Source organism: Somniosus microcephalus, chromosome 1, assembly GCF_052327205.1.
Source record: "Somniosus microcephalus isolate GS21.2 chromosome 1, FLI_Smic_1.0, whole genome shotgun sequence".
Classification (NCBI taxonomy): Eukaryota; Metazoa; Chordata; class Chondrichthyes; order Squaliformes; family Somniosidae; genus Somniosus; species Somniosus microcephalus.
The window spans coordinates 41,432,133-41,504,221 of record NC_140987.1 but is presented as its reverse complement, the minus strand read 5'-3'; positions in this window follow the sequence as shown (position 1 = coordinate 41,504,221).

Sequence of the window (72,089 nt, the reverse complement as noted above, 5' to 3'; positions counted from 1 at the left end):
AGGGTTGGGGGTTTACAGAGGATCCCAATTTAAATATCGAAACAGCTGTGCACCCTCCTCAGGCAGCTGCCTGGGCTGCCTATTCGGAGGACCCCATGCAAAATGGAGGCAGCCACAGCAACGGCGGGAACTGGGCCAGTAAGTTCTTCCACGCTATTTCCAGGGCCCCCTTTTTCAACAGATAGGAGGCCTCAAAATTCAGCACCGTATCCCTTTAAAGGAAATGGTGAGTTCCACAAACTGAGTAAAACAACAATTGCAATCTACCGCCTCCTTTTCTTTGCCTTCACAAGCTGTTCCGTTGCCATGCGCCCTGAAGTTAATGCCGGGTGTCTGGTGTGGCAGAGCGCTGTCCCCGGTATTGCTGTCTGTGCTTGGATGTGTCTACATGACAATTAATAAGATCAGTGTAAGGGCAGCTCTTCTGGAGATGGTTATCAGAAGAAGCAGATGTTGAGATGATCCCCAGCTTAGTGACAGTGCTGCTACCTTGTTTATTTGTACTCCGGAATGGGTCCCATCACCTTTAAGCTGCCCACCCAGGAGCTACTCAATCCAGTATCACCATTCCAACAGAAGCTCTACTAGGTGATAAGATTTTGAAGATTCAAGGGAGTTACAATATAAACTAACTCATACAGCAGCAAGTATGCTTTGCAAGCAGATAGCTAGAAGTGACCAGAGTTTGAAAATGAGAACTAACCCCAAGAAGAACCACAGGTACTAATAGGTCATCAGGTTAATCGATGTGAAACCTTAAGTGAAACAGGTTAATAATATCATCATTCTTTGCATTTAACATCTGTACAAAGGGTCACAGCCGATTCTTGTGCTTTGCTCTCTATCACTGGCAGAATTTACTTTGTTTTTTTATCGAGTACCAAGTATCGAATTTTGTCTCTTTTCCTAATTCAGTCCAGAAGACAATTTAGTTCAGTGATAACTATTATAATCCCTTGCAGCACTGATTCCATTACTGCACATTGGCTGGAAAGAAAGAAAATCAGAAAAAGAAAGGAATCTGCATTTCTATAACACATTATTACATCTCAGAAACATCTCAAAATGCTTCAAATAGAATGAATGATATTGCTTAGTTATGCGGATAAATACAACAGCCATTTTGTGTACATCAAACTATGTTCATGCTGTATGTTGCAAAGAGAACACAAACAAGCTTAAATATGTTTTTAGAAGTGTTCTAAATCTGTTATATCCTTTGAAAGGCACAATGAAGTTAACCAATTCTCTCAAAGGGATGCGGTGGTCAGTTGATGTACATTGACGGTATCCTGTATGTGACTTAAACAATCCTATATTATGAGTGCAGTGTTTATATTTACATAACCCCCTTTATTGCCACAGCTGCTTGTTGAGTTGGGTTTTTCTCTCCAGCCACTGATATTATTGAGGTGATAGACACCACTTTCCTGTGTTTGGCATTCTTGTGTATGAAGTGCATATGGAGCATGTAAGGCTTTAAACACAATCTCGGTTTTGAAAAGGTAACCAAATACTTAAGAATACATTCCTAAAAGGGAACTGGATGTGTTAAAAAAAAAGTTAGCACCATCTGCAATCATTGTTTACCTATACATCTGTCAAATCTGTTTATATTTCCTTGTTAGAAGCTTAGGCCCGCTTTTGTTTTCTTGTAATAAAGTAGCATGGCATCTTTTGAAACGAAGTATGTATGAAACGTAAAGCTATATCAAAAAACAAGGTTTTCGGCATAAAATACTTGATAATATCTGATTGCAAGGGCCAAACAAGTATGGAAGAGGAGAAGCAGAGAGGTGAAATTTAATTTAGCTTTTTTTTGTAAAGTGTAATCCTCTAATTAAAGGATACTGGCACCATACTGGCTGGTGAGAGTGCTACAGATTTGTCAAGAGAGAAGCAATCAACATATGACATCTTTCGTCGCACATAACGGTCCGTTCACCACTGGCCCCTGGAGTAAGCTTCCCACAAACAGAGTTGGCGATCTCTGTGGCAAGAGGTTCGGCTTTTCTGGCGTGCAATTGAAATCAGTGGGAGTTAATGGGGATCCCATAGCGCGAGCTGCTGTGACGTCAACAAGCTGTCCAAGTAGCCAGTCACAATGCAGAATTCTCACAGACTGCGAACCAGGAAGTGAGCAAGCTCCTTTGATTCTAACTTTAAAAAAATGTTATAGAGAGCAAAAGATTGGAGCTCTCACGTGGACAAGAGGTAAACCTGAAATTAAGATGAGGGTGCGCATGCGCTACATCTTGAAGTCGTCGTCAGTTTCAAAGGGGTACAGCTGTTATTACCCTCCGCAAATTCTGGGCCATTTTGTTCCCTAACCTGCTAGTGTCTTACACGACACTTTATCAGGTGACAGCTTCCCTTTAATAGAAGGTCATAACATTTGCTATCCTAACACTTCCATCAGTCTCAGCTTTTCAATTTTCAGTTTCATCAATGGTTACGTAAAACCGTCAAGCAAATACATGCCGTGATCGCCCTCCAAAAGCAGCAGCATGGTGCTGCTAAAGAACACACAAATGAATGAGGTGGTACTATTATAATAATAAACAGAAACTTCAACAATGGGGCCAAAAGCAATCTGATTTAGACAATCATATGGGAAACAGGAAGTGAAGCGACAAGAGATTTGACTTTTGATAAATGTAAGGTCATGCAAGGTAAGAGATACATAAAACATGCCGAGGCAAGGCAAAGGTGAAACATGGACTGGGAAATGGATTTGAATGTACTTACTGGCCTACATTTTTCCAGTATACACCAGTGCAAAGGAACCTCACCTGTCAGGACGTACTTGGAAAGTTTTTGGCCATTGAACATTCACTGCATCTGGTCAAAGTGAAATTGTTATCATCAAGTACTGGAATGCATTCTTTTTTATGTGTTCCGGGATGTGGGCGTCGCTGGCAAGGTCAGCATTTATTGCCCACCCCTAATTGCCCTTGAGAAGGTGGCGGTGAGCCGCCTTCTTGAACCGCTGCAGTCCGTGTGGTGAAGGTACTCCCACAGTGCTGTTAGGGAGGTAGTTCCAGGATTTTGGCCCAGTGACGATGAAGGAACGGTGACATATTTTCAAGTCAGGATGGTGTGTAACTTGGAGGGGAACTTGGAGGTGGTGGTGTTCCAATGCACCTGCTGCCCTTGCCCTTCTAGGTGGAGGAGGTCATGGGTTTGGGAGGTGCTGTTGAAGAAGCCTTGGCGACTTTCTGCAGTGCATCTTGTAGATGGTACACACTGCAGCCATGGTACGCCGGTGGTGGAGGGAGTGAAATTTTAAGGCGGTGGATGGGGTGCCAATCAAGCGGGCTGCTTTGTGCTGGATGGTGTTGAGCTTCTTGAGTGTTACTGGAGCTGTACTCATCCAGACAAGTGGAGAGTATTCCATCACACTCCTGACTTGTGCCTTGTAGATGGTAGACATTTCCAGGACATTTGCCTAATGGCCTAAGACGATCATTTTGTCCTGTATTGTTAAGAACAATTTTGGGCACCTGACCTTCAAATGCACATGATGCATTGGACAAAGTTCAGGGCATTCGGGCAAAGATTAAAAAATGAAGACTCACATGAGCCAAGTCTTTAAGATGCTGAAACTGATAATGTAGATGTAAGCAGATTATTTCAGTTTAAACTGATCGAAGAATTAGAAGGAGTGAGGACAAAATTAACCAGACTTGAACAAGACTAGAGATCCAAAGAATTTTTCTCCCCAAAGAATAGTAGACACAGATTAGACTGCCATCAAGAACAGTTATTACTTTGCTGGTAATTCTTTTAAAAGAGCTGGGATTGTAGGTTCTGTATAGATCCAGATGATTATATATTCTATGTGAAATGTTATTGTTCCATCCCCAATGGGTCCTTGGAAATATTAGCTGTGGAATCCCCTCTTTGGCAACTACTTTCTCCACAGTGCTGCGTTTTTGCTCATGGTCACTCTACCCTGAGTTGTTGCTCTTGTCACAAGTATTCTCTTTCCTTTGATATCCAAACTGGCACAATGGAAGCTTCACAATGAAACAACAACAACTTGTATTTCTACCGTGCCTTTAGTAAAATGTCCCAAGGCGCTTCACAGGAGCTTAATCAGACAAAAATACACACTGAGCCAAAGAAGGAGACAATAGGAGAGGTGACTAAAAGCTTGGTCAAAGGAGGGTCTTAAAGGAGGAGAGAGAGATAGAGAGGCGGAGAGGTTTAGGGAGGGAATTCCAGAGCTTAGGGCCTTGGCAGCTGAAGGCACGGCGGCCGATGGTGGGGCAAAGGATGCCGGGGATGCACAAAAGGCCTGATTTGGAGGAACACATAGTTCTCTGAGGGTTGTTCGGCTGGTAGAGGTTACAGAGATAGGGCCGGGCAAAACAGCCCCAGTTTGAATTACTTCTTGCAGCTACAGACCAGAGACAAAATAAACTTACAGATATAAACAACCTCAAAAATCAAAGTCTAACCAAACAAACTTTGGATTAACTGGGTTTGGAGCCAGACAGTTTGTATATTCTCTGCTTATGGCTCAGAAACGAATTACTTCTTTCCTCAAATGCATTTAGCAAGGCAAATTTAATATACAATGCTTCCAGCTATGCCAAATGGTTCCGTAGCCAAGGCAAATATCTCAGCCCTTTTAAGCATTTGGCTTCCCTTTTAAGCATTTCAATGCCTGAGCCAAGTTGCGGGTTCATTATAAAGAAAAAAGTATAGAATTTCTTATGAATTGAAATTGGACAGATGCTAGGATCCATCACAGTTGCTCTTGAAGAGGCTTTTGCGGGTAGGAGGAATGTAAGAAAGCCAAAGGATTTGGGAAGAGAATTCCAATGTGTGGGGTACAATAGCTAAAAGGGTCTGCCACGATGGTGGATAGGAGGATCATAGGAACAAGAGTAGGCCATTTAGCACCTCGAACCTGTTCCGCCATTCAATTAGATCATGGCTGAACTTAACTCCATTTACCCGCCTTGCTTCCGTAACCTTTAATACCCTTTCCTAACAAGAATCTATCAATCTTCATTTTGAAATTCCCAATTGACCTAGCCTCAGCAGCTTTTTGGGGAGAGAGTTCCAGATTTCCACTCTCCTTTGTGTGAAGAAGTGTTTCCTGGCATCAGCCCCTGAACGGCCTAGCTTTAATTTCAAGGTTATGCCCCCTTGTTCTGGACTCAGCAACCAGAGGAAATAATTTTATCTTACCCTATCAACACCTTCAATCAGCTAAACACCACGATTAGATCATCCCTTAATCTTCTATACTCAAGGGAATACAAGCCTAATCAAATCAAATCAAATCAAATCAACTTTTATTGTCATTGTTAGTGCACAAGTGCAGTACAACGAAATGTAGGCTTGCGGCTCCCGAGAGTGTACATTTGGATTAAGACATTTAAACATTCAACATACATTTGGCTTGTAGTATATTAACATAAATATAACCATAATAAAGTGCATTGGCAGATGTGCAGGCTTTAGAGTTTATTTGTGGAGTTCAGTAGGATGACAGCCCTGGGAAAGAAGCTGTTCCTAAATCTGGTTGTACGGGTGCGAATGCATCTGTAGCGTCTCCCAGATGCAACCTGTCCTCATAATCTAACCCTTTTAGCCCAGGGATGATTCTAAGGAGTGGGGGATGCACAGTAGTTCTGCTGGAGGGTGTGGGTTTGGGGGTGCGAGCTAGCCTACATACTTAATTGTGTAAATTATTGAATTCTATTAATATTTTTACTCTACGATCGGAACAAATTTACCTAGACCATCAGAACTCCCCCAAGTTCCGAATTCTGATCACCAAAGAGAGCAAATCCAAATTTGAAGGGCCTAGTTATGAGAAATTAGATAAACAGGTTTAGTTATTATATGCAGGTTATGTAAGGCATTTTTGTAGTTGAATTTCAGATGATGTGCCATGGCCTTTAAATTGTTACGTGAACGATAATATAAATAAAGATGAAACCTATAGCTGTCATAGTACTGCAAGTTAACATATGTTCATAATTAGATTCCACTCCATCATTAGTTACAGTTAAAAGAAATGAGTTTTTTTATCACAAATATTTAAATTGCATCCTGTTGACTCAAACGTAGGTCCGAACTTGGAAAACATTTACATGACTAATTGTTTAAAAGGCTTTTGTAGGATAATATGAAAACGAATAGAAGGCCGTGTACAAGACTCATAGATAATGTAAGACAGGGAACATGAAAAAAGTGGAAACAGTTGATAGACATGCAAGGAGACCCAAGATGACAAAAGGGCCCACAATGCTGTTCTAGGAAGAGAGATTGAGTAGACTAGGCCTATAATCTCTGAGTTTAGAAGAATAGAAACATAGAAGATAGGAGCAGGAGTAGGCCATTCGGCCCTTCGAGCCTGCTCCACCATTCAATGAGATCATGGCTGATCATCCAAATTCAGTACCCTGTCCCTGCCTTCTCCCCATATCCCTTGATCCCTTTAGCCTTAAGAAATATATCCAACTCTTTCTTGAATATACTTAATGAACTGACCTCCACCGCCCTCTGTGGCAGAGAATTCCACAGGTTCACCACTCTCTGGGTGAAGAAATTCCTCCTCATTTCAGTCCTAAATGGCTTACCCCTTATCCTTAGACTATGACCCCTGGTTCTGGACTCCCCGGCCATCAGAAACATCCTTCCTGCATCTAGTCTGTCCAGGCCTGACAGAATTTTATAGGTTTCGATGAGACCCCCTCTCAATCTTCTAAACTCCAGTGAGTATAAGCCCAATCGACACAATCTCTCCTCATGTGTCATTCCTGCCATCCCAGGTATCAGTCTGGTGAATCTTCGCTGCACTCCTTCCATGGCAAGAACGTCCTTCCTCAGGTAAGGCGACCAAAACTGCACACAATACTCAAGGTGCGGTCTCACCAAGGCCCTGTACAACTGCAGCAAGACATCCTTGTTCTTGTACTCGAACCCTCTTGCTACGAAGGCCAACATACCATTTGCCCTCTCAACCGCCTGCTGCACCTGCATGCCTACCCTCAGCGACTGATGCACAAGAAGAGGTGATCTCATTGAAACATAAAATTCTAAAGGGGCTTGACAAGGTAGATGCAGGAAGGATGTTTCCCCTGGCTGGGGAGTCTAGAACCAGGGGACACAGTCTCAGAATAAGTGGTCGGTCATGTAAGACTGAGATGAGGAGAAATTTCTTCATTCAAAGGGTTATGAATCTTTGGAATTCTCTAACCCAGAGGGTTGTGAACGTTCAGTCATTGACTATATTCAAGACAGAGCTTGATAGATTTTTTGGATACTAAGGGAACTAAGGGATATGGGGGGGAAAATTCAGTTGGTTTGCGCCTCCCGTTAGCGCCTTAAGAGGTCGCTAATGGGGCGCAAAGCAACTAGCGCTCGTGCGCGGCAATGTTTGCGCCACGCACGAAATTAACTAGACATTTTGCGGCGGTGCTAAACACTACTGCCACGATCTCCTGCGCTGGCAGATTGTGATGTCAGTCGAGTGTGCAACGCCCCGGTAGCGCCCCGGACCGGATATTGAGTGGCGCCCCCTGCTTTACCGCCTGCCGCTAGCAACGACAGGTTGAGGGGAGCGTTTTGCAGTCAGGAAGGGACTGGGGGAGCGCTATTTAAAGGCGACCACTTCCTGCCTTTTTTGTTGGTGACATTTTTGCACCACGCATTCTGAGAAAGAGAGACTTCTGGAGAGATTCAACGCTGTGTGAAGGAGTTTTGGGTACTGAGCAGCACTTTACAGATTCATTTTGATTTGCCCTTGTATCGATTTAGAAGAGACTGTGGGGGCTGCACTCTGAGCTCTTTCCCTGGGCCTCTCCATTGTTCTTTCCAGCAGATTTGATATACAGGTCTCTCCAGGCCGAGATTCAAGGCTGCAATGAGCAGGATGTGGATGGAGAGCAAGATCAACCCTCCCCTTTAAGAACTGGCCGGCGCCATTGTGTCTGTGTTCTATTGCTGACTGACATCACATGAGCTTCACCGGCGCTCTGAGGTAGCACCTTGCTCCTCGGCCTTTGCGCCTTAAGACAGTTGTGTAGCGCCTAAAAAGCACCAGTTGTGTACCTCCAAGGGCAATAGAAGCCAAGTTTGCAGTCGGAGGTGATAATTAGCGCCCGGCACTAAACTTTGCGCACGGCCGATAATCGCGCCCCAAACGGGGCAATACTGAATTTTTCCCCCATGGGGATTGGGTGGGAAGGTGGAGTTGAGATAGAAAATCAGCCATGATCTTATAGAATGGCGGAGCAGGCTTGAAGGGGCTCCTGCTCCTATTTCTTATGTTCTAATTACAAATCCAGATCACATTTTGTTTAAGTGAAATTATCCACGTTCCAACTCTCTTCCATCATGCTGTTTCCTTACTTGATAAACAGTGCATGTGCCATTAAACTGTGTCTGTTTGAATTCTTTCCAGCCAACTCTACTCTGAATTATACTGTTTGGCAGTTCTGGCCCAAGGTTCTTGGCTTATATTTGCCAACGAATTGTTATGCTCATCAGATAAGAGATATCAGTGCTGTGGAATGTAGCATTTTATACTTCATAGAATCATAGAATGGTTACAGCATAGAAGGAGGCCATTCGGCCCGTCGAGCCCGTGCCGGCTCTCTGCAAGAGCACTTCAGCTAGTCCCACTCCCCCGCCCTTTCCCCGTAGCCCTGCAAATTTTTTTCCTTCAGGTACTTATCCAACTCCCTTTTGAAAGCCATGATTGAGTCTGCCTCCACCACCCTTTCAGGCAGTGCATTCCAGATCCTAACCACTCGCTGCGTAAAAAAGTTTTTCCTCCTGTCGCCTTTGGTTCTTCTGCCAATCACCTTAAATCTGTGTCCTCTGGTTCTCAACCCTTCCGCCAATAGGACCCAATTGCATCATTACTCCCAGTTATGGCATATTCAAGTCAAATCCAGGTTTAATCTCCCTCTGGTCCACTCCAACAATGTGCCTTAAACCAACCCTCACCACAGCACTTCCTATTGCATCCACTGTGAATTTTTACATCTTCCACTTTTATCATCCTAATCACCTTTCTGACTCAGACTGTCAGTTTCGTGTCAATTTGTGATAAATTGTCATTAAGAAAGAAATTGGACTTTTCATATCCTCAGGACATTTCAAAGCACTTCAGAGCTGAGATTATGTGCTCATGTCCTGGGGTGGGGAGTAAATCTACAATCTTCTGATTCAGTGCTGCCAACTGAGCCAAGCTGACACTTTGTCCTGCGGAACCAGCTCTGCTGAGAATTGGTTTATACAATTTGAACACATCTTAGATAGGTAGCAATAAGAAGATATCCCTTCACAAACACAGTCTTCAGCCAATTTGATTCACTCCACGTGATATCAAGAAACTGGATACAGCAAAGGCTATGGGCCCAGACAACATCTCAGCTGTTGTGCTGAAGCCTTGTTCTCCAGAACTAGCCGCGCCTCTAGCCAAGCTGTTCCAGTATAAATGTAAGAAGTCACACAACACCAGGTTATAGTCCAACAGCTTTATTTGAAGTCACAAGCTTTTGGAGCGCTGCTCCTTCGTCAGGTGAAGTGGAGAGATGCATAAAGACACAGCTTATATAATCAGAGAATAATGTCAGATGTTTACAGGTAATCTTTCTAACTGCCATTTATCACACCTCGGCAGAGAGATAATCACAGCAATCAAAGATGTGAATGGTGTCCAAACAGGTCAGTCAGGAAAACATTACATCAAAGAACAATGAGGTGGGGTCACAAGGGGTCAAATGTTGCAGATGCTGGGGTCTGTGTGAAAAACAAAAAAAGACAAAAAACATTTTTTTTGCTGGAAATCACAGCAGGTTCAGCCGCATCTGTGTAGAGAGAACAAGCCAATGACGACTCGAGTCTGGATGACCCTACGTCAGGTGGGGTTACATGTGACATGAACCCAAGATCCCAGTTAGAAAGATTACCTGTAAACATCTGACATTATTCTCTGACTATATAAGCTGTGTCTTTATGCATCTCTCCACTTCACCTGATGAAGGAGCAGCGCTCCGAAAGCTTGTGACTTCAAATAAAGCTGTTGGACTATAACCTGGTGTTGTGTGACTTCTTACATTTGTCCACCCCAGTCCAACTCCGGCATCTCCACACCACGTTCCAGTATAGCTACAATACTGGCATCTATCTGACAATGTGGAAAACTGCCCAGGTATGTCCTGTCCACAAAAAGCAGGACAAATCCAACCCGGCCAATTACCGCCCCATCAGTCTACTCTCAATCATCAGCAAAGTGATGGAAGGTGTCATCAACAGTGCTATTAAGCGGCACTTACTCACCTATAACCTGCTCACGGATGCCCAGTTTGGGTTACGCCAGGACCACTCAGCTCCCGACCTCATTACAGCCTTGGTCCAAACATGGACAAAGGAGCTGAATTCCAGAGGTGAGGTGAGAGTAACTGCCCTTGACATCAAGGCAGCATTTGACCAAGTGTGGCATCAAGGAGCCCCAGTAAAACTGAAGTCAATGGGAATCGGGCAAAATGCTCCACTGGCTGGACTTATACCTAGCACAAAGGAAGATGGTTGTGGTGGTTGGAGGTAAATCATCACAGCCCCAGGACATCGCTGCCAGAGTTCCTCAGGGCAGTGTCCTAGGCCCAACCATCTTCAGCTGCTTCATCAATGACCTTCCCTCCAACATAAGGTCAGAAATGGGGATGTTTGCTGATAACTGCACAGTGTTCAGTGCCATTCACAATGCCTCAGATAATAAAGCAGTCCATGCCCGCATGCAACAAGAGCTGGATGAAATTCAGGCTTGGGCTGATAAGTGGCAGTTAACATTCATGCCACACAAGTGCCAGGCAACGACTATCTCCACCAACTATGTCGCCGATCCTGCATCGTCACTGGGTCAAAATCCTGGAACTCCCTCCCTAACAGCACTGTGGGAGTACCTTCAACACACGGACTGCAGCGGTTCAAGAAGGCGGCTCACCACCACCTTCTCAAGGGCAGCTGGGGATGGGCAATAAATGCTGGCCTTTGTTGTGTATGTAACCTGTTCCACCTTAAGAGAGCTTAAGCCTGTTCCACCTTAAGAGATGTACTACTTTCTCAGGCTGCTGTAGACGTAATACCGGGGGTGAACACACCGGTATATAAGCACTGTGCAGTAATCTTGTATTCAGTGTAGTCCCTACCTCCAACCAGTAAAGACCTGTTTTATTGTTACTGATTAAGTCTGAGTATTAATTACTTGAACAACTCACAGACTTAACACTGGCGATGAGTCAGGTTCTTACCCTGCTGCAGTTATTCCACGGCGGTTGAAGAGAGGTTTCAAACCTCACCACTCACCACCCCAAAGGAAGCGACAGGCATTAGGACCCTGAAGCCTCCATCAGCTTGTGAACCGGAGTAGAAGACAGGACTGGGGAAGAGAGAGGTACAGGGCGATAGCGATCGGCAGATAAGGGCCGGGCCGCTTTGAAGTGAGGGGCGCAGCCGGGCCATCGATCGCAACCACCGATAAGGGCCGCACTCGGGCTGAAAGGCGCAGCGTCGGCAGACACTGAAGGCGCGAGAGCCGCGGTGAAAAGCGCGGGCCATCGATCGCGGCGGAGATAAGGGCCGCACTCGGGGCTGAAGGGAGACGGCGTCGGGGGACGGGTGAAGACCGCCAAGCGCGGGAAAACCGCCATTTTGTGGGCGGAGGACGACGGCAAGAGCGGGAAGCCGCCATCTTGGATAGCAGTAAAAAAAAAAAAAATCTGAGAAATTGCAAATCTGATAAAGTACTACAATGCCTAAACACAGGAATATTAGCAACTTTGATAGTGACATCGAAGATTGGGCCATATATGTTGAAAGAGTAAAAAATTATTGTAAGGCCAATAAAATTCGTGACCAAGATAAAGCTCTAACATTATTAAATTTAATGGGTGCGAAGACATACGGGCAATTGAAACACCTGTTATCACCAGATGAACCGGCGGATAAGACGTTCGATGAGATTGTTACTGTCCTGAAAGATCATCTAAACCCCATGCCGCTGATGCTAGCGGAACGATTTAAATTTTACGACAGAAGGCAGCTACAGCATGAAAGCAATGCTGAATATTTGCTGGAATTGCGTAAATTAGCGAAATATTGCCAGTTTGGAACGGGACTGACAGATGCACTACGAGACAAATTTGTGTGTGGTTTATTTAAACAGGATACACAAAAGCGACTGCTCGAGGAGAATGAGCTGACGCTTGAGAAGGCGGTCACTATGGCAGCAGCACACGAAGCCGCAGCGAGAGGCACGGCAGTAATGCAGCTACGGTCACCGGAGCTCAGTGCACACAAATTGGGTGTGAGTTCTGTTAAATGTTATCATTGTGGAAAGACAACGCATGATCAGAACCAGTGTTGGTTTAAAAACCAAGAATGCAGAACATGTGGTAAGCTTGGACATATAGCTAGAGTATGCAGGTCAGGGAAGAAGACCAGCAACAAGAAGTCACCGCAAGGGAAATACGCAAAGGTACACAAGGTGGCCGAACAGGAGTCCGATTCAGACGCTAGCAGTAATGAACTGGCTGGCTTAAGCAGTATTGAACTGGCTAGCTTAAGGGTACTCAACGTTGGTAAGGGTGCAGACCTCCAGACAATTTGGGTTACTCTTCAGATAGAAGGAGTCCAAGTAAAAATGGAATTGGACACTGGATCGGCATTGTCGGTCATGAATAAGAAAGATTACAGAAGGTTATTCCAACATATTCCCCTACAGGATACGGAGATTATATTGACAACCTACACGGGGCAGAGAGTGTACCCCATCGGGACAATAAAGGTTGCAGTGGCCAACAAGGGCGAAGGAAGTCAAATAATGGACTTATATGTGCTACCGGAGGGAGGTCCACCACTACTAGGCCGGGAGTGGTTTAGAAACATAAATATGGACTGGCATTCGCTAAAAGCCATAAAGAGTGAGAACTCGGTGCAGATAATCAGCCCAGACTCTAGAACTGATGATGGTAAGACCAACCCATGTGCAAAAGACAAAGTTTCAGCACAGAATTCCACTGAGCAACAACAACATAGTTTAACAGAGAATTCTGAGTCTGTCAAGTCTACTGATATGCACATTTTTGAGGGACACTGGGCTCGAACTCAACTCCATTTCAAACTACAACAGCAATTAGAACAAATGATTCGCCGTTTTGAGCAAGAGATGAATGAAATAAAAAAGTTCTTTGTTACAGAGTGGGAGAATCTGGAAAGGCAACAGAAGCAACTGATGGAGAAAATGGAGCAGGAGCACACCAACCATCTGCGCGAGGAGGCCGAACGAATCAAAGCTGATTCAGGTTCTGAAGGTGCGTGCCATAATCTGGTGTCAGAAGAGTTAACGGTCAGCCAACTCCTTCATATGCTGAGGGACAAGACTCTGAAATGGGAAAAACTTGAACACGAGCTGCGATCTTCAAAGGAAAAGGGTTCGGAGCTCTCAAAAGTCATTGAGATGGCTGATGTGACGACACAGACTGAAACGACTGCAACAGAGCAGCCATTGGATGCCAAAAGTACGCTGACTCACGTCAATGTAGAACAACAGACCGCTGAAACAGCTGCTCCGGTAGAGGGATTGCATAGTCCGATCAATCAATCTCCAAAGGAAGTTGAAGTATTAAAATCACAAATGAGGTCACTAGTAAACGACTTGCTGAAAGCCCAGAAAAAGCCGGATGCAGAGGTACACATGAAGAAGTCTCTTCAGGAAAGATGTCTGGATTTGGAACAAGAGCTGGCTAACGTCCAGCTGGGTATGGAAGAAATAGACGACCCTCTCACTGGTCTAGCTCAGGACGACACCGAATATTACCATGACCTGGTGGACGACACCGAATATTACGATGTCCTGTCCTGCCCAGCTTGTAACTTCGACTCCCAAAGTGCAGAAATCATGGAGGAGCACCAAAAGTCTACGGAACATCGGGAGAAGCTGGCTCTACGACGGAAACAGGAGGAAGAGAAGCAGGAACTGCGCATGCAGCTGGCAGCTGTGGCAGCTGACAATGGAGCCCAGAGAGTCTCCAAGAAGCAGAAAAGGAAAAGTAAAAACAGAAGATGACCCATCTGAACCATTATCACCTCTACCAGATCACACACGTGGTCCCTCCGAACGGAGCCAAATCAGTTCGGAAGTTCAAGCTGTTAAATCCATGAAAGGACTATTGAATGAGTAACGTGAACCGACTACACCACAGAGATTGAATCTGTGAACTGTTTTCCGCAGAGACTGAATCTGTGATATGTTACGTTAAACATGAAGTTATATATGTATATATGTTATTACGTTATGTTAAATGGGGGGATGACTATAAAGCTAAGAAGGGAGGAGTGTTGTGTATGTAACCTGTTCCACCTTAAGAGAGCTTAAGCCTGTTCCACCTTAAGAGATGTACTACTTTCTCAGGCTGCTGTAGACGTAATACCGGGGGTGAACACACCGGTATATAAGCACTGTGCAGTAATCTTGTATTCAGTGTAGTCCCTACCTCCAACCAGTAAAGACCTGTTTTATTGTTACTGATTAAGTCTGAGTATTAATTACTTGAACAACTCACAGACTTAACAGCCTTGCCAGCGGCACCCACATCCCAGGAATGAATAAAAAAATAAATAAAGTGTAAGGCGTTCTCTCACTCCAGACTTTCTTATGCTCTTAGGCTGTGTTCTTAGCCTGAACTGACTAATTAGTGCAGTTTCTCAGATGACTGTTATGACGTTCTTTCATATTTACCAAAGTGTTACTAACTTTTGATACATTGGCCAGGAATTTCCTTGACGATGCTCCTGCTCTTCTGTCGTAAGTTCATTAGAAGTGCTGCAGAAATTTCCACCACGTTGACATGATGTTACAGCGGGAGTGGCTTCAAGGAAATTCCCGGCCTTGGTTTTGCACCTCACATGATCGCTTCCTGCTGCCATGCTCTCTGTTCATGCAGTTTAAAATGTCCGTTAATAATTCTAGTCACAACTCTGTATCTTTGTCCTGTTGTACATTCTCACCATCTGCCTTCCAGTGACTTGTGTTGGATTTTTAAAACAAACTTAACACAGGAAATTTGAATTATTTCTGTGACTCCAGTTGTCAGGGTGACAATAAATGTGAATCATGTCTTCCATATACTACTCATCCTATCGTGCGATACAGATGTCTGTCTAACCATATTGTAATTTTATGATTAGTATATTAATCATGCATAAACCATGATACTGATGAGAGTTTATAAAAACTAATACTATTCCTGACATAAAACAGAAAATGCTGGAAACTCTCAGCAGGTCAGGCAGCATCTGTGGAGAGAGAAACAGAGTTAACGGCCGTGATTTTCTTCCTGGAGGCGGGTTTGTATCGGGAACGGTAGTGGGTGGGTTCCCGTCCCGCTACTGGCACCTGCCGGCCTGCTGACACAATTTTCCGTTGAATGGCCTAATTAAGCCCGCTGTGTGGGTTACCTGCCCTGATCACAAGGTGCGGGTCTGTTCAGCTGATATGCTGACGCGTTTGCAGCTGGTATATTTAAGGGGGCCATTTCCCCATTAGATCTCAGGTCCTTTCTGGTGCATCTGACTGCTGCTTCTCATCACGATGTCTGCAGAGAAACAAAAGTCAGCTCCCTGCTTCAACGAGGACTCCCTCCATGTTCTTGTGGAGGGAGTTAGAGGACGTCGGGAGGTCCTATACCCAGCTGATGGAAGAAGGAAACCTCCTCAGCAGACAAAGGCAGCCTGGCTGCAAATAGCTGAGGAGGCCAATGCCAGGTCTGTTTACAGACGCACCTGGGTCCAATGCAGGAAAAGGTTCAATGATCTCCTGCGCTCTGGAAACGTGAGTATAAATGCATACTTACCTTAATTCTGCTGTGTCTGTCATCACATCCCCATCATTCTGCATTGGTAACCCTACTCCTGCACATCCTACCTCAACCCAACATCCCTTGCACCATCCCCCATCCCTCTCTCCCTATGCACAGAATCACTTCCCCATCTTACTATGCACCCCTCACACCCACCCTCAAGGTTATGCACTGACAACAACTAACAACTCAAAAGGAGGGAACTTTTTTATGGGTACCCATTCCTTCACAGTCTCCCCCTAAGCATCTATCCTATCCATTCTTTACATGCATTCCATCACTCTCACTGAAACTCCACTTCTGTCCCTCATTGCAGGAAAAGAGAGCTCACAATAAGAGGGAGAGGGAGAGAACAGAAGGAGGACCACCATCCTTATCACAGCTGATCAATGCTGAGGAGGCCGCTCTGGACATTCTGGGATCAGGGGAACAGCTCGAAGTGGGGGACAGAGAGACGGGCTCAGTTGAACAACCTGGTGACAGAATGCTTCTCCATCCATCTTATTTGGCTCTCATGAGTGACACATATGGCATCTGAATGTCACAGAAATCACAGAATCACAGAAACCCCACAGTGCAGATAGAGGCCATTTCGGCCCATCGAGCCTGCACCGACACATATCCCACCCGATCCCCGTAACCCCTACACCAACACATATCCCACCCTATCCCTGTAACCCCATGTATTTAATCCCCCTAACACTAAGGGTCAATTTATCATAGCCAATCAACCTAACCCGCACATCTTTGGACTGTGGGAGGAAACCGGAGCACCCGGAGGAAACCTACGCAAACACGGGGAGAATGTGCAAACTCCACACAGACAGTCACCTGAGGCCGGATTCGAACCCGGGTCCCTGGCGCTGTGAGGCAACAGTACTAACCACTATGCCACTGTGCTGCCATTAGAAATTGAATGCTCATCATGTGCTGTGATGAAATAACTCTGTGTTCTGGCATTTGTGTTGTTGTTGTTGTTGTTGTACTTGTTAATGTCTGGAATGTTCCACCGGTGTAACCACTAATGCTCCTCCCTAGCCCCGCCCCTCTTCTGGAATGTTCTACCAAGGGCTGGGTCGGTGATGAATGATGGTTGCCCTGTGTTAACTTGATGCCATGTTCTTACTTAATAAAAGCCTTTAGTTTTAAGCTTTAACCTCATGGATTCAGGCCGTTATCTGGCACATCAATTTTATTAAGTAACAACTTTTGGAAGATGGATCGATTTTTGAAACCAAAGCGTCTGGATATCGATCCCCATTTGGCAGATGCGTCGAAGAAATTTACGCATTGGCTTCGATGTTTTGAACACTTCATCGCATCGGTCGATTCGACGGTTAACAAGTTGGGTCTTCTAACCAATTTGGTAAGTCATCAAACTTACTCGATAATTGAAGAAATTACTACATATGAAGAGGCCCTCGCAGCCCTTAAGGCCCAGTACCTTAAGTTGGTTAACGAAGTATACGCCAGGTACCTTTTGTCTACTCGCAGGCAATTACCCAAGGAATCTCTGGACGATTTCCTGCAGGACCTTAAGGCTTTGGCTAAGGATTGCAACTACAAGGCTGTCTCTGCCATAGTGTATCAGGAAGAAGCCATCCACGATTCTTTCATATCTGGCCTCCAATCTAATTATATCAGACAGAGAGTCCTCGAGAACGACTCATTAGTTTTAAAAACGGTCGTCACTACTGCTCGATCGTTAGATGTAGCCCAGAAGAATTTAGAAGTGTATGCATCAGCCCATGCATCTCTCTCAGCCTCGTGTGTTCCGAGTATGGAGGCATCCATAACACCAATGGAGCCTCCACTTAATCCTATTGTTGCGGCTGTACCCCATGGGTCTAAGTGTTATTTTTGTGGCCAATCTAAACACCCCAGGCAAAGTTGCCCAGCCAGAGAGGCTACCTGTTTTAAATGTAAGAAACGGGGACATTTTAGTAAAGTGTGTAAGGGTAATCCTGTACCCGATGTCTTCTCTGCTGCCGCCTATCGTTTTACTCTAGCCTCGGCTACGGTTGACCAGACCATACCGTGTTCCTTGTTGAAATCTATGATGGACATCAAGATTAATTGTCATCCTACTGGGTGTTTGATAGACTGTGGCAGTACTGAAAGTTTTATACACCCCAACCTTGTTAACTCCTGTTCATTGAAGGTGTATCCTACTCGAAGTGAAATTGTGATGGCGTCCAAGTCCCTTACTTCGGAGGTAACTGGATATTGTAAAGTCACATTGACCGTTAAGGATACGGAGTATAAGGACTTTAAACTCCTCATATTACCTCAGTTGTGTGTGAACTTAATTTTAGGCTTGGACTTCCAGTGTCAGCATGAGAGCGTTAACCTTAAGTATGGTGGATCTCAGCCTTCACTCACAGTCTGCGGCCTTTCTACTTTAAAAGTAAGTCCACCTTCTTTGTTCGCGAACCTTGCTCCTAATTGTAGACCTATAGTGACTAAGAGTCGATGGTATAGTTCAGAAGATAAAACATTTATAAAAGAGGAAGTGGAAAGGCTTCAACGGGAGAGAATCATCGAACACAGTAATAGCCCATGGCGTGCCCAGGTGGTGGTGGTTAAAACTAATGAAAAGAAAAGACTTGTGGTCGATTATAGCCAGACTATAAACTTGTATACCCAATTAGACGCCTATCCTTTGCCTCTTATTTCTGAGATGGTGAACCAGATAGCTCAGTACCGCGTGTTCTCCACCATTGATTTAAAGTCTGCCTACCATCAACTCCCCATTAAAATAGAAGACCGACCTTAGACGGCCTTCGAAGCTAATGGGCGCCTGTACCAATTCCTTAGGGTGCCCTTTGGAGTGACGAATGGGGTATCCATCTTCCAACAGGAGATGGATCATATGGTGGATGAATACGTGTTGGAAACAACATTCCCGTACCTGGACAATGTTACTATCTGTGGGCGCGACCAACGGGAGCATGATCAAAATCTCGCGAAGTTCCTAGAGACTGCAAAGTGGTTAAACCTGACCTACAACGAAAACAAGTGTACCTTCAATACTACATGTTTGTGTATTCTTGGTTGCGTTGTGGAGAATGGGGTAATCGGGCCAGATCCTGAAAGATTACGCCCACTTAAGGAATTACCTTTACCTCACACTGTAAAAGCTTTAAGAAGGTGTCTGGGATTCTTCTCGTACTATGCCCAGTGGGTGGCTAACTACTTAGATAAAGCCCGACCTCTTATTAAGTCGACGTCTTTTCCGCTATTGGCGGAAGCTCAGGAGGCTTTCCTTAATATCAAATGGGACATTGAGAAGGCAGTGGTATGTGCCGTGGATGAGAAGATCCCTTTTCAAGTGGAAAGTGATGCATCTGATTTTGCGTTGGCAGCAACTCTTAACCAAGCTGATAGACCAGTAGCTTTCTTCTCTCGTACATTGCAAGGACCAGAAGTTCAACATTCTTCAGTGGAAAAGGAGGCACAGGCGATTATCGAAGCAGTCAGGTATTGGAGACATTATCTCGCTGGCCAACGTTTTACGCTCATTACTGACCAGCAATCCATGGCCTTTATGTTCAACACTAAGCAGAGAGGCAAGATCAAAAATGATAAGATTTTAAGATGGCGAACAGAACTGTCAACATATGACTATGATATTCAGGAGAGGCCTGGAGTATTTAATGAGCCATCGCATGCTTTGTCATGAGGAGTATGTGCTAGTCTAGGTATAGATAAGCTTCAAAGTCTCCATGACGCACTCTGCCACCCTGGGGTTACCAGAATGAACCACTTCATTAAGTCCCACAATCTACCCTACTCTATTGAGGAGGTCCTGACAATGACCAGAACCTGTCGTGTTTGTGCTGAATGCAAACCCCGCTTCTATAAGCTGTCCGAGCCAGCTCATCTTATTAAAGCAACTCGACCATTTGAGCATTTGAGTCTCAATTTTAAAGGTCCCCTTCCATCGAGCGACCGTAATGTCTATTTTCTTAATATTATAGACGAGTACTCTCGGTTCCCTTTTGTTATCCCCTGTCCAGATGTGACTAGTGCTGTTGTAATTAAATGCCTCTGCCAACTGTTTTCCTTGTTTGGCATGCCTAACTATATACATAGTGACAGGGGTTCTTCCTTTATGAGCGAAGAATTGTGACAGTTTTTGCTATCGAAAGGGATTGCAACGAGTAGAACTACCAGCTATAACCCTCGTGGTAATGGGCAGGTCGAGAAAGAAAATGCGACAGTGTGGAAGGCTATCGTACTGTCTCTGAAGTCGTGAGGCCTGCCGACCTCTCGCTGGCAGGATGTCCTGCCAGACATGCTGCATTCCATAAGGTCTCTTTTGTGTACAGCGACGTATGCCACCCCTCATGAAAGGATGTTTAGTTTTCCAAGAAAAGCTACTAATGGAGTAATGTTACCCACATGGTTGACGACCACGGGCCCTGTGTTGTTGCGCAGACATGTGAGAGGCCACAAGACTGATCCATTGGTGGAGGAAGTACAACTCCTCCATGCTAATCCCCAGTATGCGTATATTCAATATCGGATGGGCGAGAGGATACGGTCTCTATTAAAGATCTTGCACCTGCTGGAGCTCGAAAAGAGTTCGACTCTGAGAGTAGAGTTTTCAATCGTGGTATTGGACCTTCAGAGACACAAACCCTCAGTGTGGAAAATACTGATGATTCTGGGAATTCGAATGAACCGGAGTTAGTACTCCAGGAGGAGCCTCAGCAAGAGTTACGTCATTCCCAGAGCATTATCAGACCTCCTGACAGACTGAATCTATAGCAGCGGGTGAATGTGATGAAATAACTCTGTGTTCTGGCATTTGTATTGTTGTTGTTGTTGTTGTACTTGTTAATGCTTGGAATGTTCCACCGGTGTAACCACTAATGCTCCTCCCTAACCCCACCCCTCTTCTGGAATGTTCTACCAAGGGCTGGGTCGGTGATGAATGATGGTTGCCCTGTGTTAACTTGATGCCATGTTCTTACTTAATAAAAGCCTTCAGTTTTAAGCTTTAACCTCATGGATTCAGGCAGTTATTTGGCACATCATGTGCACAATGTGATATGTCTGCAATCTACATACCACATGTCTAACTCATGTCTTTACTCTCCCACAGGACCATCAAAAGCCTCCCTCCCTACTGCCCAGGATGCTGCATCCTCTGAGGGAGCAGCATCAGCAGAAATGATCGCACCCAGCACCAGCGCAGTGATGGTGGGTCGTTCGCGAGATAGAGTAGTGTTGTCACCTGGTGTACCACAACACACGAGTGAGCAAGAGCAGATGGTGGAGACAGGGACAGCAGTGGAGAGTCCTCATCGGAGGCCGCAGGGTGCTCCTAGCTCTGCTCAGCTGCATGTAGACGTTGAGCCTTGGGGGCCATCCAGAAAGAGGGCAGTGCTGCAGTTTCAGGACCAAGTGCAGGAGGCTCTGACTGGGTTTGCAACCACAGTGACTACGAGTGTGCAGAGAATGGAGGAGTCCATCTCAAACATGAGCAATGCCGTGGTGCACGCAATGGCGAATGTAGGTCCCGCCATGGAAAGGATGGCAACCTCCATGGAGGACATAAATTGCCAGACTTAAATGAACATGGTGACTCTTCTAAATAGATGGTCAGCTATGGAGGATAGATGGGCATCTATCATGGAGAGGAAACAGAGGTATATGGATGTCCCCGTTATGAGGACTGTCAGTACAGAGACGGGTCCTCATGGCCCCACTGATGTGCAGCAAGCTGATCTCCAGCTACTTGCTAGTAGAGAAGTGTGGGTGGCCCATGAGAGGGATGATGGTGGGAGGCAGCATGCAAGTGGGGACTCCTCTCCAAGCGCTCCAACATCCATCCCCTTACCAACCCCTCAGTCAGAGCCCCAGATGACTGCCGGAGCAGTGATGGCCGAGTCTGCCCCTGTGCAGCCGCATGAGAAGCAGCCGCTGGCGGGGGTTTCAAAGGCTCCAAAACCCAGAGGCCAACCGCTAAAGGCATCTAAGCAGGCACAGCAGGGAAGTGAACAGGCTATCTCTACATCTGCTGAAGCCACAGGGGTAGCACAATGTAGAAGCACGCATAAGAGAAAGCTGACATGTAAATAGCCACAAGGGTACTCATTTGGGTGCTCTCATAGAATGCAATGTTAAGTTTCTGTTCTTTTATTATGTTGCAATAAATTAACCTTATATGAACATTTGACATCGTTGCCATTTGTGTGATCCCAATTTGAGGTGGCACAGTGAAGGGTGTGGGCGCCTTTTATGTCCAGCAATGCAGGTGACAATAGGTATAGAGTTAACACCAGACACTTACAGCCTCAAGACAGTCTCCCAAATCGTGAAATCAGCAACCTTTGACATCTGAACTTGAGCAGATTTGAGAGTGCAGCTGTTAGACTGCAGTTGCAGCTGTGAAGTTTAAAGCTCGTTGGTCTCCCCGACATACTTACCTGGCGTGATCTCTGAACAGCGTGAAAACCGAATCAAAAGTTGGAAAATTGCAAAAGGCTCTCAAAATAGCAGTTAACAAGAACTTAGCAAGGAGTTAAGTTCCCTCACCCGCCACTTGGTGTCGGGTCTGCTGTGAAATCACAGGCCCAACACTCTTGAAACTCACACGGAGGCGGGTTCGCGGTGGGTTTCTGACCCGCCGTCAATCATCGTGACTTTAAAACCTGACCTGCCTCCGAACCCGCCCCCTGAGTGCCGGCAAAATCGTGGCCTAATTTTCAGGTCGGTGACCTTTCACACTGTTCCTGACTATTTGGTTATCCCGCAAATGTCTGCAGTTTAGTATTTACTGAGTAAAAAGGCCAAATGCTGTGTTATCCACGTTATATATTTTATATTACATCGAATTTATAGCACACAAACAGGCCTTTCGGCCCAACTGGTCTATGCCAGTGTTTATAACCCATACAAATCTCCTCATACCCTCTTTCTTCTCACCCTATCAGCATGTCATAATTAAAGATTTTTTCTGCAAATACTTTCAATTATATCGTTAACCCTGACACCATACATTTTTAAAGTAAGAAATAAATGAGACGGGCTTGTGTCACATGCCTCAGAAACATCACAAACAATGAATTAATTTGAAGTACACTGGCTGTTGTCATGTGAACATGGGAGCCATTTTGAATACAGTGGCCTGGTAATTTAAACTTTGGCCGAGAGTGCAAAACAGGCGATGTCGATTCAGCCATTCGTTACACATCCCTGATTTTTGTTTCCATTGAAGTCAAAATTACCCCGCTGTGAGGTCCCACAAACAGCAATGCGACAAATGGTGAGTTGCTCACACATTTTGGTAGTGTTGATTGAAAGAGGAATGTTGGCCCATGAAATGGGTGACTTTTCCACTCTTTTTAAAAATAGGTTCTTGGGGTCTTTAGTATCCACCTAAACAAGGTCCCGATTTAACAAAAACAGAGCACTCCCTCAGCTCTACACTGATGTGTCAGCCTGAATTATGTGCTCAATTTCTGGAGGCTTAACCCCCCACCGCCCCCCCCCCAAAAGCTTCTGACTCAGAAGAGAGTGCGTTACAACTGAGCCAAGCTAACATTGACCGAGAAGCCAGGAGGAATGAGCAGGGGAAAAGATCTAACCTGAGGACTCCTAGAACAGAGGAGGAAACTAGAGAAGGAGCAATCGATAAAGAGACGGACAATCCTGTCTAAAGAAGGTAGGTGAAAATCAGTATCAAGCTGGTGAGTGCGATATGAAATAAGAGGGAGGTGGGTGTAAATCCAGATCCACGTGATTGGTGCCATCATTACATAAATTTAAAACAGAAATAGACAGTTTCCTAGAAGTAAAGGGAATTAAGGGTTATGGGGAGCGGGCAGGAATTTGGACATGAGTCTAGGTTCGGATCGGTCATGGCCCTGTGGGTAGCGGAGCGGGCCCAGGGGCCGTGTAGCCTGATCCTGCTCCTATTTCGTGTGTCTAATTCTGTTAGATGCAGGAGATGGTTCTGTGATAGTGGATTGGCAGTTAGGATCAGATCAGCCATGATCTTATTGAATGGCGGAGCAGGCTCGAGGGGCCGATTGGCCTACTCCTGCTCCTATTTCTTATGTTCTTATGTTCTTAGAACAATACAAGGCTTACATAGTATTACATAGGGGTCGATTTTCATTGACCCATAGAGTCGGGATTGGAGGCATGCGGGGGGTTAAAGTCCTGAATTCGGGCGTCCCGAAACCATCCTGCCCCCAACCCACCTCCATGTAAGTTTCAAAGGAGGCAGGTACCCGCCTCGCACTGGGACCCGCCTACCCGAGGCGGGAAGGGATTAGTGACAATTAACTGCCTGTTAACAGGTAGTTAACAGGCCGTTTTTAGCCTAATCCCTATTTTAAAGCTTGAAGTGTGGGATTCCCGATGGCTCCAAACCACGCCAAGTTAGAGGAGTTGGGGCGTTGGGTTGAAGGACTTGGAGGGGTCGAGATGTCAGTGTTCAGGTGAGTGATGGGTGCATGAGTGCAAAGGTAAGTGTGTTTGGTGTGTCTAAATTGTGTAAAGAAGTTTAAATTACCTGTACTTACCTTTTCAGCTTTCCTTCCTCTAGGTTTCGGGAGTCCATCATCTAACCAGCACAGAAAGCAGAATGGCTGTGAACTGTCAAAAGTGACAGCCTGCAGCTTTCTGTGCCGGTGAGATTTCTAACTGCATCTGTGTAGAACGACTCAGGTTAGAAGTAAGACTGTCAGTGTTTGACAGCTTCAAACAGCTGTGAAACGCTGATATTTAATCTGTCAAAACGTCTTGACAGATGAAATTTCAGTCTGTGACATCACCTGTTACCGGGTGGCCCTTAATTGGCCTGCTGAGTCCGCTGGGCGGGCTCAACAAGGTCAATCAAGTTAAAATCGCGTGGATTGGCTGCATCTCGAAGGAGGCGGGACTACAACCCCGAAGGTTGTAGTCCCGCCTCCTTCCCGACTTCTGAATGAAAATCACCCTACCATAGTGTTTACAGCACAGACACAGGCCATTCTGCCCAACAGGTCCATGTCCGTGTTTATGCTCCGCACGAGCCTTCTCCCATCCTCCCATATCTAACTCTATCAGCATATCCTTTTATTCCTTTCTCCCTCATGTGTTTATCTAGCTCCTCCTTAATTGCATCTATGCTAGTCGCCTCAACCGCACCTTTTGGCAGCAAGTTCCACTCTCTGGGTGTCCAAAGAACATGAAAACAATCCCAATGGAGACACAAAGCATTGCCAATGAACTACTGTTGTTAGATTCTGCTTGTGTAAAGTTTTGATTTTTTTTTTAAATTTCATTTATTTATTATAAGGGCCTTGGCCTAATGTCTCATCAGAAGCTCCCAGCAGTGCAGCACTCCTTCAGAACTGCACTGGAGGACCAGTTAAATGACATGTTTGATTCATATTGCTACCACAGAGCCAAGCTGACCCCTCAGAAACCAAACAACTAATTAGAAAGAGTCAATTTTAATCCCTCAACTCATCCCTCCCGCCACCCCTATAGAAAATACCTTTCACATCCTAATTATTAAGATTGTTAGCGTTAATCATTAAGCTGAACTTTGTGACTCGAAGCCATTCTATCCTAACACTGTCTTGCAGTGGAATGTTGCAATGGCAGTGGGTTTTGACAGAAAGTCATGCCCAGCAGTAAACAGGATTAAAAGGTACAATTAACACAGGCTATAAAACTTGAGGCCGAGCAGATAAAACAGATGTCGCGGCTTAAATTGCAAAATGGAGATTAGTAAAAAGGAATGTGGTATAAATCTTTATAGACACAAATTATTCTCCATCTTGTTAAATGTAATGATATATATATTATATTTATACATATATATACACCACATGACAGTGGTCCATCTTTCCATTACTTTGAACTTGCCTCCAGATGGCAATAGTGATATAAAATTACACGCTTGGAAGCAAAAGTAATAATAAATAGACTTCAGCACCCTCTACAATAAAAATATACTATAAATCTCTCTCACACATTTTAGAGCAATACTGTAACACTTATTAACCTCAATTACCCGTCGTAGAAGACAGAGCCAGTGAAATGGAGTTAACTAAAGCATTGGCAGAAGATGAAGGTGTCGTTAATTTATACTTAGCAGCAGCACTGAAGCATTCTAGTGTGTTGGACTCAACTGCTATAAAAGTTACGCTAAATGTTCTGACATTTATATATTTCTAATATTCAAAATGGCAATGCCCACTGTAAAAAAAAAAGTTACATTGAAGGCATTTTGTGGCTGAGGATGGATTGGGTTCAATCCCCTGTGGTCTAACAACCTGCCGACACCTGCTCGTCAAGGTTCACAGAGGAATGACGGCGAAGTGGGCTAGGTACTGGGGGGTGCCTGATGTTTGTGGAATCTATACTCCAACGAGGAGTCAATACCATCAGGACATTAAGCTAGAGAGGGGAGAAAATTTACAAAAGGAAAAAAAATGTAAGTTAATCTGAACTAGTCAGGACTAATATGATCAGAAGGACATGCGTTTGGTCACCTGTCCTAATGTCTCCTGCTCAGTCAATCTTTGTCTGATTATAGTGGTTAGCACTGTTGCCTCACAGCGCCAGGGACCCGGGTTCGAATCCGGCCTTGGGCGACTGTCTGTGTGGAGTTTGCACATTCTCCCCGTGTTTGCGTGGGTTTACTCCGGGTGCTCCGGTTTCCTCCCACAGTCCAAAGATGTGCAGGTTAGGTTGATTGGCTATGATAAATTGACCCTTAGTGTTAGGGGGATTAAATACGTGGGGTTACAGGGATAGGGTGGGATATGTGTTGGTGTAGGGGTTACGGGGATCGGGTGGGATATGTGTCAGTGCAGGCTCGATGGGCCGAAATGGCCTCTATCTGCACTGTGGGGTTTTCTGTGATTTCTGTGATTTACACTGCTGTGAAGCGCCTGGCGATGTTTTACGATTTTAAAGGCGCTACATAAATGGAAGTTGGTGTTGCCCTGGCTGGCCTCCCACCTTGTACCCTCTGTCAACTCGAGCTCAGACAAAACTCTGCTGCCCATTTCCTAAACTTCACCAAGTCCTGTTTTACGAGACTGTTTGCAAACTGCACCCTATTAGACCCCAAGCTAAGCTTTGGATCCCCTATCCTCTTCATCACAAAGATTATTGGCTTCCACCCCCATAATATCGCCAACCTCCACCCCTATCCTCATCCATGCCTTTGTCATCTCCGGACTCAACTATCCCAATGCTCCCCTCCCGATCACTCATCTTCCGATCAAATTTCTTTCCGATCGCCTTCCTCCCCAGTCGCCCCCCTCTCCCAATTGCCTTTCCTCCTGATCGCCCCCTCCACCCTCAATTGTCTTTGTTGCCAATCGCCTACCTCTCCTGTCGCCCCCCTCCCAATCGCCTTCCCTCTTGGTCACCCCTGCCCCCCGATCGCCCCCCCCTTTAGGCACTTACCTGAGGCCATTGCCAGCGATGCAAGGACTCAAAGTTCTACACCTCTTCACCGACTAACTGCCTGGTGTTGCTTTCCGGGCTCATTTAAATGAGGCCCAATATCAGTTGCGCCTCGGGCCTGCCCGTTTAGTCGCAGGGTCCATTTCCTGCACCCAGTTCGTGCTGGCGCGGACACATTTCTAGGCCTGTGGGTCCGGAGCTGAATTATTGGAGCAATGTGTGCCAGAAACCGAGGCTCGTACCTGCCTATTTGGACTGAAGGCTAGTGCTGTCGGTGCGGGAGAACATTGCACCATTGTGTTTAGTGAGAGACATTCAAACCTAAAGGTTACCACCATCCGGAATGGAATGGATTCTCTTTTCAAATTCGCTCAGCTACTAGTTCTGTCCCGTACTTCCATGGGATCATCCTTGACCTTTAAAGGCACAGACTACATCCACTTATATTGATTAATGTAAACGCAAGCTTACCCAATGTCTGGCGTAACCAGACAAATCTGGTCAGTTGTGCAACCATTTCCCTACCCGGTCCCAACTGCTGATGTCCGAATGATTCATGTGGATTAATCAAACTGAAAATAATTTCTGAATAGCAGACAAAATGCTTCTCAGATTTAGGTAGAGAATGTACATGGGGCTTTAAAAAAAAATTCGTTTATGGGATCTGGGCATCGCTGGTGGGGCCAGCATTTATTGCCCATCCCTAGTTGCCCTTGAGAAGGTGGTGGTGTGCCGCCTTCTTGAACCACTGCAGTCTGTGTGGTGAAGGTACTCCTAATAGAAGGAGCTTCTAAAAGAAATAAGAACATAAGAACATAAGAAATAGGAGCAGGAGTAGGCCATTTGGCCCCTTGAGCCTGCTCCACCATTCAATAAGATCATGGCTGACCTTCTATCTCATCTCCACTTTCCCTGCACTATCCCCATATCCCTTGATTCCCTTAATATTCAAAAATCTATCAATCTCTGTCTTGAGTATACTCAATGACTGAGCATCCACAGACCCTCTGGGGTAGAGAATTCCAAAGATTCACCACCCTCTGAGTGAAGAAATTTCTCCTCATCTCAGTCCTAAATGGCCGGCCCCTTATTCTGAGACTGTGACCCCGGTTCTAGACTCCCCAGCCAGGGGAAACATCCTCCCAGCATCTACCCTGTCAAGACGGTAAGAATTTTGTATGTTTCAATGAGATCACCTCTCATTCTTCTAAACTCCCGAGAATATAGGCCTCATCTACTCAATGTCTCCTCATAAAACAATCCCCCATCTCAGGGACCAGTCTGGTGAACCTTTATTGCACTCCCTCTATGACAAGTGTATCCTTCCTTAGGTAAGGAGACCAAAACCGTACACAATACTCCAGGTGTGGTCTCACCAAGGCCTTATGTAATTGCAGTATGACATCTTTACTCTTATACTCAAATCCTCTTGTAATAAAGGCCAACATACCATTTGCTTTCTTAATTGCTTGCTGTACCTGCATGTTAACTTTCAGTGATTTGTGTAAAAGGATACCCAGGTCACTCTGAACACCAACATTTCCCAATCTCTCACCATTTAAAAAATACTCTGCTTTTCTTCTTTTCCAACCAAAGTGGATAACTTCACATTTCTCTACATTATCTTCCATTTGCCATGTTCTTGCCCACTCACTTAGCCTGTCTATATCCCCTTGAAACCTCCTTGCATCCTCTTCACAGCTTACATTCCCACCCAGCTTTGTATCATCAGCAAACTTGGATATATTACATTTGGTCCCCTCATCCAAATCATTGATGTAGATTGTGAACAGCTGAGGCCCAAGCACTGATCCTTGCGGTACCCCACTAATAACAGTGACTCAACAATCACTGATCTGTAACACAGATGAAAGGAATGCCTTTTTAGGGCTTTAAACTGCACCATTGGCCCTTTCTCTATCTCTCGCTCTCATCCCCCCATTCACAGCTCTGGGCCTTGTCCCTCTCCTTGGCATGTTGATAGTTTACATGGATACAAATGCAATACTTTCAAACCAGTGAGGATTTTTCAACAGAGAGAATGATAGAAAATAACCTATCTTTATAGGAGTCTGGCTACCCCTATCTTTCCCGCCAATCTTTAAAATCCTTTTGTTTCTAAGCACTCCGGTGCTTAATCAGTGATGTGTCATCATCGGACCCATGAGTATTCCGTGATTGGATTAATGGCCCTAAGTCGGGGACATATCTTTCGGTCTTTGTGTTGGGAAAAACTGGCTCCTCTTCGGTTGGCTGAGGCTAGTGGGTTCATTGTTCTGCTTCTCTTCTGAGATGGAGGTGAGAAGTGCTCTTGCATATTAGAGTGGCTTTCTAATAAGTTCAAGTTCAATGGCCCCCTTCCTTTTTCCAGGACAGCCGGGCGAGCCCATACATTCTGGATGACTGACAGTTCTTTTGTCACAGCCAACTGCCATGCGTTCCTGGAGTTTTAACAAACCAGCCCCCCACACATCTGCACTGGGTGATCCCACCACAGGAACCTGCGACGAGACCAAATGGCTAAATATTCTGTACACGAATTGCAAGTGAACATGCTGTCTGAGCAAATCGTGTAGGGTGTAGGGAACTCTTCGGAGTGGGTAACCACATACACCACCACTGACAGTTCAGCGTGCTGGGCGCTCATGGTGCTCGGGAGTTTAAGGCCTTGGCAATGCCTGCCTGAAATAAAGAATAGATTTGCCTTTCTAATCTAGGCTTTATTAACTTTAAAAACCCAGTAGCACATCTTTCAACACCAGTCTCCAACAATGACTAGAGAGAACTGAATTTAAGATGGCCACCACAAATCACCTGACATCCACTACCAATGAGTTTACAGCATATATCTCAAGGTAGAAACAAACAACCAATTACAATACTTCTTACTAATACAGAGAACAACCACCCCATTCACCAATCACAATACTTCTTATTAAACATAGGAAATAATCACCACACTGCCTTTGGGTCAAAAATCCAGCATCCAGTGTGTAGGGGGTTTTGCACAGGTGTGTTCGGGTCAGTCAGATTTGCCTCTGACTACCTTCCTTGAGCGGTTCGATTTGCTCGCCCCCTGGGTTCTGGACACCGGACTTAGATACAGGCAGCGATACTGAGAAGACTCGAGTAAACAGGTGGTTGGGTGCAAACAAAACCAAGATTTTATTGAAGAGAAAAACTTGATACAATCTTATGGAAAATTATGGACCTGGGAGTGAGCAGTGAGGTGAGCAGCGAGGCTTAAAACCGGCAGCGAGGCCCGCCCAGAGCGATGGACCTGGGAGTGAGCAGTGAGGCGAGCAGCGAGGCTTAAAACCGGCAGTGAGCCCGCCCAGAGCGACGGACCTGGGAGTGAGCAGTGAGGCGAGCAGCGAGGCTTAAAACCGGCAGCGAGGCCCGCCCAGAGCGACGGACCTGGGAGTGAGCAGTGAGGCGAGCAGCGAGGCTTAAAACTGGCAGCGAGGCCCACCCAGAGCGACGGACCTGGGAGTGAGCAGTGAGGTGAGCAGCGAGGCTTAAAACCGGCAGCGAGGCCCGCCCAGAGTGACGGACCTGGGAGTGAGCAGTGAGGCGAGCAGCGAGGCTTAAAACCGGCAGCGAGGCCCGCCCAGAGCGACGGACCTGGGAGTGAGCAGTGAGGCGAGCAGCGAGGCTTAAAACCGGCAGTGAGGGCCGTCCAGAGCGACGGACCTGGGAATGAGCAGTGAGGCGAGCAGCGAGGCTTAAAACCGGCAGCGAGGCCCGCCCAGAGCGACGGACCTGGGAGTGAGCAGTGAGGCGAGCAGCGAGGCTTAAAACTGGCAGCGAGGCCCGCCCAGAGCGACGGACCTGGGAGTGAGCAGTGAGGCGAGCAGCGAGGCTTAAAACAGGCAGCGAGGCCCGCCCAGAGCGACGGACCTGGGAGTGATCAGTGAGGTGAGCAGCGAGGCTTAAAACCGGCAGCGAGGCCTGCCCAGAGCGACGGACCTGGGAGTGAGCAGTGAGGCGAGCAGCGAGGCTTAAAACCGGCAGTGAGGCCCACCCAGAGCGACGGTCCTGGGAGCGAGCAGTGAGGCGAGCAGCGAGGCTTAAAACCGGCAGCATCAGCGAGGCGAGGCTTACCAATTCAACAGCAGGGGAGAGAGGTAAAAAGTAATCAAAGTGTGTTGTCACCAGGAAGCAGGTAAGTGATTGGTTGGTGAGTATTTCTCTTTTTTTAAACTTTAACTCTGGTTTATAGTTTCTAAGGTCTCTCTGGTGTAGCGGGGACTGTTGGTAAACCAGTTAACTGTAGTGTAATTAGTGGGATTGATTGATTTAATTTAAATTCAATTAATTAAAGGGTAAGTCATGGCAGGACAGCCCGGCCACGTGATATGCCCCTCCTGCGATATCTGGGAACTCAGGGACACTTCCTGTGTCCCTGACAACTACATGTGCAGGAAGTGTATCCAGTTGCAGCTACTGACAGTCCGCATTGCGGCACTGGAGCTGCGATTGGATGCATACTGGAGCGTTCAAGATGCTCAGGACATCGTGAATAGCACGTTTACGGAGTTGGACACACCGCAGGTAGAGGTTGGACAGGAAGAAAGGGAACGGGTGACCAACAGGCAGAGTACTAGGTGCAGGCAGGTAGTGCAGGGATCCCCTGTGGCCATCCCCCTCTCCAACAGATACACCACTTTGAGTACTGTTGGGGGGGATGGCTTATCAGAGGAAGGCAGCAGCAGCCAACTTCCTGGCACCAGGGGTGGCTCTGTTGCACAGAATGGGAGGAAAAAGAGGGGTAGAGCTATAGTAATGGGGGATTCAATTGTAAGGGGAATAGATAGGCGTTTCTGCAGCTGCAAACGAGACTCCAGGGTGGTATGTTGCCTCCCTGGCGCAAGGGTCAAGGATGTCTCTGAGCGGCTGCAGAACATCTTGGAAGGGGAGGGTGAATAGCCAGTTGTCGTGGTGCATATAGGCACCAACGATATAGGTAAAAAGCGGGATGAGGCCCTAAAAGTGGAAAATAGGGAGTTAGGAGATAAATTAAAAAACAGGACCTCAAAGGTAGTAATCTCAGGATTGCTACCAGTGTCAAGTGCTAGTCAGAGTAGAAATAGAAGGATACTTCAGATGAATGCGTGGCTAGAGGAATGGTGCTAGGGGGAGGGATTCAAGTTCCTGGGACATTGTAACCGGTTCTGGGGGAGGTGGAAACAGTTCAAACCGGATGGTTTGCACCTGGGCAGGGCTGGAACCGATGTCCTAGGGGGAGTGTTTGCTAGTGCTGTGGGGGAGGGTTTAAACTAAAATGGCAGGGGGTTGGGAACCTGAGCAGGGAGACAGAGGAAAGGGAAACAAGGATAAAAACAAACGATAGGAAGGAGAAAAACAAAAGTGGCAGTCAGAGAAATCAATGGTTTAAATCAAACATGGCCACAGTAAATAATAATTCTAATAGGTCTAAGAGCGTTAAAAAAACAAGCCTGAAGGCTTTGTGTCTTAATGCGAGGAGCATTTGTAATAAGGTGGATGAATTGGCTGCGCAAATAGCGGTAAACGAATATGATTTGTTTGGGATTACGGAAACGTGGCTCAAGGATGGCCAAGACTGGGAACTCAACATTCAGGGATATTCGATATTCAGGAAAGATAGGCAAAAAGGAAAGGGAGGTGGGGTAGCATTACTGGTTAAAGAAGGGATTAACACAATTGTAATGAAGGATATTAGCTCTGATGATGTAAAATCTGTATGGTTAGAATTGAGGAATACTAAGGGTAAAAAAACGTTAGTGGGAGTGGCATATAGACCTCCCAACAGTAAGGTGGAGGTTGGGGATGGCATTAAAAGGGAAATTAAAGAAGCGTGCAATAAGGGCACAGCAGTCATCATGAGTGACTTTAATCTACATATAGATTGGGCCAACCAAATTAGTAAAAATACTGTGGAGGAGGAATTCCTGGAGTGTTTACGGGATGGTTTCCTGGACCAATATGTCGAGGAACCAACCAGAGATCCGGTCATCTTAGACTGGGTATTATGTAACGAGAAAGGATTAATTAGCAATCTTGTTGTACGAGGCCCCTTGGGTCGGAGCAATCATAATATGATCGAATTCTTCATTAAGATGGAGAATGAAGTAGTTGACTCAGAGACTAGGGTCCTCAATTTAAATAAAGGAAACTATGATGGTCTGAGGAGCGAGTTGCGTAGGATTGATTGGGGAATGGCACTCAAAGGGTTGGCGGTGGATAGGCAATGGCAAACATTCAAAGACCGAATGGATGAGCTACAGAATTTGTTCATCCCAGTTTGGCATAAAAATAAAACAAAAAAGGTGACTCGACCGTGGCTAACAAGGGAAATTAGGGATAGCATAGAATCCAAGGAGAGGACATATAAATTGGCCAGAAAAAGCAATAATCCTGAGGATTGGGAGCAGTTTAGGATTCAACAAAGGAGGACAAAGGGATTAATTAAGAAAGGGAAAATAGAATATGAGAGTAAGCTTGCAGGGAACATAAAAACTGACTGTAACAGCTTTTATAGATATGTGAAGAGAAAAAGATTGGTGAAGTCAAGCGTAGGTCCCTTGCAGTCAGAATCAGGGGAATTTATAATGGGGAACAAAGAAATGGTGAACTAACTAAATACATATTTTGGCTCTGCCTTCACAAAGGAGGACACAAATAACTTCCCAGAGATGCTGGGGAACATAGGGTCTGATGAAAGGGTGGAACTGAAAGAAATCAGTATTTGTAGGGAAATGGTGTTAGGAAAATTGATGGGACTGAAGGCCGATAAATCCCCAGGGCCTGATAATCTACATCCAAAGTTACTTAAGGAAGTGGCCCTAGAAATAGTAGATGCATTGCTGGTCATCTTCCAGAACTCGATAGACTCTGGAACAGTACCCATGGATTGGAGGGTAGCTAATGTTACCCCACTATTCAAAAAAGGTGGTCGAGAAAAAGCGGGGAATTATAGACCGGTAAGCCTGACATCGGTAGTGGGGAAAATGCTGGAGTCCCTTATAAAAGATGTAAAAGCAGAGCACTTGGAAAGCAGTGACAGGGTCGAACAAAGTCAACATGGATTTACAAAAGGTAAATCATGCTTAACTAATCTACTGGAATTTTTTGAGGATGTAACTGGTTAAATCGATTAGGGAGAGCCAGTGGATGTGGGATATTTGGACTTTCAGAAGGCTTTCGATAAGGTCCCACATAAGAGATTAGCATGCAAAATTAAGGCACATGGGATTGGGGGCAAGGTATTGACTTGGGTAGAGAACTGGTTGGCGGACAGAAAGCAAAGAGTTGGAATAAACGGGTCGTTTTCCGAGTGGCAGGCAGTGAATAGTGGGGTACCGCAAGGATCGGTCCTAGGACCCCAACTGTTCACAATATATATTAATGATCTGGACGAGGGAATTGGATGTAATATCTCCAAATTTGCAGACGACACAAAGCTGGGTGGGGAGGGTATGCTGTGAGGACGATATTGTGAAACTCCAGTACGATTTGGACAGATTGGGTGATAGGGCAGAAACATGGCAAATGCACTATAATGTGGATAAATGTGAGGTTATCCACTTTGGTGGCAAAAACAGGAAGGCAGATTATTATTTGAAATGCAATAGATTGGGAGAAGGGGAAGTGCAAAGAGACCTGGGTGTTCTTGTGCACCAGTCGCTGCAGGTAAGCATGCAGGTGCAGCAGGCGGTTAAGAAGGCAAATGGTATGTTGGCCTTCGTAACAAGAGGGTTCGAGTACAGGAACAAGGATGTCTTGCTACAGTTGTACAGGGCCTTGGTGAGACCACACCTTGAGTATTGTGTGCAGTTTTGGTCACCTTACCTGAGGAAGGACGTTCTTGCCATGGAAGGAGTGTAGCGAAGATTCACCAGGCTGATACCTGGGATGGCAGGAATGACGTATGAGGCGAGATTGTGTCGATTGGGCTTATACTCACTGGAGTTTAGAAGATTGAGCGGGGATCTCACCGAAACCTATAAAATTCTGTCAGGCCTGGACAGACTAGATGCAGGAAGGATGTTTATGATGGCCGTGGAGTCCAGAACCAGGGGTCATAGTTTAAAGATAAGGGGTAGGCCATTTAGGACTGAAATGAGGAGGAATTTCTTCACCCAGAGAGTGGTGAACCTGTGGAATTCTCTGCCACAGAGGGCAGTGGAGGCCAGTTCATTAAATATATTCAAGAAAGAGTTGGATATATTTCTTGAGGCTAAAGGGATCAAGGGATATGGGGAGAAGGCAGGGACAGGGTACTGAATTTGGATGATCAGCCACGATCTCATTGAATGGCGGAGCAGGCTCGAAGGGCCGAATGGCCTACTCCTGCTCCTATCTTCTATGTTTCTATGTTCCTAGGGTACTCTTCTACAGGCAAAAATTACAAGAGAGCCATAATAATACTATACTTATACAGGGAATGGGGAACACACGGCACATCGAGGGAAAACAAATATCTTAACAATCCCCTTATCCTTATCCCACCCCCTATACCTAACTATGTTAAGCTATGAGGGGTCAGAATTCATGCTCACCAATCAAAAGAGTTTTTTTAGACTCAAAATAGCGATTGGGTTCGGGGTTCATTCTTGCTGCTCTCTGGAGCCTGCCGTCATCACGTGGGCTTCGATACTGCAAGGGTGTTGTCCAGGTTCGAGTACCCCAAAGTTAAAGTCTCTGCTTGGGCACTTTACCTTGCAGGGATGGTCCTTCGTCGACAGCCTGAGTTTGCATGAAGGTAGTTGTGGGCCGGCTGAGGCTGAAGGCCCGATGATTCGAAGCCTACCCTCAGTTGGCCCTCCCTCCGGTGGTCTTCCCTCCTCCTCCCCACGTCGCGTCCCACTTCGCCTGGCCTGAATTGCCCGTGTTCGCCTGACCCGGTGTCAGGGCGAATCCAGATAGAGTGGGAGAGGGCACGGGCAAAGGCCAGGGGGTAAGCGCGGGACGGGGGAAGAGCGGCAGCCACGAGGGCGAGGGGCCGAAGAGCTGGGGAGCGGCAGTACCGACACCAGCACAGCAGGAGAGCAGAGCAGGAGTTCACCGATTGCTACCTGGGGGCCTTCAATTGTACCTTCATCGAAAAACCCTTATTTGCGCTCCAAATCAGGTTAGTTCTTTGTTTTAATTTTGGTGGGCTAGTTAAAATACTATACTGATGGTTTTTTAGATGGCCGGTAATTGCATCTACTGGCCCGATAATTGACTCGTATTGTCCTGAAAGTCCTTGATGGGCTTGTCCAACCTCGATGGATGTGCTTAATCTGTTCCTGATTATGTATGCAGACTGTTTGATGGCTTTAACTGTAGGCCTCATTGAATTTAGATCTGTCTCCAATTCGGTCTAATACATAATTCACAGTTCTGTCTGGGTCCCAAAACACAAAGTTCTTTTCACAGGAAACCTGCAGCCTTAGTTTCGATTTCCCCCAAACTGTCTGTGCTGCAGAATCCATTTTGGAGACACGTAGGTTTTCTGCCACGAGGCAAGGACGCCATCTTGGGTACCCTTTTTAATTTCAAAATGTCCACGCAGGGTCCCTTTTATTGATAATAACCTTCGGGGAGATGCACAAATTTTGCAAATCTTACAAGTGAGTCGCTCCCAGGCCACCACTGCACTGGACCCGTCTACATAGATCTCGCGGCCCGTGGGATGGATCCCAGCCTGAAACCCTATGTCTGCGTCCCATACCCCTTTAACAGGACATTTGTGGGCCACCTCTGGGTAGATCAAATTTGCGGCGAGCTTGGGCTCACAGAGGCTTTTCACCCTCAAATTCATTTGAGAGAGCAATAAAGTCCAGCGAGCAATGCGTGCACTGCTCACCGTGCTGTCCTTTATCCTCCCATCCAGAAGCATCTGAGTGGGCGTATGATGGGTTAAGAGAGTTATCGGGGACACCCCGTGAAGATTTGTGATCTCCTCACGGCCAAATGTGTGGCAAGCAGTTGCATCTCACAATTGCAGTACCCCTTCTCTACATCTGTGAGGATTCTTGATGAGTATACCACAAGCCTCAGCTTGCCATGCCGCTCCTGGAGCAGCACGGCGCTCACATTGTCCCCTGTGGGAGCTACCACCAAAAAGAACTCCTTTCCCCCATCAATCGCTCCTAAAGCCGGTGCGGTCTGCAGATCTCTCTTATGACGACTAAAAGCTGCCATGCAGTCCTCATCCCACTCCCAGCCCACTCCCTTGTGGAGGAGCCAGAGTAGAGGAGCTGCCGTAGTGGCATAGTCCTCTATGAAATCCCTGCAGTACCCTGTGAGTCCCAGGAAGGATCTTACCCCCGTTACCGTGGTCGGGGCAGGTAGGTCCTGTACCGCCTTCCTCCTCGCCCCATCGATGGCCCTCTCCCCAGCACGCACGGTCAGCCCGAGGAATTTTACTTACTGCTGGCCGATCTGTGCTTCCTTGGGATTAACCTTGAACCCAGCTTCCTTTAACAGACTCAGCAGTTCAGCCAGCAGTGGGCCATGCTCCTCCCCCTCGTTGGAGAACAAAAGCAGGTCGTCCACGTACTGCACAAGCTGCTGCGGTCTGCTGAACCCTTTTAAACAGTTGGCCATACATTGATGGAAAATAGAAGGACTGTTATGAAACCCTTGGGGAAGGCAGGTCCATGTGTACTGCTGACCCTTGAAAGTGAATGCGAACTTATACTGGTCCTCCCTTTTGAGAGGGATAGACTAGAATCCGTTTGAAATGTCCAGCACCGTGAATGTTTTCGCGGATTCTGGGATACTCCCGATCAGGTCGGCTATGGCTGCGACGGTGGGGGGCACAGGCTGGGATGTTCTTGTTAAGAACCCGATAGTCCACAGTGGCTCTCCATGAATTGCCGGTTTCCTAACCGGCCAAATTGGAGAGTTCACATGGGTCGCTATGGGTCTCAACACACCTTGCTCAACCAGTGATCCCAATGCCTTCTCTAAATCCGCCTCTGCCTCTCTGGGGAAGTTGTACTGTTTCTGTGGTCGGGCCATGGGGTCTCCTTCTACCCTGACCTCCACCCGTATTACCCTCCCACAGTCGTGCTTGTGTGTAGCGAATGCCGCGAGGTTGGCTCGCACATCCGCTATGTACTCCGCCGGGGTAGAAGTGACCAAAAGTTCAAGGTCAAAAGTTCATCGCACACACGGTTCCCTTGCCTTGCTTCCCTGGTATAACTACTGTGATGAAATATGCCTTCATCAGACCTGCTTGTATTTTACCTGCTTGTATTGTGTGAACCACACCCTTTTGTTCCTATTGTGTGTATTGGCTACGCCCCTGTCTTTTGCCATATAAAGGTCTCAGGAGCTGTATGAGTCACTCACTACCAGATGAACCCGATGTGGGAAGACCTGCTATGCTGCTATGTTCTTAGTGATTAAAAGCCTTAGTTGAATCCTTTAAATTCCTTGTCTTTGAGTTATTGAAAGCACATCAATTTTAATCACTAAAACACCAAGATGGATCGACTCCTGAAACCAGAGCGCTTGGATCTGGACCCCCATGCCTCAGACGCAGCCACACAGTTCGGACACTGGTTCCAATGCTTCGAATTTTTCATTGCAAACTCATCCACTGCCATAGCCGCAGCCGAAACCGCTACCGGAGACATGAAACTGGGAATCCTGCGAAACTGGGTGAGCCATCGGGTCTCCCCTCTCATCCAAGATGCCACCAGCTACGAGGAGGCCTGCACCATCCTGAAGGCCCACTACGCGCGGCCAATAAACGTGGTGTACGCCAGGCATCTTCTGACTACTCGCACGCAGCGGCATGGTGAGTCACTAGAGGACTTTATACTAAACCTAAAAGTACTGGGCAGAGACTGTAACTGTAAGGCCGTGTCTGCCATCGTGTACACGGAGGAGCTGATTCGAGACTCCCTTATTGCGGGCCTCAGTTCAAATTATATTCGGCAGAAACTGTTTGAAAAGGAGGGACTGGACTTAAAACAGGCTATAGATATAGCGCGATCACTGGATATGGCCCAGAGGAATTCTGAATCCTGTTCCCCAGGCCACGTGGCCCACTCCGCCTCGTGCGCGCCGTGGGGGCCGCCATCTTGGAAGCCATCTTCACCTCCCAGGTCTCAGGCCAGCCCAGCACCATCGGAGCCCCAGCCTCCACCCAGGAGCCCCACTACTGCCGCGATGCATCGGGGCCCGAAATGCTACTTCTGCGGTCAGGACAAACACTCCAGGCATCTGTGCCCAGCGAAGGGCACCACCTGTTTTAAATGCGGGAAGAAAGGACGTTTCAGCAAAGTCTGCAGAGGGAACCCCGCCTCCAACTCCACCACTGCCACATGCACGCCGTGGGAGCGGCCATCTTGGAAGCCATCTTGTCCACCCTCATGGAGTCCACCATCTTGTCCTGACTACACGGACCTCCAGGACCCACTGGTGGCCTCGATCACAGTGGATCAATCCAGGCCACATCCGTTGTCTAAATCGATGATGGACATAGAGGTAAACGGGAACAAGGTTAAATTCTTGATTGACTGCGGGAGCACCGAAAGCTTTATTCATCCTAGCCTGGCAAAACGACTTTCTCTAACGATAGTCCCCACACAGGGCAAAATCGCCATGGCCGATAAGACTCATACCTCAAAAATTACAGGTTTCTGCGCGGTTATGTTGTTGGTAAAAGGCAATGATTACAGAGATTTTAAACTACTTATAATGCCAGATCTCTGTGTGAGCGTGATCTTGGGTCTGGACTTCCAGTGCCACCACCAAAGTATCACGCTTACCTACGGTGGGTCCCAGCCGCCCCTCACAGTGTGCGGTCTGGCTACCCTGAAGGTCAAGCCGCCCTCTCTGTTCGCCAACCTCGCACCCAACTGTCGACCCATAGCGACCAAAAGTAGGCGGTACAGCTGGGAGGATAGACGGTTCATTGCGTCGGAAGTAGAAAGACTCAAGCGGGAGGGTATCATCGAATGCAGTACCAGCCCGTGGCGCGCCCAGGTAGTAGTAGTTAAGGGTAGCGAAAAGAAGCGGATGGTGATAGATTATAGCCAGACGGTTAATCTATACACCCAGCTAGACGCCTACCCTCTGCCCCGCATAGCGGATATGGTTAACCAAATCGCGCAATACCGGGTGTTTTCCACCATCGACCTAAAATCGGCATACCACCAGCTCCCCATTAGGCCGGAGGACCGTCCATACACCGCCTTCGAGGCGAACGGACGTCTCTACCACTTCCTCAGAGTCCCCTTTGGGGTAACGAACGGGGTCTCGGTCTTCCAGCGGGAGATGGACCGCATGGTCGATGAGAACCAGTTAACAGCCACCTACCCATACCTAGACAACGTCACCATCTGCGGCCACGACCAGCAAGACCACGACTCGAACCTCGCGAGATTTCTGAAAACCACCCTCAGACTCAATCTCACCTACAACGAGGATAAGTGTGTCTTTAGCACCACGCGCCTCTGTATCCTGGGCTGCGTGGTGGAAAACGGGGAAATCGGTCCAGACCCCGACCGAGTGCGCCCCCTACGGGAGCTACCCCTACCAAACACTCCCAAGGCCCTGAAAAGGTGCCTGGGGTTCTTCTCCTATTACGCCCAATGGGTCCCCAATTATTCCGACAAGGCCCGTCCCCTCCTGAAATCAACGTCCTTCCCGCTCACAGCCGAGGCCCACGCCACCTTCAACAGCATTAAACATGACATTGAGAAGGCCGCGCTGCGGGCAGTGGACGAAAACATCCCTTTCCAGGTCGAAAGCGATGCGTCCGACTTCGCTTTAGCAGCCACCCTCAACCAGGATGGGCGGCCTGTAGCCTTTTTCTCAAGAACCCTCCAAGGGCCCGAGATCAGGCACTCCTCGGTAGAGAAGGAGGCCCAGGCCATAGTGGAGGCAGTGTGGCACTGGAGGCACTACCTAGCCGGCAAACGCTTCACCCTGCTTACCGACCAGTGGTCGGTAGCCTTCATGTTTAACAACAAACAGAGGGGGAAGATCAAGAACGACAAAATTCTCAGGTGGCGGATCGAACTCTCCAAGTTTGAGTACGACATAATATATAGGCCGGGGGCCCTCAACGAATCCCCCGACGCCCTATCACGAGGGATGTGTGCCAGCATCCAGGGGGACAGGCTACAGGGCCTCCACAATGGCTTCTGCCACCCGGGGGTCACCCGGCTATTCCACTTTATAAAATCCCGTAACCTGCCCTATTACATCGAGGAGGTCCGGTCTATGACCAGGGACTGCCGCACCTGTGCGGAATGCAAGCCCCGTTTTTTCAGACCCGACCGAGCCCACCTGATCAAAGCTACACGGCCATTCGAGCGCCTGAGCTTAGATTTCAAGGGACCACTCCCCTCCACCGACCGCAATGTGTACTTTCTCAACATTGTGGACGAGTACTCCCGCTTCCCATTCGCCTACCCCTGCCCAGATATGACCAGTGCCACGGTCATCAAGTGCCTCGGCAACCTGTTTTGCACGTTCGGCATGCCTAACTACATCCACACTGACAGGGGGGCGTCGTTCATGAGCGATGAACTGCGCCAATACCTGCTGTCGAAGGGGATAGCCACAAGCCGGACCACTAGTTATAACCCCCGGGGTAATGGGCAAGTGGAGAGGGAGAACGCGACAGTGTGGAAGGCGGTCACCTTAGCACTAAGGTCTAAAGGCCTCCCCACCTCCCGCTGGCAGGAGGTCCTCCCAGACGTACTCCACTCGATAAGGTCGCTACTGTGTACTGCTACTAACGCCACTCCTCATGAGATGTTCGTTTTTCCCCGCAAATCAACCTCAGGAGTATCCCTACCCTCGTGGCTCTCCACCCCAGGGACAGTCCTGTTACGGAAGCATGTGAGGGGCCACAAAACGGATCCCCTCGTGGAGGCAGTACACCTACTCCACGCAAACCCACAGTACGCATACGTCAAGCACGCCGACGGGCGTGAAGACACCGTGTCCATAAAGGACCTCGCCTCGGCAGGAAGCGATGACGACGACCCATCACCACCACCCCCAGAAGAACCTCCACCATCCCCAGAGTTATCCTCACCACCCCCAGAAGTACCTGCAACACCCCCGGCACATGGGTATGCCCAGGAGGGCACCACGGACTCCCGGTCGGAATCCGAGGTACTGTTGCGACGTTCAGGAAGGACTATCACACCCCCGGACAGATTAAATCTGTAGAAGGGGTGAATGTGATGAAATATGCCTTCATCAGACCTGCTTGTATTTTACCTGCTTGTATTGTGTGAACCACACCCTTTTGTTCCTATTGTGTGTATTGGCTACGCCCCTGTCTTTTGCCATATAAAGGTCTCAGGAGCTGTATGAGTCACTCACTACCAGATGAACCCGATGTGGGAAGACCTGCTATGCTGCTATGTTCTTAGTGATTAAAAGCCTTAGTTGAATCCTTTAAATGTCTTTGAGTTATTGAAAGCACATCAACTACCACCTCCTTCTCAACACACCCTGCTCAACCAGTGCCCCCCAAAGACAGTGATTCCGGAAATCCACCAATATCTTGTGGGCTAGTATGAATTCTGCCCCCAAATGGCTATTCCCTCCCGCTCCCACCGCATCGGGACACATTTTCACTCCGTATGGAGTGTGCCCAGATCGATGGCTAGCGGGATGGAGAAAGACCCAGCCTGTTCGTTCCCGGTGAACCCTACTAAGTTATACAGGACCCCGCTCGATAGAGGTGATGTGGTCGGGTTATCCACATAGACAATGGTTCTTGAAGCTCCAGTGCCCAGCAGATAGGTCCCTTGCACCTTCTCCACCCCCATTTTCACGCACGGTCTCTTCCAAGCATCATAACTTAGTGGGCACAGGTAAACGGGCTGAGAAGCCCCTAGTCATGGGTCGGGATTGTTCGGGGCGGATGGGAGTACGCTGCCCACTGCCGCGTCCACCCTACCCTGCCCTGCCGGAAAGACTGCGCGGAGAGCAGCCACTAATACCGCGAACGGATCAGTGCTGCTTCCTGCCACAGCTGCGGCTTTCTGCACTGGTGCTGGAGGATCCCCTTTCCGGCTCCTTTTGTCAGAGACTGGGCAGTCTTTCCTCCAGTGCCCTTTACTCCCGCACCCATAACAACCCTGCTTCTTCTCGGAGCTACCCCCTTCCTGGCACCACTCTCTTCTAACGTTGCCTCCACTAGGCTTTAACTCGTGTACTCTGCCCATTGGTTTGTCATCCTCACCCCTACCATTTTTAAAAAAGAGAGTCAACTGCCAGATCACACTCTCTTCTGTGGTCTGGGGATCCCTGGAATCGAAACACCCCTCTGCTTTGGCCTTGATCCTGGGCAGGTGTAAGGGGTCTTTTTAACGAGCTTGTGGTGTGCGAGATCGATTCTTGATTTCACACTGCTCGTGAGCGATTTCGAAGCGCTCCCCCCTCACTGATTCTAGACACTGGACTTATTGCCAGACTACCTTGATGTGTTGGCCCAACTTGTGACTCGGAAGACAAATGGATCAGGTGAGACAAGGTAAGTTTTAAAATTAATGGTTTCTTTATTTATAAGGAGAATAAAAACACAGGGAACAAAGAAACAACACAGACAAAATCATTAACACGCCTCCCAATGGGAACTAAAATTTAACACACAAGAATTACTTTGACTATCTTAAAATACATCAATTCATTTGCTGCGGTATAATGAAACGGGGGTGGGGAAAGCGCGCGGTACAACGAAGGATAAATAGCACTCCCGATTACAAAGCCCTTAATATTAAAACCCTCCCGTCTCTAAAGTATCCCTCTACTAGGTCAGCTAGGTGGAGTTGGGCCTCTATGCTCACCAGGGTTTTAAAACTGTCCTCGACCTTGGTGCTCCTGTAGCTTCCGGGATTCCCGATTGATCTTCCTTCTGGGACGGGCTCCTGAACCTGCTCTCCTGCTCGAACTTGTAGAACCTCCATGCTCCTCGAACCGTAATCGAACCTCCTAATCGGACCTCTCCACTCGAACCGTTCAACTTAACCTTAACCTCTCGTTGTTCCCGGCCTCCGATCATACCTTCTGCCCGTCGATTTTCCCCCAACAGTTATACCGTTTCCTTGCCCTTATCTTTGGCGCCAAATCAGGGGTTTTCTTTTGTCAAAGTTTTGGGCCGGCTACTTTGACAAAAGCTGGTACTTTAGTTTAACGACTTTAATCGTGGCCGAAACCAAACTGATGGGTTATGTCCCGTGTCCCGCTGAGTTTGATGCAGATAATGGGTCTTGTCTGTGCTCTGTGATTTCAGTGATGGGTTTACGTTTATCTGGCGATTAACATGACCTTTTCAAGTGCAAGTCCTTTTTTTTTGACTTCGTTACGGCTGCTACCTTTATTACCATATCAATTGCAGTCAGTCTGGAATTTTCCAATCGGTGGTGACTCAGGTTTCTTTAAGGTATTGCAGTGGTATGTCCTTCTGAAATGAGTCATGTGATCTGCCGACTCCATCTTGTGCTCTTAACAATGTGGCCATTTCAGGGGTTTTAAAATGTAGGCTGTATTTTCCTGGATTTTGTGAATCCTACACAGGCTGTTCACCACCAGGGTCCTCAGCCAATGAGCCCTCAGCTCCCCCTGCAGCTGCGCCTGGTCGGGCGCCCCTGCACAGGCACTCCAGTAGATGGGCCAAAGCCTGTCCGCGAAAGCCTGCGGTGCCTCCCCAGCTGACTGCAGTGTTCTTTCCACTCGGGAGAAGGGACTTCCATCATTGAGGCCCATAGCTTCTAGGATGTCATCCTTTATCCCCTCTAATGTACCCTGCCCCCTCTTGCTACCCGCTGAGAGCAACTGGTACAACCTACTATCCAGGGAAAATAAAAGTAATTTGGCTGTCTCAGCTTCGTTACAGTTATTGATCCCCCCCACCTGTTCCACATCCGTAAAATGGACAGATGGGTCCCCTGTGCTGGTCAGTTTGGTCAGGTTAGAGACCATTGCCTGCAGCTGGGGGCTCATATACGGCACCACGAAGTCACTCTGTAGTGCTTTTTGCTCTTGACCATCTACGGGCGCACCGTATTTCCGCTGCTGGACAGGGCACATGGGTCCTGGTCCTGACACTTCGGGCGGTGGTCGAGCGTCCTCCTCTCCCTCACTGTCCTCCTTATCTCCCTCCTGCTCTTCCTCATCTACCCGGGCCACTCCCGGAGCTACCAAGCAGAATCCCTTTGGCCTTAGATAGAGCATCGGTCAAATTCCTGATCTGCTCCTGGCAAGGACCATGATTACCCTTATCAAACCATCCAGTGCTGGCGACTCTGTATGCCACCTGAATATCCTTCAACTGCTCTCCCAGCACCTTTACCTCACTTGACAAGCGAGCGTTCCCCTCCCTAACCACCCTCTTGTTCCCCTTTGCCTCAGTTACCTGGCAGTGCAGGAACTCCTTATGGTTACAGAAGGTTTCCTCCTGGCTTATTCTCCCCTGCTTCTCATTCCTTAGCTCCGTGCATAACCTGTTCCCTACTACAGCCTTTGCGTCTGACTGTGCCTCGGACTCGCTGAGCTCTGCCTCTAACTTAGCCACCTGCTTATCTAGCAGTTGGCCTTGTCTTTGTAGACAGATGAGCCACATGGCCTTTTCAATGCTGCGCCTATGCTCCTTGCCCTCCGTCCATTCTGCCGCTGCGTCCACCAGACACTCAGCACGCAACAAGCCTAGCACCCACTTCTTAGTGACATTAACCTTCTTAAACACATATGAAGAAATTCTTTCCTCCATTTGGGATCTTTCACCAGAAGCGCTGTCCATGACTGATCTACACTCCTTTAACCCAGGTCCTGCCGCGGTCGTCAAGAGATGTAAGCATTTTTTGATCCTAGCCCAATTGCTAAACAGCCGGTTCGAATCACCCCTGCCTTACAAAAGTTCTATACCCAGGAATTATTATTCAGAGTGTAAATGGAATAAGTCACAGACAGGCACGCTTCGGTGAAAAATCAAACTTATTCCTAACACAAGCACTCCCTCCTCCGTGACGTCTCAATACAAGTGGGGATGTGAACAGTACCACTGCATCTACACGGGGATCCAGCCACACCTTATACAAGATCGTACACTCACTACTGCATTAAGTGGAGCAGATATCAATAATAACTGAACCACTACGGATGATGGAAATCTAAAATAAAAATAGAAAATGCTGGAAACATGCAGCCGGGGAGAGAAGGGCAAGTTAATGTTTCGAGTGTGCAAACGGTTTGTACACTCGAAGCGTTAACGTGTCCTTTCTCTCCCCCGATGCTGCCTGACTTGCGAAGTGTTTGCAGCATTTTCTGTGGTTGTTTCAGCAATAAGATTCTGTTTTGTCTGGACTGCAACAAAGAGATTATCCCATGAAACCTTGATCTGAAAGAAGCCTAAAGAACGTCTCACTGCAAATTATCGTGTACAGTTTGTGCTGAGAACGGAGGACACAGATCACAGAAGATTTATTGTCTAGCCGCTGATGTCTGCTACCTTTGTGTTTTGCAACATAGAGTCATAGGGGGAAAAATCCAGTTGGTAGCGCCACCCGTTAGCACCTTAAGAGGGCGCTAAGTGGGGCGCAAACCAACTAGCGCCCGGGCGCGGCGATATCTGCGCCTCTCGCGAAATTGACCGGACATTTTGCGGCGGTGCTAAACAACACCGCCCGATCGCCTGCGCACACAGATCTTGATGTCATTCGAAAATGCAACGCCCTTGGGCGCCCCAGATCGGAAATTCAGTGGCGTCCCCCTCCTTTCTGCCTGGCGCTACCAATGACAGGTTGACTGGAACGCTTCCCAGTCGCTGTGGGGCTGGGGGGGCGCTATTTAAAGGGGGCCTCTTCCTGGCTTTTGTGTGGTAGCCATTTTTGCACCACTCGTTCAGAGAGAGAGAGAGAGAGAGATTTGCAGAGAGACAAAAGAGAGAAAGAGAGACTTCTGCATTGAGTCAACGCTGTCTGAGGTAGTTTTGGCTTCTGACCATAACTTTGCAGGTACTTTGCTTTTTGACCTTCATAACTTTGATTGCCCAGATACTATGGGGGCTGCAATGAATGGGAACGTCGTCCTTCTCCATCACATTCGGAGGGCACAGAGACGCAGAGAGAGAGTGGCAATCATGACCAGACGGAGGAGGGCCAACAGGCCTCAGTACAGGAGACCTTACCCTCCCAGGTTTTTTCGCCAACAGTTCTCCTACATTAATATGTCTGAGGAGCAGTGTTTGCGAAGGCTGCGATTCAGCAAGGTGGCGGTCACTGAGCTCTGCCACCTGCTTCAGCCAGATCTGCAGCCTCAACTGAGGAGCAGGATGTCTCTGTCAGTGGCAGTGAAGATAACAGTGGCTCTCAACTTTTATGCCACCAGCTCATTTCAATCTGCTACTGGGGACATCGCCAATATCTCCCAGTTCGCGGTGCATTGCTGCATCCGTCAGGTAATAAATGCCCTCTTTAAAAGGAGACGAGAGTACATCTCTTTCCCCATGACCCCGGACAAGCAGCAAGAATGCGCAACGGGCTTTGCTAGGCTAGCGGGCTTCCCCATGGTGCAGGGCACCATTGGCTGCACGCATGTGGCTTTGCGGGTGCCGCAAGAGAATGCCGAGGATTTCCGCAACCGGAAGGACTTCCATTCCTTAAACGTCCAGTTGGTCTGTGACCACAGACAGCTGATACTCGCTGTCAATGCCCACTTTCCAGGCAGCAGCCACGATGCCTTCACCCTGCGCCAGACTTCCGTGGCAGACCTTTTCCAGGCACCGCATCACCCAGGAGGTTGGCTTCTCGGGGACAAGGGATATCCTCTGTGCACCTAGCTGATGACACCGCTCCGTTCGCCCAGCACCCCTGCTGAGCTACGATACAATGAGACCCATCAAGCTTCCAGGAACATCGTTGAGCACACAATCGGCGTGCTCAAGCAATGGTTCCGCTGTCTGGACCATTCTGGAGGAGCCCTGCAGTACTCGCCTGAGCGAGTCTCCTACTTCGTTGTTGTGTGCTGCATGCTGCATAACCTGGCAATCCTCAGGACCCAGCCAATGCCAGCAGACATTGGAGCACCAGCAGAGGAGGAGGAGGAGGAAGATGAGGAGGATGATCATCAGCAGCACCAAGGCGGGAGGGAGGCACAAAGTGTAAGGGCCGTCCGTCAAAGGCTCATAGCAAGTCGCTTCTAGGCCCCCTCTGAGGGAATGGCTTCTGCCATTCAAACAATCTGAATGAAACCATCCCGCAACCCCTAAGCCGGTCAAGGCAACAATGAGTGCAAAGACCAAACATGCACATTTTGAATACAGACACTTCTTTATTTCACAAACTGTGTCTCATTTCCGCATGACAATGTAATAGAATGAAACACAAAAAAAAACAGTCATTCACATAACTGGCTCTCACAACCTGGAGACAATGTCCAAAACAGTAACAAAAATTTGACTACGAACCTCGGCCTTCAATAAAACAATGAAAGACATTTTGCCACACCTCCTACTTTTTGCCCTTCGAGGGTGATCTACTTCCCTTGCGAAATTGCCCCCTTCCCACCCTGCAGCTCCTCAGTAATGGGACCCCAGTGGCTGGAGCAAGGCTGGGGGAAGGCTGCTGAGTGTCAGAAACTGAGACTGCAGATGCCCTTGAGGGACGGCCTGGATCAGCTCTGGGCCTGGAGGGCCCGGCTGCTGACTGCTCCAACTCTGCATGGGCGGCAGCAGTCTGTCCTACAGGTGGTGGCAACTGCAGTGGAGAAGTGCCAGTGGTGGCAGCAGGAATGCTGTCATCTTGAGAGAGGACAGCAACTCCCTGCTCGACCGACACACTGGCACTCCCACGGGGCAGCACTTCAGCACCTGGAGCAATCTGATGGAGCACAGATTGCTGGCCTCCTGTTCCCAGTGTGGGCATGGGTTGCCTCGGTAGAGGGTGGCGCTGATGCTCCGGCTTCCTCTTCCTCCTCGCCTTCAGCATCGCTCTCACTGGCAGCTTGAGGGCCCGTCTCCTCACCTGGTGAGAGCCCCGGGGAAATCTGCCCGATTCAGCGAGGGTGGCAGCAGTCAGTGCTCATGTGGCCTCTGTTATGTCCATGTATAATCAGACACAGACTGCGGAGAACGGTACAAACAAGTAGTTCTCTCCTTAAAGGTAAATACATTACAATTCCTCCCCTTTTAGATTAACAGTACCATAACACTCATTTAACAATTAAATATCAAACTAATTACAATTAACACTTTTAACATGCAACATTAGCTGAAAATAGTCTATTTATAAATTCAGTCTTTGGGGAGGCTTCCTGATCCTTTCTGGATAGAGCCTTTCCCGAGTGTCTTGCTCTTGGTGCGAAGGCGATTCTGGCCCCCTATCGTCGGTTGGTTCATCAGATTCCGATGCTACTGTTTCTGGGGTAGATGCAACCTGTACGTCGGGTTCATCACCAGGCACATATGGGCGAGGCATGGGGTTGAGTTGTTCCTGTGACTCTCGGATCTGGTCAGCATGGCATCTCACGATGCTCTCCCCAACGTCCACTGTGTACATTAGTGGGCCCTGCCGTGTGCATATCGTTCCTGGCTGCCATTTTTCTGTTCGGTAGTCGCGGGCCAAGACTGGTTGCCCTACATTGAAGTTCCTTGTTGGCTTCTCATGGATGTGCTGGAATTGCTTACTCTCAACATCTCTTCATACGTTTGGTCTGAGCAAATCCAGGCGAGATCTTAACCTTCGGTTAAAGAACAGCATGGCTGGGGCCTGGTTGGTGACTGCATGTGTCGCATTCCGGTAGGCGAACAGGAAATTGTCCACCTGGTGCTGCAGCGGAATGTTGTCATTGTACATAGCCTTTATTGCCTTCTTAAAGGTTTGTACGAACCTCTCAGCCAATCCATTTGTGGCTGGATGATACGGGGCGGATGTGTAATGCCTTAACCCATTCTTTTTCAAGAACCTCCGGAACTCTTCGGACACAAACTGTGGTCCGTTGTAGGAGCAAATCTGTTCTGGCAAGCCATTCCTGGCAAAAATGGTCCGTAGGACTGCAATAGTTTGCTCCGTGGTGGTGGAGGACATTTTGATGACCTCAGGCCATTTCGAGTGCACATCCACGGCTATTAAAAACATTGAGTCCATGAATGGACCAGCAAAATCAATATGCACCCATTGCCATGGAGATGAGGGCCACTTCCATGGGTGTAGAGGGGCCTGTGGTGGTGCATTTTGGACTTTCTGTCATCCTGAGCAGTTCTTGGTCAGGTCCTCGATTTGTTTATCGATTCCCGGCCACCACACATAAGCCCTGGCTAGGCTTTTCATTTTTACCCCTCCCAGATGACCCTGATGAAGCTCATTGAGCACTCTATCCCTTAACTTGGGTGGATTTACCACTCGGGATCCACACATCAAGGTCCCCCGGCACACTGACAGCTGTTCTCTCCTTGTCGAGAATGCTGGCAACAGTGAGTCGCCATGTGCTGGCCATCCCTTCACCGTCAAATCATATACCCGAGACAGTGTCGGGTCATTTCGGGTTTCCTTTTCGATACAAGCGTTAGTTACCGGTAGGTATTCAACGATAGTCGAATGGAATATTTCTACAGGATCCACTGCTGGTGCTTCCTCCGCAGTAGGCAGTGGCAGGCGTGATAGCCCATCAGCATTTCCATGCTGTTTCGTGCCCTTATATTGAATCTCATAGTGGTGTGCCCCTAGAAAAAGTGACCATCTTTGTAGTCGTTGCGCAGTCATCACCGGAACGCCCTTCTTCGGATTAAAAATGGAGACAAGAGGCTGGTGATCAGTCAGCAAGGTGAATTTCTGCCCGTGCAGATAGTGATTGAACTTTTTCACTCCCCACACTAGGCTGAGGGCCTCCCTGTCAATCTGGGCATAGTTACGCTCGGCTGAGGTTAGTGATCGTGACGCAAAGGCTATTGGCCTCTCTGAGCTGTCCGAGAATTTGTGCGACAGCACCACTCCAATGCTGTAGGGTGACGCATCACAAGCCAACCGAATTGGTAATGCTGGGTTGTAATGGGCCAATACCTCTTTCGATGTGATTAGTGTTTTGCTCTTCTGGAAAGCTCGTCTACATTCGTCACTCCACTTCCATGGTACCCCAGTTTGCAGTAGGGTGTTCAGTGGGTGTAGTATTGTAGACAAATTTGGCAAGAACTTATGGTAGTAGTTTACCAGCCCGAGGAACGACCGCAGTTGTGACACATTTGCCGGTGCTGGAGCCTTGACTACTGCCTCAATCTTCTCTGGGGACTTATGTAACCCCTCTTTATCGATAACGTGGCCACAATACGAGATCTGTTTTCTAAAAAACTCGCATTTGGGGCGGTTAGCTCGGAGCCCATATTCCTGCAATCTAGTGAGCACCTGCTCCAGGTTGGCAAGGTGATCACTGTCATTTTCGCCCGTGACCAGGATGTCGTCCAAATAACACTGGGTCCCTGGGATCCCTTGCAGGACTTGTTCCATTGCCCTCTGCCAAATAGCCGGAGCTGATGCTACCCCGAATACCAGCCGGTTGTATTGGTAGAGACCTTTATGGGTGTTGATTGTGAGGTAATTTTTTGATGCTTCTTCTACCTCCATTTGCAGATACGCCTGGGCCAGATCAATCTTAGTGAAGCGTTTCCCTCCAGATAGCAAGGTGAAAATATCTTCAATTCGCGGAAGTGGATATTGTACGGTGTGAAGGACCGGGTTCACTGTTGCCTTAAAGACCCCACAGAGGCGAAACTTCTTTGGTTCCCCAGGCGTGCTGCTCAACGACTTTTTCATCACAGGGACGATGGGTGTAGCCCACTCGCTCCAGCCTACCTTGGACAGTACACCTGAACGTTCCAGACTCTCCAGCTCTGCTTCGATGGCTGGGCGGATCGCATAAGGTACCGTCTGGCCTTAAAAAATTTTGGACTTGCGTTTTCTTCAATTTTAATCGTCGCTGTCATGCCTTTTAGTGTTCTGAGTCCTTGCTGGAACACTTCTTTCGCATCAGTTAGGATCTTTGACAGTCGCCCAGGTGTGACGTCGTCATCCTTTTTGTCAGCCACAGTCAGTGCCTGTATGGAATGCCAATCCAGTTGTATTTTCCGGATCCATTCGCGTCCCAGTAATGGTGGTCCTCCATCTTGCAATACATACAGGTCTAGGTTTGGTGTTTCCTTACCGTTATATATAATGGTCACCCTTATTTTTCCTTTGGGGTAGACTTTTTGCCCCGTGTACGTCTTCAAAATAATTTTTGTTTCTCTCAAGTGTATGTGTGAGAATAGTCGCTCGTCGTCCCGTCGGTTTATGACTGTTAGGGCTGATCCTGTGTCCAATTCCATCTTTACCTGGACTCCTGCTATCTTGAGAGTGACCCAAATGGTTCGGTGATCCTCTGTGGTGATCACATTATGTAATTTCAGACAACTCAGTTCCCTGCTTTCGGAGTCGTTATCACTCTTTTATTCGTCTGAACTATTCTCCGTTATCTTATGTACCTTCTTGTACTTTCCTTTGGTCGGCTTCTTATTGCTGGTTTTCTTTCCTGACATGCAGACTCGTGCTATGTGTCCTACTTTTCCACACTGTCTGCACACTTTGTCTTTGAACCAGCAATCAATCTGGTCGTGTGTTGTTCTGCCGCAGCAATAGCACTTCTCTGTTCCATATGACATTTTGTTTGTGCCATATTCTTGCGGTCTCTGTTGTATCTCTGCAGCGCCCCATGCTGCTGCTTCATATGATACTGCAATGCTGAAAGCCTTTTCCAGCGTAAGGTCCTTTTCAGATAAAAGCCGTTTCTGGGTTCCTTCACTTTGAAGCCCACACACAAACTTGTCCCTTAAAGTATCTGCTAGTCCCGTTCCAAACTGGCAGTGTTTCGATAGCTTGCGCAGTTCCATTAAATACTCAGCATTACTTTCATCTTTATGCTGGTTCCTTTTGTGAAACTTAAATCTTTCTGCTATCAGCAGCGGTGTGGGGTTTAAGTGGTCCTGTAGGATTGACACTATGTTTTCAAAATCCTTTTCTACTGGCTTCTCTGGGGTTACTAGGTTTTGTAGTAAGCCATACGTTTTTGCACCATTGAATTCAACAATACCGGCGCTTTCTTGTCATCTGGCACTTCATTCGCCTTGCAGTATACTTCTATGCATTTGACATATGTCGTCCAACCTTCGACTTCATTGTCGAACGCTGTGATACTGCCACTCTTCCGCATTTTTGGGTGTGGTTAGACAGGCTTAAAATGGCGTCTCCCGTGCTTTCCTTTCTTCCCCGCTGCGGCTTAAAATGTTGTCTCCTGCGCTGCTGCCAACGCCGCTCTCGGCGGTCCTCATGGCAAATAGTGACGCCCTGTGGGTTTCGCGCGCTGCTCCTGCGCTGCTGCCAACGCCGCTCTCTGCGGTCCTCGTGGCAATGGCAGCGCCTCGCATTTTCCTGCGCGCCTCTCTCCCCCGTTGACACTGCTCGGCCCTTGAACACTGGCTGCGCTCTGCTCTCTCTCGTCTCTCTCCCCGTTGACGCCGCTCGGTCCTGAACACCGGCTGCGCCCTGTGCGCTCTGCCCTCTCTCTCTCCCCCGTTGACGCTGCTCGGCCTTTTTCTGTGCCGCTCGGTCGGGCTCTAGCCCGCCGCTGTCCGGGAAGCGTCTGCACAGTACCTGTTGCCAGCCCGTTTTGCTGGACCACCGTGACTGGAAAGCCAAGCCTAGCTGTCGACAGCCTCCCCTGCGATGCTCAAATCTCTGCTGGATGACTGGGCGGTTGCCCGTGGTCGACGCCCGTGCTTCTGGACTCGACCTTCTTCCACTGTTGTCCAGGAGCGAATCCCTGGGAGGTGATGCAGAGTTGCAGGTAGGTTCGAATCTGCCTCGTCGCCACTGTTATGTCCGTGTATAATCAGACACAGACTGCGGAGAATGGTACAAATGGTGTTTACTCAACGTGGCTCAGACTGCAACTGAACTGTACAGATTACTACTCAACGTTATATACAGGTGTGGTCACTGCCGGTACTACAGTATACATGAGCTGTAAAAAGTAGTTCTCCCCCTTAAAGGTACATACAGTACAGCCTCAATCTGCATCTGCATGAGACCAGCCACTGACTGCATTGCAGCACCTAGCATTTGCGTGGCAGCCGCCTGTGCTACAGCGAAGTGCTCCACACTCCTTGCCATTGATTCAATGGATTCGGGCATCCTTGCCACTGCAGCCATGAGCTCAGTGTGCCTTTGCTCTGCCTGGGCGCTCATTTCAGCGAGGACCCGCTCCTCCTCTGCGTCCAGTGCAGCAGGACACGAGGCCATACTCTCCATCCGGGGAGAAGACCCCCGAGCTTCCCTACCCCCCTCGCATTGCTGCAGCCCACTGGGTCCTGGAGCTTCACCCTCATCAGACCATTCCTCCCTGCTCCCCTCCAGGGAAGGCGTGTTCCCAGTGTGGGCATGGGCTGCCTCGGTAGAGGGTGGTGCTGATGCTCCGGCTTCCTCTTCCTCCTCGCCTTCAGCTTCATTCTCACTGGCAGTTTGAGGGCCTGTCTCCTCACCTGGTGAATCACCATCTGAAAGCAGGGAGGTACAAGAGTGGCTTTAGCGTGAGGACAGGGTGGCAACAAGGGAGGCATGAGTGCAGCGATTTAGTGATTTGGATTGAAAGTGTCAAAGGCTGCTGTTGTGAGGAACAAGTGGAAGGAGAGAGGACAAAAAGGTGATGACCTTACCATTGCTGTCCAGAACGGGGTCGGCGTCTCCAGTGGCGACGGGACCAATCACCCGGCTTGCCACAATCCTGTGGACGCGCTGCTCAAGATCGCTGAGGGCTTGAAGGTGAGGCCGCCCTCCACCGGTCCATTGCTGCTGTCTCCTATTATGAGACAGCTTGGCCTGCAAGAAAACGGACAGCGTCTGAGTAAATATGCAGCCATGATCTTGCCTGAAATGCCTCCTGTGGTATCTTGAGCTGGCCATAGATGGAGACAGACACAGGTTAACTCTGTAACATGGTTTAATCAACACTTGCACATAAAAGCTTCTGCCATGAGGCAGCAAAAACAAAGAGTACAACCAGTACAGATCAGACTTAACTCAGGAGAGCAATTGCCACAGCACCACCTGGTGGATCAGGTTACTCATAACCTCCCAGGTTACTACACTCCTCCCCCCTTAAGATTGCCATATGCAATTCTTAAACAATAACCCTTACTAGGTACTACGTTTTAATTAACCAGTATGCAATAACCATGGTTAACCCCTGACTAATATAACAGGTTTGTATAAGTCTTTCTGGTTGCTTGCGAATCCATTGTGAACATCTTAATTCCACTTGTGGTGGATTCTCAGATTCATTCGCACTTGAGATTGGAGTAGTCTCTGATGTTGGTTTTACTCTGTCCCGCTGTGGCCTGGCAGTACCAGTGTCCACTGGCACCTTATAAGCCGTGCTGGGTCCTGGAACAGCCTCCTCTACTGCCCTTTGTTCCATCTGAGGCAGCTCCCCCTGCTGCCGGCTGAAAAGCTGATCCACATGCCGACAAACCCCTCGACCATCCCCTAGTAACACGGAGTACGACACAGGTCCTGTAATGTCCTGGATTAGTACTGGTATCCATTTAGGTCCATAACCGAAGTTCCGGGTGTACACAGAGTCCCCTATGGCGAGCTTTAGTATGTTTGTCATGGTACGCTTTTTGGTTTGTTTGTTTTGTCTCAACCTTGCTTTTGAGATCTGGGTGTATCAGGTCTAACGTGCACCGCAACTTTCTCCCCATCATCAACTCAGCCGGAGAAAGCCCCGTGGTAGCTTGGGGTGTTATACGATAACTAAACAAGGCTCTATTGAGCTTGGTCTCCAGGGTGTCACCTGAGCTCTTCCTCATGAGCTCCTTAAAAGTCTGCACGGCTCACTCGGCTAACCCATTTGAGGCTGGGTGATATGGAGCCGAGGTGACATGTGTGATTCCATTCCTTACCATGAATTCTTTTCTCCCTTCACTAACAAAACACTGTGCATTGTCGGATACAATCATTTCTGGAATACCATGCGTGCTGAAGCTGTTCCTGAGACAATTCAGTGTGGCATCAGTCGTTGCAGAGCTCACTGGATAAACGTCGATCCACTTTGAGTGAGCATCAACCAGCACCAAAAACATTTTGCCCATAAAAGGTCCCGCATAGTCTATGTGAATTCTCCTCCAGGGTTTGCTGGGCCACTCCCAGGGATGGAGTGGTGCCCCGGCAGGTGCTTTCTTCTGTTCCTGACATATAGTGCATGACTTTACCTTTGACTCAGTTTCAGCATCCAAGTTAGGCCACCACAGGTAGCTCCTAGCCAGTCCTTTCATTCTAGTCATTCCTGGGTGCGATTGATGCAACTGTTCCATCAAAGTAGAGCGTCCCCGCTCTGGGACTGTGATGCATGCTCCCCATAGCACACATCCACCTTGGACACTGAGCTCGTGCTGTCTCTGTCTGTATGGCGCGAACTCCGGTCCCTCACGGTGATCTGGCCAGCCTTTCAACACATACTCACGGACCCTTGACAGAACGGGGTCCTTGGCTGTCCAGCCCTGGATTTGCGCTGAAGTCATCAGGGGACTGATCTCCTGATCCAGCATCAGGACGTGCTCCTCAGGGGAAGTACTGCGAGGAGATTTTGAGAGGGGCAGGCGGCTGAGAGCATCCGCGTTCCCATTTTCCTTGCCGGCTCTGTACGTGATCACATATTCATAGGCTCTTAGTATTACTGCCCATCTCATTATTCTCTGTGATGCCATTTGAGGCACCGCTTTCATCTCATTCAGTAAGCTAATAAGAGGCTTGTGGTCAGTACTGATTACAAACTTCCACCCATATATGTACTTATGGAATTTCTTTACTCCAAATATAATGGCCAACCCCTCTTTATCAAGCTGTGAATAGTTCTTTTCCGCAGCTGTGAGCGTGCGTGAAACAAACCCGATGGGCCTTTCCACTCCATCTGGCATGCGGTGGGCCAAAACTGGCCCCACTCCATAGGGTGATGCGTCGCAGGACATTATCAGCTCCTTCTTTTCGTCATAATGCACTAACACCCTGCTGGACTGAAGTAGCTCCTTTGACTGCTGAAATGCTTTCGCTTGCTCTGGCCCCCAATGCCATGGCTCCTCCTTTCTCAGCAGTTTGTGCAGGGGTGCCAGCAGCATCGATAAGTTTGGAAGAAACCGGTTATAATAATTCAGGAGCCCTAGATAGGCTTTCAGTTCAGTCACTGAGGTGGGTGCCGGTGCATCCTGCACTGCCCGCACTTTCCCTGGTAATGGATGGAGGCCTGTGGCATACACCCGATGTCCCAGGAATGTAACTTCCTTCTCCATGAAACTACTCTTACTCCATTTCAGGCATAGCCCCGCCTCTTCCAGCCGCTGTAGCACTTTGTCCAGTGTTTTTAAGTGATCCTGATCGTCACTTCCTGTTAGCAGAATATCATCTAAATACACGGCCACCTTTGGAATGCCCTGCAGAATGCCCTCCATAGTCCGTTGGAATATTGCTGGGCTAGAACTGACACCAAATGGTAACCTGGCATACGTGAACAGCCCCTTGTGCGTGTTCACCGTGACAAACTTTTTTGATTCTTCATCTAGCAATATCTGCTGATACGCATGACTCATGTCCAGTTTGCTGAATCTTTCTCCCCCAGCGAGCGATGTTAACATGTCCTCCATTCTCGGAATGGGGTACTGTTCCAGTGATGATACTCTGTTCACTGTTAACTTATAGTCACCACACACCCTTACGTTACCGTCGGGTTTCAATACAGGGACTATTGGTGCCGCCCAGTCTGAAAATTTCACTGGTCCTATTACTTTGTCCTTTAGCAGGCGATCTAGTTCCGCCTCAACCTTGGTTTTCATTGCAAAAGGTACCGACCTTGGTTTAAAGAAACGAGGCGTGGCATCACTGGCTACATGAATCTTGGCTGTGGCTCCCCTTAAGGTGCCCAGTTCGTCCTTGAACACTAACTCATGCTTCATCAGCGCTTCTTGCAGTGCCTCTGTACTGTCCTCCATTTCATTCATTGCCTGCCAGTCCACACTCAACTCACTGATCCACCCTCGCCCTAACAGGTTTGGCCCTGACCCTGCTACCACTACCACCGTAAGCTCTTTGGTGACTCCTTTGTGTTCCACTTGTACTTCGGCCGCCCCCAAAATGTCCACCTTCTGTCCTGTGTAGGTTTTGAGACTAATGGGGCATGTACCTAGCTCTGGTACTTTTGCTTCCCCCCATAGCTTGGCGTACTCAGTCTGCGACATTATGGTTACACTACATCCGGTGTCAATCTCAAACTTTACTTGACCTCCGTTCACTATCAAATACTGAGTGAGAGTGGGTACGTTGGGCCTTGAAGTTTCTATACTGTATATAGTGAAAACCTCCTCACTAGACTCACTAGACTCTTCCTCTTGTATGTAATTTACCCGCTTTGTGTACTTCTCCCTCCCCCCTTTAGCATGCTTTGCCCCTTTAGCACTGCTTCTCTCACTCACTGCCCTTTTACAGACTTTCTTTAAGTGCCCTATTTTTCCACAATTGTGGCACTTTGTCTTTGCAAACCTGCAGTCCTTTGCATAATGGCTCGTCCCGCCACATCGGTAGCAATCCCCAACTCCGACTGGTGGACTTTTGGCGCCAGCTTCCATCTTGAAAACAGCTCCTCCCACTGGTTTACTCCATTTCTCCTTGCTCATACTGTTTAAGTCCTTAATGTCCTTATTAGCCGTCTCCATGGCTTGTGCTTTTTTAAGTGCCGTCTCAAACGTTAATCCTTCTTCTGACAGCAACCTTTGCTGTATACTGGCGTCGTTAACGCCGCATACTAGTCTGTCCCTTAACATGACTGTGAGCGTATTTCCAAAATTACAGTCCTGTGCGAGCTTCCGAAGCTCCTCCACATACTCAGTAATGCTTTCTTCCGGCCTCCTAATCCTCGAATTGAATTTCCATCTCTGTACTATTTCACTAGGTTTCGGATTGAAATGATTCTTTAGTAGACTCACCAACTCGTCAAAAGATTTTTCTCCTGGCCGCTCCGGGCTCAGCAGATTCCTCATCCGTGTATAGGTTTGCGCTCCCACACAACTCAGTAAAATGGCCCTTTTCTTTTCAGCACTGTCCACCTCGTTTGCCATAAAGAAATGGCTCAGTATTTCACAATACTCCTCCCAAGACTGCGACTTGCTGTCAAAAGGTGCCACGGAGCCTACCGTTCCTGCCATCCTTGGAGTCCGGTCTCTTCAGCCAAAAAATCAAACTCCGTTTCGACTCCCGCGGCCTAGCCTCGTGCTTTTCCGACTAGTTTGCTAACCAACCCGAGCACCTCTTCCGAATACTCCAAAACTCTTCCGTCCTTTATTCTCATCGCCATATGTGGTATCTTGAGCTGGCCATAGATGGAGACAGACACAGGTTAACTCCGTAACATGGTTTAATCAACACTTGCACATAAAAGCTTCTGCCATGAGGCAGCAAAAACAAAGAGTACAACCAGTACAGATCAGACTTAACTCAGGAGAGCAATTGCCACAGCACCACCTGGTGGATCAGGTTACTCATAACCTCCCAGGTTACAACACCTCCCATGATTGAATAGCCCTTACTGTATGCAGCCATGATCTTGCCTGAAATGCCTCCCATGGTTGAATAGCCCTTACTGTATGCAAAGTGTGGAATGTGCGTGTGTGTTTCATGAAAGGGCCAGAGGTGCTGGATGAGTGTTGGACATTGGGGCTTTCAAGACCCTCTGGCCATAAAGTGAGCTGGAGATGGAGGGATGAAGAGGTTTTGAAAAAAAGGCACTCACCCTGACGACTCGAGTGAGGTCGTTGAACTTTTTCCTACATTGCACATGGGTCCTAGGCACCATGCTGCTTGAGGACACTCTCTGAGCCACCTCCCTCCACACTTTCCAGTACTCGCTTGGCAAAGGCCTCCTGCCACTCTCTGGGTACAGAATGGATCTTCTGCACTCCACCCTGCGAACCAGAGCCTCCAAAGCCCACTCGCAGAAGCGCTGCGCTCGTTCCCTGGCCCTTTCCATAGTGTCTGGTTGCTAGATTTAGCCACAGGTCTGCCCAGGTCGAGATTCAAGGCTCCAGTGAGCAGGGTGTGGCTGCAGAGCAAGATCGACCCTCCCCTTTAAGAACTGACCAGCGCCAGTGTGTCTGTGTTCAATCGCTAACTGACAGCACCTGCGCTGCGCCCGCCCTCTGAGGTAGCGCCTTGCTCCTCGGCCTTAGCGCCTCAAGAGAGTTGTGTAGTGCCTGATTTAGCGCTCCAATCACCTTCAGCGGCGATAAAAGCCAAGTTTGCTGTCGGAGGCAATAATTAGCGCCAGGCCGATAATTGCGCCCCAAATGGGGCGATACCGAATTTCTCCCCCATAGAGTCATAGGGCTGGATTTTCATTGAGAAGTCGGGTAGGAGGCGGGACTACAACCTTCGGGGTAGTATCACAGAATCACAGAATCACAGAAACCCCACAGTGCAGATAGAGGTCATTTCGGCCCATCGAGCCTGCACCGACACATATCCCACCCGATCCCCGTAACCCCTACACCAACACATATCCCACCCTATCCCCGTAACCCCACGTATTTAATCCCCCTAACACTAAGGGTCAATTTATCATAGCCAATCAACCTAACCCGCACATCTTTGGACTGTGGGAGGAAACCGGAGCACCCGGAGAAAACCCACGCAAACACGGGGAGAATGTGCAAACTCCACACAGACAGTCACCCGAGGCCGGATTCAAACCCGGGTCCCTGTCGCTGTGAGGCAACAGTGCTAACCACTATGCCACCGTGCTGCCCATTAGTCCCGCCTCCATCGAGTTCTAGCCAACCCACACGATTTTGACTTGATTGACCTTGTTGAGTCCGCTCAGCGGGCTCAGCAGGCCAATTAGGGGCCACCCGGCAACAGGTGACATCACAGATTGATATTTCATCTGTCAAGACCTTTTGACAGATGAAATATCAGCGTTTCACAGCTGTTTGAAGCTGTCAAACACTGACAATCTGTATTCTAAGTTAATTCCTTCCTCTCAGGATGATTTAGAGATCTCCCCAGAACAGAAAGCTGAATGCTGCAATTTTTGACAGCTCGCAGCCATTCTGCTTTCTGTGCCGGTGAGATGAGGGACTCCCGAGACCGGAAGGAAGGAAGGCTATAAAGGTAAGTGTTAGATCCGTGTATCTTGATGTTGTGTGTCCTTCAATAACGAGACAAGAGACTGTAGGGAACAGTCAACAGGTGTTTACTGGATGAGGGTTACTCTAAAACTAACAATACAGATCCCTACTCAGGGTTATATACAGGTGTGGTCACTGCCGGTACTACAGTATACAGGAGCTGTAAAAAGTACTTCTCCCCTTAAAGGTACATACACTACAATTCCTCCCCTTTTAGATTAACAGTACCATAACATTCATTTAACAATTAAATATCAACTAATTACAATTAACACTTTTAACATGCAACATTAACTGAAAATAGTCTATTTATAAATTCAGTCTTTGGGGAGGCTTCCTGATCCTTTCTGGATAGCGCCTTTCCTGAGTGTCTTGCTGTTGGTGCGGAGGCGATTCTGGCCCCCTGTCGTCGGTTGGTTCATCAGCTTCCGATGCTACTGTTTCTGGGGTAGATGTTACCTGTATGTCGGGTTCATCACCAGGTACGCGAGACATGGGGTTGACTCGTTCCTGTGACTCTAGGATCTGGTCAACATGGCGTCTCACAATGTTCTCCCCAATATCCACTGTGTACATTAGTGGCCCCTGCCGTGTGCATATCGTTCCTGGTTGCCATTTCTCTGTTCGGTAGTCGCGGGCCAAGACTGGTTGCCCTACATTGAAGCTCCTTGTCGGCTTCTCATTGATGTGCTGGAATTGCTTATTCTCAACATCTCTTCGTACATTTGGTCTGAGCAAATCCAGACGAGATCTCAACATTTGGTTAAAGAACATCATGGCCGGGGCCTGGTTGGTGACTGCATGTGTCGCATTTCTGTAGGCTAACAGGAAATTGTCCACCTTATGCTGCAGTGGAATGTCGTCATCGCACATGGCCCTTCCTGCTTTTTTAAAGGTTTGTACGAACCTCTCAGCCAATCCATTTGTGGCTGGATGATACGGGGCGGATGTGTAATGCCTTACCCCATTCCTTTTCATAAATCTTCGAAACTCTTCGGACACAAACTGTGGACCGTTATCAGAACAAATCTGCTCTGGCAAGCCGTTCCTGGCAAATATGGTCCGTAGGACTGCAATAGTTTTCTCCGTGGTGGTGGAGGACATTTTGACCACCTCAGGCCATTTCGAGTGCGCATCCACGGCTATTAAAAACATTGAGTCCATGAATGGACCAGCAAAATCAATATGCACCCGTTGCCATGGAGATGAGGGCCACTCCCATGGGTGTAGAGGGGCATGTGGTGGTGCATTTTGGACCTTCTGGCATCCTGAGCAGCTCTTTGTCAGGTCCTCGATTTGCTGATCGATCCCCGGCCACCACACATAAGCCCTAGCAAGGCTTTTCATTTACACCCCTCCCAGATGGCCTTCGTGAAGCTCATTGAGCACTCTCTCCCTTAACTTGGGTGGAATTACCACTTGGGGTCCACACATCAAGGTCCCCTGGCACACTGACAGCTGTTCTCTTCTGGATGAGAATGCTGGCAACAGTGAGTTGCTATGTGTTGGCCCTCCCTTCACCGTCAAGTCATATACCCGAGACAGTGTCGGGTCATTTCGGGTCTCCTTCTCTATATCAGCGTTAGTTACTGGCAAGCGTTCAATTATAGTTGAATAAAATATTTCGACAGGGTCCACTGTTGGTGCTTCCTCCGCAGTAGGCAGTGGCAGGCGTGATAGCCCATCAGCGTTTCCATGCTGTTTCGTGCCCTTATACTCGATTTCATATTGGTTCGCCCCTAGAAAAAGGGACCATCTTTGTAGCCATTGCGCAGTCATCACCGGAACGCCCTTCTTTGGATTAAATATGGAGACAAGTGGTTGGTGGTCAGTCAGCAAGGTGAACTTCTGCCCGTGCAGATAGTGGTTGAACTTTTTCACTCCCCACACTAGCCTGAGGGCCTCCTTATCAATCTGGGCGTAGTTACGCTCGGCTGAGGTTAGTGACCGAGACGCAAAGGCTACTGGCCTCTCCGAGCCGTCCGGGAATTTGTGCGACAGCACCGCTCCAATGCCATAGGGTGATGCATCACACGCCAACCGAATTGGTAGTGCTGGGTTGAAATGAGCCGAAACCTCTTTTGATGTGATCAATTCTTTGCACTTCTGGAAAGCTCATTTACATTCGTCATTCCACTTCCATGGTACCCCCGTTTGCAGTAGGGTGTTCAGTGGGTGTAGTACTGTAGACAAATTCGGCAAGAACTTATGGTAGTAGTTCACCAGCCCGAGGAACGTCCTCAGTTGTGACACATTTTCCGGTGCTGGAGCCTTGACTACTGCCTCAATCTTTTTAGGGGACTTATGTAACCCCTCTTCATCAATAACGTGGCCACAATACGAGTTCTGCTTCTGGAAAAACTCGCATTTGTGGCGATTAGCTCGGAGCCCATATTCCTTCAATCTAGTGAGCACCTGCTCCAGGTTGGCGAGGTGATCACTGTCATTTTCGCCCGTGACCTGGATGTCACCCAAATAACACTGGGTCCCTGGAATCCCTTGCAGGACTTGATCCATTGCCCTTTGCCAAATAGGCGGAGCTGATGCTACCCCGAACACCAGCCGGTTGTATTGGTAGAGACCTTTATGAGTGTTGATCATGAGGTACTGTTTCGAGGCTTCTTCTACCTCCATTTGCAGGTACGCCTGGGCCAGATCAATCTTAGTGAAGCGTTTCCCTCCAGATAGCGAGGCGAAAATATCTTCAATCCGCGGAAGCGGATATTGTACAGTGTGAAGGACTGGGTTCACTGTCACCTTAAAGTCCCCACAGATGCGAACCTTCTTTGGTTCCCCAGGCGTATTACTCAATGACCTCTTCATTACAGGAACGATGGGTGTAGCCCACTCGCTCCAGTCCACTTGGGACAGTACTCCTGAACTTTCCAAACCTTCCAGCTCTGCTTTGACGGCTGGGCGGATCGCATAAGGTACCGGTCTGGCCTTAAAAAACTTTGGGCTTGCATTTTCCTCCATTTTGATCGTCACTGTTATGCCTTATAGTGTTCCGAGTCCCTCCTGGAACACTTCTTGTGCATCAGTTAACATTTTTGACAGTCGTCCAGGTGTGACGTCGTCATCCTTTTTGGCATCTACAGTCAGTGCTTGTATGGAATGCCAATCTAGCTGTATCTTCCGGATCCATTCACGTCCTAGTAGTGGTGGTCCTCCGTCTGGCAATACATATAGGTCCATTTTTGGTGTTTCCTTGCCATTATATATGATGTTCACCCTTATTTTTCCTTTGGGGTAGACTTTTTGCCCCGTGTACGTCTTCAAGACAATCTCTGTATCTCTCAAGGGTATATGTGAGAATAGCCGCTTGTAGTCCCTTTGGTTTATGACTGTTAGGGCTGATCCTGTGTCCAATTCCATTTTCACTTGGACTCTGGCTACCTTGAGCGTGACTCAGATAGTTTGGTTATCCTCCGTTTTGATCACATTATGTCGTTTCAGACAACTCAGCTCCTTGCTTCCAGAGTTTGTATCACTTTTCTGTTCGTCTGCACTACTCTCCGTCACCTTATGTACCTTATTGTACTTCTCCTGTGGGGATTTCTTGCTGCTGGTTTTCTTTTCCAACCTGCAGACTCTTGCTATGTGTCCTACTTTTCCACACTGTCTGCACACTTGGTCCTTGAACCAGCAATCCTTATGGTCGTGTGTTGTTCTGCCGCAGCGATAGCACTTCACTGTTCCGTATGACATTTCATTTGTGCCATATTCTTGCCGTCTCCATTGTATCTCTGCCGCGCCCCATGCTGCTGCTTCGTGTGATACTGCCATGCTGAAAGCCTTGTCCAGCGTAAGATCCTTTTCTGATAGAAGCCGTTTCTGGGTTCCTTCACTTTGAAGCCCACACACAAACTTGTCCCTTAAAGTATCTGCTAGTCCCGTTCCAAACTGGCAGTGTTTCGATAGCTTGCGCAGTTCCGTTAAAAACTCAGCATTACTTTCATCTTTATGCTGGTTCCTTTCGTGAAACTTAAATCTTTCCGCTATCAGCAGCGGTGTGGGGTCTAAGTGGTCCTGTAGGATTGACACTATGTTTTCAAAATCCTTTTCCACTGGCTTCCCTGGGGTTACTAGGTTTCGCAGTAAGCCATACGTTTTTGCACCCACTGAATTCAACAATACCAGCGCTTTCCTGTCATCTGGCACTTCATTCGCCTTGCAGTACACTTCTATGCGTTCGACATATGTCGTCCAATCTTCGACTTCATTGTCGAACGCTGTGACACTGCCACTCTTCGGCATCCCTGGGTGTGGTTAGACTGGCTCAAAATGGCATCTCCCGCGCTCTCCCTTCTTCTCCGCTGCGGCTCAAAATTGCGTCTCCCGTGCTTTCCTTTCTTCCCCGCTGACGCTGCTCGGCCCTTGAACACTGGCTGCACTCTGCGCATTTTCCTGCGTGCCTCTTTCTCTCATTGACGCTGCTCAGCCCTTGAACACCGGCTGCGCTCTGCTCTCTCTCGTTGACGCCGCTCAGTCCTGAACACCGGCTGCACCCTGTGCGCTCTACCCTCTCTCGTCTCCCGTTGACGCCGCTCGGTCCTGAACACCGGCCGCGCCCTGTACGCTCTACCCTCTCTCTTCTCCCGTCGACGCTGCTCAGCCTTTTTCTGTGCCGTCGGTCGGCTCTAGCCGCCGCTGTCTGGGAAGGGTCTGCGCCGTACCTGTTGCCAGCCCGTTTCGCTGGACCACCGTGACTGGAGAACCAAGCCCAGCTCTCAACAGCCTCCCCTGCGATGCTCAAGTCTCCGCTGGATGGTCGACGCCCGTGCTTCTGGACTCGGCCTTCTTCTTTCACTGTTCTCCAGGAGCGAATCCCTGGGAGGTGATGCAGAGTTGCAGGTAGGTTTGAATCTTCTCGTCGCCAATGTTAGATCCGTGTATCTTGATGTTGTGTGTCCTTCAATAACTTGACAAGAGACCGCAGGGAACAATCAACAGGTATTTACTGGATGAGGGTTACTCTAAAACTAACAGTACAGATCCCTACTCAGAGTTATATACAGGTGTGGTCACTGCCAGTACTACAGTATACAGGAGCTGTAAAAAGTAGTTCTCCCCTTAAAGGTGCATACACTACAGTCAGTAAATGTAAGTAAAACTTATTTAAACACTTTACACACACCAAACACACTTACCTTTGCACTCATGCACCCATCACTCACCTGAACACTGGACATCTCGACCCCTCCAAGCCCTTCATCCCGACGGTCCGCTTCCTCTAACTTGGCGTGTTTTGGAGCCGTCGGGAATCCCACACTTCAACATTAAAAATAGGGATTAGGCTTAAAACTGCCTGTTAACTACCTGTTAACAGGCAGTTAATTGGCACTAATCCCCTTCCCGCCTCGGGGAGGCGGGTCCCAGTGCGGGGCGGGTACCCACCCCCTTTGAAACTGGCATGGAGGCGGGTTGGGGTCGGGATGGGTTTGGGACCCCTGATTTTGGGATTTTAAACCCCCACATGCCTCCAATCCCGCTTCCACGGCCCAATGAAAATCCTGCCCATAGAGTTATATAGCACAGAACGAGGCCCTGTAAGAGGTTTTTGATCCTAGCCCAATTGCTAGACGGATGATTCGAATCGCCCCCGCCTTACGAAAGATCTATACCCGGGAATTATTATTCAGAATATAAATGAAATAAGTCACGGACAGGAATGCTTCGGTGAAAAATCAAACTTATATTTATTTGGTCTAACATACACTGGCTGAAACATGCACTACTAAACGAAATCACTGTCCCTGTGGTGAATAAAATCCAGGTTACAAACAATATACATACAGTACACAACTGGGGACTATAACAAGCAGTCATTCCCTTGTTGCTATGATGGACTCTAATTCCACCCCTACCAATGAATTACCCAGTCGCAAAAAGCCCCTTCGCCTGGCTGAACCAAACAAAGCTCCCATCCTCGGAATAGCCCAAAAACTTCACTTCTGAGAAAACTCTGAGCCCTTACAGCTCACGGGTTACTGGCTTGGGACACTCGAGACTGCGCTTACCCCCACACACAGTCGGTCTCGATCGCTTTGCTCAGCGGCTTCTACCTCTGGTACTTCTTGTTAGGTCGATCTTGGTGGAGCGGGAGAGCGAGAGAGAGAGAGAGAGAATGGTGGAAAAGAATCTATCTTTATAGGATTCTGGCTACCCCTATCTTTCCCGCCAAACTTTAAAATCCTTTTGTTTCTAAGCACTCCAGTGCTTAATCAGTGATGGGTCATCATCGGACCCATGAGTATTCCGTGATTGGATTAATGGCCCTAAGTCTGGGACATACCTTTCGGTCTTTTTATTGGGAAAAACTGGCATCTCTTCGGCTGGCTGAGGCTAGTGGGTTCATTGTTCTGCTTCTCTTCTGAGATGGAGGTGACAAGTGCTTTTGCATATTAGAGTGGCTTTCTAATAAGTTCAAGTTCAATGGCCCCCTTCCTTTTTCCAGGACTGTCGGGCGAACCCATACATTCTGGATGACTGACAGTTCTTTTGTCACAGCCAACTGCCATGCATTCTCTGGAGTTTTAACAAACCAGTCCCCCACACATCTGCACAGGGCGATCCCACCACAGGAAAAACACCCTCAGCCCATGAAGTCCACAAAAATATTCTTGACTGAGTCCATTCTTCAAACAGAGACTTTGCGATTTCTTCAGCCCTTTGGCCCATCATGTTTGTGCTGCCCATCAAGTCCTATCTATTCTAACCCCAGTTTCCAGCACTTGGTTCCGTAGCTTTGTATGCTATGGCGTTTCAAGTGCTCATCTAAATGCTTCTTGAATGTTGTGAGGGTTCCTGCCTTGACCACCCTTTCAGGCAGTGAGTTCCAGATTCCAACCACCCTCTGTGTGAAAAAGTTTTTCCTCAAATCCCCTCTAAACCTCCTGCCCCTTACCTTGAAACTATGCCCCCTGGTTATTGACCCCTTTACTAAGGGGAAAAGTTCCTTTCTATCTACCCTATCTATGCCACTCATAATTTTGTACACCACAATCAGGTCCCCCGTCAGCCTTCTCTGCTCTAAGGAAAACAACCCCAGCCTGCCCAGTCTCTCTTCATAGCTGAAACGCTCCAGCTACTCCACAGCAACACAAATTTCTCGCTAGTATTCAGTAAAGAGAGAAAACAGGGTTCTCCGCTTCTGCACATAACAGTCTATGATATTCCGCCCACTAAAGAGGGCTGGTGTTTGCCAGAGTAGAAAAACCCGCCCATCAATGCCATTATTATTATTTGCATCTGTATTATTATCCAGCGTTCAGGTAAGTTCACCTATCCCACACACGCAGTAAGGAACCACAATCAAAGGGAGAATGAGGAGAGAATCAGGGCCACAGTGTTCTAACCCCATCTCCAAGCCGCACCCCCCTCTGAGTATGAATGCCAAACCTCCAAGATTGCCTGGGAGTCTCCAGAAATGGAAGATGAATCTCCCCGGACATGGAGAAAGGTAGAGCTTGCATTTCCCATTCGCAGTTCGCAACTGTGGTTTGCGTCAGCATACTTCTTTCGCCTGCTCGCGGGTGACCTCCTGGTTCTCGGGACTTCTCACACAACAGCTAGTGGCTCAAAACCGCGAGTAAAGATACCCAACTACAGGAACCCAACCGCTATCAGAAAAATGCAAATAACATTTGCGGACGGCGGGCTTGTGAGCAGGCGTCATGTGCTTAAACGTCGCACGGCTGTGTGTCACGTAATCCATCCAGGACAAAGCAGCCTGCTTGACTGGCACCCCATCCACCAACTTAAACAGTCACTCCCTCCACCACCGGCGTACCGTGGCTAAAGTGTGTACCATCTACAAGATGCACTGCAGCAGCTCGCCAAGGCTCCTTCAACAGCACCTCGAAAACCCGCGAGCCCTCTTCCACCTAGAAGGACAAGGGCAGCAAGCGCATGGGAACACCACCGCCTCCAAGTTCCCCTCCAAGTCACACACCATCCTGACTTAGAAGTATATCATCGATCCTTCATCGTCGCTGGGTCAATATCCTGGAACTCCCTCCCTAACAGCACTGTGGGTGTACCTTCACCACACAGACACAGACTGCAGCGGTTCAAGAAGGCGGCTCACTACCACCTTCTCAAGGGCAATTAGGGATGGGCAATAAAGGCTGGCCTTGCCAGCGATGCCCACATCCCATAAACGAATTTTTAAAAAAGTCACGTGTTCAAATCTCCAGAAATATCTCCAATCAGAGTTGGCCACCCTCCCTCTGCGTGCAGCTATGCACTGGGAGCATGCGAGCACTGAATTTCAGATGTGGATGAACAAAAGTAATTTTAATTCAAGTATATCCAGAACTTAAATGATTAACTTTTTAACATTAAATCCATGAATAAAAACTACAAGCATTTGACATCCTAAGGCTAAACCTTCAGCTTTATGGTTGGAAGGTTACTGCTCCCTTTGTTTTCAGTGTTCTGTTGATAACCAAACCTTTTGCTATCGTATCAAATTATCTGTGCAGTGGAACACATCATATAAAATGAAGGAGAAATTTTCCCATATCATTCAAGGTTCTAGCTTCAGAATTTTGAACTTTTGGTTACCTTGAAACATACTTTCACCCTGGCGAGGACATTTGTGTCTTGCCTCTGCACGTGTGTCATCACTTGTATTTTGTCCACCACTCTATATCTGTGTTGCACAGTTTATATAAATCTGCTAACAGGATGTTTGCGGTGCTAAATTCGATAGAATTGCACAGAATGTACAGCACAGAATCTGGCCATTCGGCCCAACTGGTCTGTGCCAGTATTTATGCTCCACACAAGCCTCCTCCCACCCTACTTCATCCCATTCTATCACCATATCCTTCTATTCCTTTCTCCCTCATATACTTATCTAGCTTCCCCTTTAATGCATCTATGCTATTCACCTCAACCACTCCCTGTGGTAGCGAGTTCCACATTCTCACCACTCGCTGAGTGATGAAGTTTCTCCTGAATTCCTTGTCGGATTTATTAGTGACCATTTTATATTTGTGACTCCTAGTTTTGGATTCCCCCACAAGTGGAAACATCTTCCCTACATCTACCCTAATGAACCCCTTCATAATTTTAATGACCCCTACTCGGTCACCTCTCAGCCTTCTCTTTTCTAGAGAAAAGAGCCCCAGCCTGTTCCCGATAGTTATAACCTTTCAGTTCTGTTATCATCCTTGTAAATCTCCAGTGCTTCTACATCCTATTTGTAATATGGAGACCTGAACTGTGCACAGGCCTAAAAATTTGCTGCTTTGCGCCTAAGAGGGCGCTAACGGGGCACAAAGCAACCAGTGTTTGGGCGTGGTGCCGCCAACGCCTCCTGCAAAATTCAGCGGGAGGTTAGCTGCAGTGGTAAACGTTAGCACCCTGCGGCGCTGCGCCGCCAGGAATGACATCATCGCTGTGCACAGCGCCCCGCTCATGCCCCGGCTGCAATCTTCGGAAGCGCTCCCTGACTTACCGCTGGACGCTATGTCCGACGGGGTCAGGGGGGCCTACCTGCAGCTGGGGCGGCACTAATTAAAGGGAAGGTGCTGGGCGGCCATTTTTGTTGCTGGCTGCCTGTCAACACCTCCCCCCTCTGCTGTCCCCGGCCTCCTGACCAGCCCCCCTGCGGAGTGTTGGCACTCTGGTAGACAATCTGGGCCACGGGTCAAGCTGTGCTAGGCCCCTCCCCCTTAAGAAAGGGAGGCAGGCCTGCAGTACCGCGGCGTGACGTGCCACAGAGCCTGGTGAAGCAGGAACATCATGCCGCGATATTCACTCGCAGCGCCCCAAGAGGGAGGCGGGGTGCTTCCAGTAGCACCGCGCTTCCCTCTTGGGGCGCTACCGGTGAATTTCAGCCGTGGGGGTGCTAATCTTTTTGGGGTGCTAAAAGTAGCGCCCTGGTGAAGTGTGGACTGACCAAGGTTCGATACAAGTTTAACATAACTTCTCTGCTTTTATAAGGATTGCAGCGTTATTCTATGTAAAGCCAATTAGGGGTGAAACTTTCCACTTCAGCGGGTGGGGGGAGGGGGATGAAACTGACGATATCGGATTGGCTGGCTGTTATACACCCCGCCCACTTTTCCTTCCCATTAGTGCCAATGGGTGTATAACAGGCGAGTTAAACACGACACCAAGTTTGTCACCCGCTGCTGAAAGTTAAAATCTGGCCCACTCAGTTTATGTCCATCAAAGGAATATGAAGACAAGATGGATCGATTTAACTTTGGGCAGTGGTATAAAACGGGTAATGTGGGACCAGCTGCCCGTCATACACATCTCCCGATTTTACTTTCCACTGATGTCAAATTGGTAAAAATGACATCTTCAAAATGTAAAGATTGCAAAAGCTGAATTTATAGCATCCCTCCTGCTAGAATTTCAGGTCGCTGCACTGCGAGTGGGAATGGAATGATTTGCAACTGCAATCCAGAGCATGGCGAAATTTCTCAAACTTGATCTGGCCTGTCAAGCGTGGGAAGGAACTCAAAGGGAAGTCACCTTCCACTAATCTTCTCTCCGTTTGAGAAATACATTGCACAAACTCACTGCACACCTTTAATAGGCACAGTCGA